The following is a 60,948-nucleotide window of genomic DNA, read 5'->3' as shown; positions in this document are numbered from 1 at the left end:
AATTTTTCCCAAACTCACCTAGTTATGTAAATTTCAAATAGTAGGCTCTCAATTTTATTTTTTTTGTGACAGCTATTGTTTGCCATTTTCAAGAGGGGCTGAAACAAAAATTTAAAACCAAAAGCTCAATGCTCAAAAGCCACAAAACCAAGCTCAAAAGCAATGCAACCAACTTGTCAAGTGATATCCTGTCAGTCAGTAGCAGTAATACTTTGGCAGCAGTGTTCTGGAGTGTCCAAGTACAGTATATTAAAGCTGAAAATTGCCCTAAGACTTCTGGGACTCACTCTCTTTCATTACCCGCTTGTTAACTACTGGACCTCCAAGTTGGTTGGAATTATGAAAGTACCCTTTAATACAAGTATTTAACAAGGGGGAAATCATCAGGAAATGAGAAGCACTATTATAAGTTCACGAGAAATGCAGCATAGACCCAATGGAAGTAGACAATAACATAGTTTCTCTGCTTCTGATTCCCAATATGCTAATATGCTAAGTAGGGCTTGCAAAGAATTTAAATAAGTGTTATTCAGCAGCTTTTTTGGTTTAAACTGATTGCCAATAATGAATAGCAGCTTCAATAATATAATAGGGGGGGAAGAATCTTCCAAAACCTAACAGTCCTTTGCTAAGTGGCTAGTTGCTAAGGACTGCTAGAGCAGTCCTTTGCTAAGTGGCTTTATGAGTAGTTAGGAGTCCCATGTTTTAATGGTAATGTCACATTAATTATAAAGGAATATGCAGCAATATAGAGAAGGGCAAGAAAAATTGGAAAAATGCAGAAGTTATATATTCAGTGTCTTTAAAATCTAAAGAAAACCTATTAATTAAAAAGTCACATAGTTCACTGCTATCAGCCTACACAGTAAGTAAATATCTCTGTGTTAATTGGGAGCTTTTAGCTTTGGAGTGGTTTTTGTAACTTTCTTTATATTAAAAAGAGAGAAGAGTCTGTTGCATTGACAAGGTCCCATTCTTTCTTATGAGCATAATCCTCACTGTCCTTGAATCTTTTGAATTCAATGTCTTTCTTTCAGGTGAAAATACTAACTTTGCTAGTTTATGAGCAGGAGAGGTGATATATCTCCAGTCTTTGTTTTAAGGGGATGATGATGTTACAACCCCTCACTTCTCTCTTAAGAGAGGATGACATTGGAGCACTGAATACCAATGAAATTATTAACTCTGAAAGACTTCCTCAGGGCAGCTCTGCACAAGTCTTTGTATTTGGCTTCACACAATCTGGAAATGGCCTTGAGGTGCTGTGCTCTTTTTTTCCTAAGAGGAGCAAAAAGAAAGTTCATGTTGTCATCTGCTAAGGAGCAAAGATCAAAGTAATATTTGCCATAAGCACTGGCAGGAATATTCATATTAAAATGAAGTAGCTCCAGAAATTGCCTTTCCATCTCATTCATGTCCTCAACTGTAATGTCCTTGAGGACTTGGCAGTAGTCCACATTCCTTACAGCCTGATTGTCCCAAACCTTGGAGGCAAGAAGAATAGTTCCCAAGACAATTCTTTTCCAGTTACTGAGACAAATGTCCATCTCAGCATTAAGTTAAAGGCCTTTCTAAGTAAACCAGAGTTACTATTGCACATCCAGCTGTTAGCTGTGTGGCACTAAAAAGACTACGAACTAATATAAATGAATTTCAGGATCATGCTTAAAGTATTCCTCTGGTACCCTTGCTCATGTGAGTGAATATGGTTGCTCATCAAAAATATCCAAGAATCAAATTGTAGTTCTATTTTTAGTTTCCTGAGGAATCTCCATACTGTTTTCCACAGTGGTTGCACCAATTTACAATCCCACCAACAGTGTAATAGGGTTCCTTTTTCTCCACACCTTCTCCAGCACTGATTGTTTATAGACTTTCAGATGATGGCTATCCTGGATATTGTAAGGTGGTACGTCATTGTGGTTTTAATTTGCATTTCTCTAATAATGAGTGATGTTGAACATCTTTTCATGTGTTTTTTGGCCACCTGCATGTCTTCTTTGGAGAATTGTCTGTTTAGATCTTCTGCCCATTTTTTGATGGGGTTGTTTGTTTTTTTGGTATGGAGCTGCAGAAGGTGTTTATAAATTTTGGAGATTAATCCATTGTCAGTTGATTCACTTGCAAAGATTTTCTCCCATTCTGTGGGTCATCTTATTGTTTTGCTTAGGGTTTCCTTTGCTGTGCAGAAACTTTTCAGTTTGATTAGGTCCCATTTGTTTATTTTTGCTTTTACTGTCATGACTCTAAGAGGTGGATCCAAGAAGATGTTGCTATCGTTTATGTCAGAGAGCACTTGGCCTATGTTTTCCTCTAAGAGTTTTATAGTGTCTGGTCTTACATCTAGATTCCTCAGAAAACTAAAAATAGAACTATAATTTGATCCAGCAATCCCACTCCTGGGCATCTATCCAGAGAAAACCACGACTCACAAAGACACATGTACTCCACTGTTCATTGCAGCACTATTTGCAATAGCCAAGACTTGGAAACAACCTGAATCTCCATCGACAGAGGAGGGTATCAAGAAGATGTGCAGTCATCAAAACAGTGTGGTATTGCTACCAAAACAGACAGACAGACCAATGGAACAGAATAGAGAATCCGGAAATAAACCCTGACACCTATGGTCAATTAATCTTTGACAAGGGAGGCAAGAACATCAAATGGGAAAAGGAAAGTCTATTCAGCAAGCATTGCTGGGAAACCTGGACAGCTGCATGCAAAGCAATTAGACTAGACCAATCCCTCACACCATGCACAAAAATAAACTCCAAATGGCTGAAAGACTTAAATATAAGACAGGACACCATCAAACTCCTAGAAGAAAACATAGGCAAAACACTCTCTGACAGCAACATCATGAATATTTTCTCAGGTCAGTCTCCCAAAGCAATAGAAATAAGAGCAAAAATAAACCCATGGGACCTCATCAAACTGAAAAGCTTTTGCACAGCAAAGGAAACCCAAAAGAAAACAAAAAGACAACTTTCAGAATGGGAGAAAACAGTTTCAAATGATGCAACTGACAAGGGCTTAATCTCTAGAATATATAAACAACTTATACAACCCAACAGCAAAAAAGCCAATCAATCAATGGAAAAATGGGCAAAAGACCTGAATAGACATTTCTCCAAAGAAGATATACAGATGGCCAACAAACACATGAAAAAATGCTCAACATCGCTGATTATAAGAGAAATGCAAATCAAAACTACCATGAGATACCACCTCACACCAGTCAGAATGGCCATCATTAATAAATCCACAAATAACAAGTGCTGGAGGGGCTGTGGAGAAAAGGGAACCCTCCTGCACTGTTGGTGGGAATGGAAACTGGTACAGCCACTATGGAGAACAGTTTGGAGATACCTTAGAAATCTATACATAGAACTTCCATATGACCCCGCAATCCCACTCTTGGGCATCTATCCGGACAAAGCTCTACTTAAAAGAGACACATGCACCCGCATGTTCATTGCAGCACTCTTCACAATAGCCAGGACATGGAAACCACCCAAATGTCCATCGACAGAGGATTGGATTCGGAAGAGGTGGTATATATACACAATGGAATACTACTCAGCCATAAAAAAGAATGACATAATGCCAGTTGTAGCACCATGGATGGAACTAGAGAATCTCATCCTGAGTGAAATGAGCCAGAAAGACAAGGACAAATACCATATGATATCACTTATAACTGGAATCTCATATCCAGCACAAATCAACATCTCCTCAGAAAAGAAAAGCATGGACTTGGAGAAGAGACTTGTGGCTGCCTGATGGGAGGGGGAGGGAGTGGGAGGGATTGGGAGCTTGGGCTTATCAGACACAACTTAGAGTAGATTTACAAGGAGATCCTGCTGAATAGCATTGAGAACTTTGTCTAGATACTCATGTTGCAACAGAAGAAAGGGTGGGGGAAAAATGTAATTGTAACGTATACATGTAAGGATAACCTGACCCCCTTGCTGTACAGTGGGAAAATTAAAAAAATATATTAAAAAAAGAAGAAGATGTGGTACCTACACACAATGGAATATTACTCAGCCATTAAAATGAACAAAATACCAGCATTTTTTGCAACATGGACGGACCTAGAAATTATCATACTAAGTGAAGTCAGCCATATAATGAGACACCAACATCAAATGCTTTCACTGACGTGTGTAATTTAAAAAAAGGACAGACTGAACTTTGCAGAACAGATGCTGACTCACAGACATTGAAAAACTTATGGTCTCTGGAGGAGACAGTTTGGGGGGTGGGGGGATGTGCCTGGGTTATGGGATGGAAATCCTGTGAAACCGGATTGTTATGATCATTATACAACTACAGATGTGATAAATTCATTTGAGTAATAAAAAAAATTAAAAAAAAGAAAAAAAAAACCAAGAATCTATTTACATCTCTGTTTGTTTGTTTGGGTTTTTTTTTTTTTGTGTGGTAATACATTGCTAAAGGCCCACATTTTATTGTGGTTCTAAGACTAGGCAGGCTGACTGTGCTGCCATCTAGAAATATCATTGAGCCTGAGTTAGACATTCTAGTAAGCTAACCTTGAGATAACATGGTTTAAATGGTTGCTCTTCCTCTTTTCTGGCACATCCATTTGAAATTTTCTCAGAAAATTTGTGCTTGCCCTTGGGTTGTCAGAAGTGTTTGATTCCAAAGCTAAGTCTTAGGGCATCTCCTGGTTGCTGATGTGCTTCAGGTGGTGGCACTCACCGGCTCCAAAATCCAACTTGGCTGGTTCCATGCCAGCCAGCATGGATGCTACTGCCACTGCGACCCCAGCCACCAGGGGTCTTCCAACAGATAGACCCAGACTTAGTCTGGCTCCACTAGCTTGACACCAGCCCAGCTTGGGGCTGGTGTTGGGGACATGCAACAGATGAAAATGTTCCCCATGTGATGCCTCTGCCCCTTGCAGTCACCTCTCCCCTCGCACCCAGACCCTGCAATAATCAGCTGCCTCCTCCCTCAACAAGGTGCATTGGGCACTGGCAGCCCCAGGCTATGCAGGCACTGCACTGGGCAGGCAGATGCAGCCTTGACTGCTGCTTTCCCATCCAATTCCACCACCTGCTCAGAGAAGGGCTCAGGCCCCTCTGCACCTCTGCCACCACTCAGCTGCCACCTCACATGAGCCAACTCCATCTGTCTCCATAACTGTTAGACATCATTCTGCTTACTAGTCTATTCAATGGATTTGTAAATCCTTCCCTGAAAAAAAAGGGGGGGGATAATAAGCAACCAGTAGGGAAAATAAGCACAACAAATAGAAAATATCCAAGTTTAAAGTTTATGCATGAGACTTTAATCATCATATATAAGGATGTACATATCCTTGTGTTAAAATTATATGCAATTTATAGAATATTCATGGGTAGTAAATATCTTAAGTATTCTTTTCAAATACTGCATTAGATATGTTTCTAAAAATAATACTCATTGCATATTACATGAGACATATATTAAAAAGTAATTTTATTTATCTGGAATTTAATTGTAACTGAGTTTCTTGTGTTTTAATCTGAAAATCCTAACCTTAAAGGGTTCTGATACATTAGATTGGTGATGATTTTTAGATATTTCTAACTTCCTCTTTGCTTGTGATATCCAAATGCCACTTTCAACTTTTTTAAATCAAGTGGATATATGATATTTAGTCAGTTTCCAGGATTTGATGCCATAAAATACCACGCTATTCCAGGGAAATCAGTTAAGACAGGATAAAATGATATTTTTGTTATGTAAAAAATAAACTGTATCCAAAGACTGAAAAAAAGGGGGGGGGATAATAAGCAACCAGTAGGGAAAATAAGCACAACAAATAGAAAATATCCAAGTTTAAAGTTTATGCATGAGACTTTAATCATCATATATAAGGATGTACATATCCTTGTGTTAAAATTATATGCAATTTATAGAATATTCATGGGTAGTAAATATCTTAAGTCAGAAGCCAAGAATCAAGGGAAATTACCAATACCCAGATGATAATCAAAATCAACAGCAATTCCTACCTACTCTCCTTTAGTGAAGAGTTGGACATCCTACTCTCAATTTCTTCTTTTTCTTTCAGTAGAGAGAATTTATGCTTTTCCTCTCTTGGTGATGCTCCCAAAGGAAGGAGCATGAAATTTATTCAGATTTATTCAGATTATATCCAAATCATCTGAGAGATTTTTAAAAATTGCCTGTGGTGCCTGCTAATTATCCAGGATTTCCTATGTATTCCGAGTTAAAAAAAAATGTAAGGGACAATTTAAAGAAAGGAATAGCATAGATGATGTGTACAGTTCCATGGAGACCTACAGGATGTAAAGGTCCTCACTCACTTATACAGAGACAGTGATCCCAGCAAGAACGAAAAAGACTGATGAGCTTTTTCTCAGCAAAACTGGAACAGTTCCATAAGTCATGATAAAATTGTAAATGAATCATCATCACTGCATAAAATTTTTCATCTAAATTTATTAGTCCAATAGAAATATGTAGAAGGCATTGGCTTAAAAATATACCATTAGGAGTTTCTGCTGGAGCTCAGGGGTTTAAGGATCTGGCATTGCCCTAGCTGTGGCATAGGAAGCAGCTGAAGCTCAGATTTAACCTCTGGCCCAAGAACTTCCAAATGCTGAGGTTGCAGCTGAAAAAAGAAAAAAAATAAAATTTTAACCTATATGAAATATATATTACCATTCTGATATTTAGAGGACACCAAGCTCAGATTGATAACTAGAAAATTGGAAATTTAAGTCTCATCTTTAAATGAGTGATTTGTATGCCTTGTCTTTAACATGGCAAATCCATAACAAATTTCTGTAATGAAATGTGTTACCATAATGATTGTCTCAACCATACTGTTTTCTGGGCTGAGATCCCACCACTTTTGAACAATGTTCAGTACAATGTCATAGTAAGTAGAATCTAATATGAGATAGTACATTCCATCTCATACCATTTTACCTATGCCCTCTTCCATTTGACTTCCTGTGTCTAAGAATTGAGGGGAATTTACATACAGTTAAAAGCTGGATCTAGATGGTATAATGGATAGGTTTTGAAAAATGTTTCATTTGTTCTTAATAAATACCTAAGTCAAGATGTAGATTACGTTCAACACCAAAAACAGTTCCCTGATTCTTTAAATCCCCACAACCAAGATGAATTCTATCATAAGGTCTTAACACCCTAAATATCCTCCTACCTTCAGCACTGCAGCTCTGGTTTCTAGCCTAAGCTTATTTTCCCTATTTCTGAGTTTCATATAAGTAGAACCCCACAATACATATTCTCAGTCTGGTTCCTTTCATTCAGCGTTTTAAAATTCATCTGTGTTTTGATTTTATATCTACATGATATTCCACTGCATGCATATACCACAATTCTTCAAGAAACCTCCCACTAATGGATTTTTAAGTTTGGGGTTATTATAAAAAGCCTAGTATAAACACCCCTATATAAGTGTATATGGATATGTATGCATCAATTTCTCTGCTATAGAGCTAAAAGGGAAATTATTGGACATAGATAACTGTGTGTTTTATTTTATAAGGAAATGCAATCTTTAAATAATAACTGCAGTATTTTACATTACCAACAAATATGTACAAGAGTTCCCTTTTAGTCACATCCTTGATCATATTTGTTGAGGAAATTAAAAAATAAATAAATGGAAATTGGTATAAAATAATCTCTCTTTTTTGGGGTCTTTTTGTCTCCTTTATGGCCACACCCATGGCATATGGAGGTTCCCAGACTAGGGGTCCAATCGGAGCTATAGCCCCCAGCCTATGCCACAGCCACAGCAATGCAGGATCCAGCTACATCTGTGACCTGCATCATGGCTCACTGCAATTCCGGATGCTTCACCCACTGAGTGAGGCCAGGGACTGAACCCACATCCTCACAGATGCTAGTTGGGTTCATTAACCACTGAGCTACAATGGGAACTCAAAAATAATCTCATTGTGAGTTTAAAATTTCACTTACTCAGTGACTAATGATAGTGGATACTTTCCTATGTACTTACTGTACATTCATATAGCTAGCTTTATTTTTATGTTTACCTGTGAATATTATTATTACTACTATTATTTGGCCTCTCCCATAGCATTTGGAAGTTCTCTGACCAGGGATGGAACTGCGCTGCAGTTGCAACAGATGCCACAGCTACAGTAATTCCAGATTCTTAACCCACTCCACCACACAGGAACTTCTTAGCTACATTTCAAAGCTTGTACCATTTACCCACTTTAATTTAGTTTTTGTCTTTTTACTGCTCTTTTTGAATTTTTATGTTTTAGATGAAACTACTTTTTCAGATTTTCTACTAGAAGTTTTATTGTTTTGATATTTCTGTTTAATTACTTTGCCCAACATCCTGCACTGATACAAAACAGAGTTGTGTTACCAATGGATAGGGCCAAAAATTCTCTCCTGCTTAAGTGTGATGCATGCACAAAACAGGTGGAGAGGTTGGAGTGGCAGGAGAGGCTGTAAAGCTAGTAAAACTAATAAAGTCACAACCCGTGGTACACAGACTAACACGCTAAAAGCTGAGGAGGGAACAGGGAAACTAAGAACCACTCTCTGTTATCACTTCAAGAATGGTGATGATTGTCTCTCCATGCTGCCCATCACACCACCAGCCAGCCCACCACTGCCATTGCTGCTGCCACCACAGCAGCAGCCATGGGAGTGCAGGTGGTGACCATCTCCCCTTGAGATGGGCACATCTTCCCAAAGCACGGCCAGACCTCCATGGTGCACTACACAGGGATGCTTGAAGATGGAAAGAAATTTGACGCCTCCCGGGACAGAAGCAAGCCCTTTAAATATGTGCTAGGCAAGCAGGAGGTGATCTGAGGCTGGGAAGAAGGGGTCACCCAGATGAGTGTGGGTCAGAGAGCCAAGCTATCTCCACAGACTATGCCTACAGTGCCAACTGGGCACCCAGGCATCATCCTGCCGAATGCCACTCTTGTCTTTGACATGGAGCTTCTAAAACTGGAATGACAGGAATGGCCTCCTCCCTGTGCTCCCCATTCTTGGATGTGCCATGGAGGGATCTGGCACCTCCATATGTGCACGAGTGCGTACCGGGCTTTTGCTGGTGTCGCACTCTGCTCTGTGTAAACATCTTCCCTAACTGAGTGTGTTCTGTCACTGGCTTTGCTCTTCCCCTTTCTCCTTGTATGTGTCTCAACCTGAACTATATGCTATAAACTTCAAGTTACTCATTAAAAGAGCAACTTTGGATTCTATCTTGGATATTGGGATATTAAGCTGTAAAGATATCTGAATGCTATTTTTCTCCTAAGAAGGTTTATTTTATTCTATTTCTTTTTTATTTTAGCAGGCAATTAACAAGGGTCATGTCAAACTGCAAACTCTGCATACTAACATAAATATTCATTCATTTCTTCACATAACTTTTTGATGTTTTCCTTGTTTTATTTTATTTTTTATTTTTAAAATGATTTTTAGCTTATTTTTTAGCCTTCTCTTGGATACTGGACACCTGCATGATTCAGGCTCAGTGACAAGGACAGAGTTGGTCCATAGAATATGGGTCTGACTTTCACTGGCTTGTTCCTTTCTGCAATGTATCCCCATATTTCCTGTGACTATTGTCTCAAACTCTACCTTTTGTCCTTTAGATCAGATAACTGTGGGTTATATTCAATATTTCTATTTGAATGGTACAGACTGGAGACTTCCTTCAAAATAGAAGTTGTAAATGGGAAAACTGACCATTCCTAGAGCTTTTGATTATGTTCTGCATCTTCTTATTTTAGTCTCTTTCCAGGACTTTCAAGTTGTTTTTTTCCCCTAAAATAGTATTCTTTTTAAAAATACATTTTATTGGAGAATAGTTGACTTGTAATGTTGTGTTACTTTCAGGTGTACAGGAAAAGTGAATTAGTCATGCATATTCATATACATACATTCTTTTTTGATTCTCTCCCTGTATAGTCTATCAGAGAGCCATGAATACATTTCCCAGTACTATGCAGTAGGTTCTTGTTACCCAGCAATTGTGTATATAGTAGCATGTGTATGCCAATCCCACCCTCTCATTTTTATCCCTAACCTCCCCCCCAGTACTTTTCCTTTGATAACCATAAGTTTGGTTTCAAAATCTTTGAGTTTGTTTCCGTTTGTTGATAAGCTCTTTTGTATCATTTTTGGAATCTAAGAAGATATTAGTTTTTAACTGTGGTGTAATCAAGCATAGGTGGCTCATTACCAGAAAGATCAGGAAATCACGTAATTCTTTCAGTTTTAAAATTATGTTTTGGCCAGATAAAAATTATTTTTGAGTTTTTTGTGTGTCCATATGTTAAACAGATTGTTCCATTATCTTCTGGCTCACACTATTTTTTTTTATCAGAAAGTCTGCATTCATTCTTATCTTTTTTGTGTGTGTTTGGTATATTTTCCATAGATCTTTCAAATTTCTAAATTAAGATAAAAAATTAAGTCTCTTGGCACATATGTATGGTTAGTTTCCATTGTCTTTGTGTATAAGTTCTTTATTTTATTTTCTTGTAGTGCCAAATTTGCTTTTAAAAAATGGAAAATGTAAAGTCAGTCAAGAAATGACTTATCTTTCTCAAGCTTATGGGTAACATTTTCCTACTTCTTCAAATTGCAGATCAATATTTCTTTGGATGTTGAATATTGTGAATATTTTTCAGTTGAGTCCAGGTGTCTTATCTTTTTTCAAACAGTGTTGAGTTTTGTTTTGGCAGGCAGTTTATGTACTTGCAAACTGGCTTAATCTTTTGAGAGTTAATATTGGGCTCTGTTAGAGTGGATTATAGTGAATCATTTCCTCTGTAGTTTTTCTCTTTTCTGCTGACTCCATTGAAAGCAGTGGATGTTCAATGAGATTCCTCCTAAGATAGGATGGAGTTTGAATGTGTCCCAGCCCTGTGTGAACTGGTAGTTTTCATGGTACAGATCCCTGATAGTTTCCCTGGTGTGTGTTCTTGGCCTGGCCTTATGGAATCTCACCTTAATATGTGCAGTTTAGAAATCACTTGACATCTCAGCCTTCATGCTGCTATGTAATCACTTGGACAACTTCGATGTCTCCACCCAGTACTTGGCTCTGTATATTCCAGGCAACTCAGCCCTTCCCGATCTGATTTGTGTCTTAATCTCCACATGACTATTGTGTTCTCCATATGTCTATGTTCACCCTTTATAAGGCACCAGTAATTGTGTCTCTTTACTCACAGGTCATGGTCCTCCGCTGCTAACCATCAGATATCTAAAAACACTCCTTATATGCATGTTCTCCAATTTTCCAATTATTTTATACATAACAGTTTTTGCATCTTAATCCCTTCCCCCTATCTTGTCCTTCCCCACTTCCCTCTCCCCATTGGTAACCATTAATTTGATCTCTATGCCTGTGGGTCTTTTTCTGTTTGTTATATTCATTAGATGATTATAGTTTTAATTTATTTATTGCTCATTTTTTAAAGTTTTATGAAAGTACAGTTGATTGACAATGTTGTGATGATTTCTGCTGTACCGCTCTATTTTTAAGATTGTATATACATTGCACATTTAAAGGTAATATGATATTGTAAATTAACTATGGTTAAATTTTTTAAAAAGGAAGAAAGCTTATCCATTTTTTTCCTTATTTTTATGGTCTCTTTTTTTTGACACTTTAAAAAGTGGTTCTTTTATTAGACTAGATGGCACTATGGTATCACCATTTTGATGACCCATAGAATCCTATTTCAAATAATTTTGCATCATCTGGGGACAGCCCAAGAGGCTGAAGCCTCCCCTTAAGGAGTTCTGATTTTCTGTGTTGGACAGTGGCCACCAAATACATAAGCAAGACCATGTCACACCTACTTATACAAAAGGATTTTAAAAGGCACATGTACCCTGGGGAACTCCAGGCAGGCTGGGGATTCCACTCCTTGCCAAGACCTCATTTTTACTCCTCTGCCACAGCCATTGCTGTGGAATTCTATTTCTGCCCTCAAGGGCTTTTTATTAACCTCTCACTGCATCTGCCAGCTCCATCAGCAAGAGGGATTTTTTTAATATTGCCAAATCATCTGGGAACTTCTTAAACATCAGAATCTTGTGGTGACAATGACTTAACACAGTTCCCACAATGGATCCAGGTGGCAATCCTCCTAGGGCCAAGGTTCTCTTAGGATGGAATAAAAAAACAAAACAAAACAAACAAAATCTGGAAAGGAAATGAAATTTCTACAGATCTTCCCAGAATTCCAGCATTCAGAAAGGACACTGTAAACTGAGGGAAGGGAAAGTGAGTAGGCTGTGAGGGTTCCTCTAAAATCTCAATGGTGACCAGAAAGTCAGAGGAATGTCAGCTCCTTTGGAGCTGGACAGAAGAAACTGCACTTGCTGTTGTATTGCTGTTGTATTGGAAGAGGCATCAACAAAATGTGGCCATGTCCAGGACACAGAGCCCCCCTCACTCTGGGAGGCAGAGGAGGGAGCTGGGAGCCATTCTAGGTAGGCAGACTCTATAACAGCAGCAGCCTCAAGGACCCCTAAGGTCACCTCAGTGGGGAGGCCAATAGGAAGGCCAAGTAAACTAGACTTACTCTGACCAATACTTGGACTCCCTGCCTCTGACCTAATCTGATTTATGGTGAGTGGTACAAGAGGAGTCCTGACTGGGGAAATTGCACCCCCAAAAGTCTTTCCTTCTTCCTAATCCAAGACCTCAGGCAACCTAGCTTTGCAGGGGGATAGGGGAAATTCCCTAGCTTCAAAAGCAACTGCCTATGCGCTCTTCACAAAATAGCACTTTCCTTTCTACACCAGCTATGGGTTCCCAGCAAGTAGCCTGGAGGTGCCCTGCTGGCCACGCTCAAGGAGGGGGAGGGGGGCTCAAAGTTACTAAATCAGGAGAGGTTTCTCAAGACTGAACAACACACAGGATGTGGGAAAGCGACCCTACCCAACCTCTGGTTCAAGCACCCCCCTCCCCACCCCCGCCCACCCAACCCTGTGCCCCACACACTCACAAAGCTTGGAGGGTGCCCAGTGTGCAGCCAGCAGTGAGAAGTGCAAGCTGGATACCATCTGCCCCCTCTGGGTGTCCACCTAGATACCCTCTGGATGTCCCCAAATAGCCACAGAGGGACATGCATTTGCCCAGGGAGAGAGAGCCAGCACAAAGGAGGACAGAGGCAACCAAAGTCAGGAAGAGAAGAGAAGAAAATCAGAAAAGGTGAAAAAGGAAGGAGAAGCAAAGTGAGAGAGGAAAGCGGAGGGAGAAGAAGAGGCAGTGGCCAGAGGCAACAAGATCATGAACATGAAAAGGAGAGAAAGGCCAATAGAGGAATCAAGGGGCTGGGAGGGAGGTGGAGGTGTGAGGCAGATGGTAAAATGCAGTAGTAGGAAAGAAGAGATCAAGAGGAGGCTTTGGGACCTGGGTGAGGAAGAAAGCAGAGAGAGGGTTGGAGGGGGTCAGGGATGCTACACACAGAGGGTATCTCTTTCTGGCTATCCAGTGCCAAGTCGGCTTGCAGTACCCCGTTCCTATGCACTCCTTCCTGGCCTCCTGGCTGCTTCCCTTGTACTCACTCCCAGCCACCAAGCAGGCCAACCCGGAGGTAGCCATCTTGGGGCAGAAGGGACAAGCTTCCTGAGGCTGCCACAGTGTGGTGAGAACTCTCCAGGGCGCCTGGTGCCCGCCCTAAACCGCAGGGGCACCTAGGTGCTCCCGTGGTCACTGGCAGCAGCCCACCAAGCCTTCTAGCTCTCCTCCCGCCCTGGCCTGGGTCTGCTCCCATGCTCCTGGGCCCTGATTTGCCCCAGCCATGCACTCATGTGCACAGCCTCAGCCAGGCATCGCTCTTGCCATCCACCACTGCAGGCACACATCTGGTGAGCTTGGTCCAGTTGGCATGCAGTCCACAGCTCCAGCCTGTGGAGAACCTGGAGAAGAGCCAGGTCTCCCGCTTACCTGGCCAGTGGCAAGTACATTTCTTATAACCCACAGAGCATTGAAACTGCAGCTCCAGCTGGATACTGCTGGCCAAAAGCGGTGCCTCTTTTCTTCTGGATGTTCAGGAACAAGATCAGGTCATCACACTTGATGTTGAGTTCTACTTTGCGCCTGAGGTCGCTGTGCTGAAATTGTAATGCTGATGGAACCTGGTGGAGCTCTCATCCTCAAGCAGTCCAGGCTGGGCTGGCATGCAAGGCTGAACGCCTGCAGGCAGAGGAGCTTACATTCTGTGCCTGGGCACATGTTTTGGAGGAGCATCACTGCAAATAGGAAGAGCATCACCAAAGCCAGCAGCAGCTTGTTGGATTTCTTATCCATGTTCTGGATGCTGGGGGAAACCCAAGCTCCTTACCTCAATCCTGCAGCTCAGCCAGCATTGGCCATGTGCTCATACTGCCCCCCTCCCTCTGGCACCGCCTTTGTGGCCCTTTCCCCCTTCCCTCTGCACCCACAGTGCTGGTCTCTTTTTCTCGCAATTTTTCCATTCTTTCCAAAACAAAAAACTCTGATATTTCTAAATATATAATACTCCATTTTACATTGTATAAAATAAAGTGTGGATTATATTTGACAATGTACATGCAAATGTGACATTTTACAATCTCATCCCTCAACATTTTTATAACCCCAATTCCATTCAATTTCTTTCAATCGTCAATGGATAGCCATTGGTCCAATTAATATAATTGTTCTCCATTTGTCAATAAAAAAGATGTCCTTCCAGAGTTCCTGCTGTGGTAGTGGGTTACGGATCTGACTGGAGTATTCAGGTTGGTGCAGAGGTGTGGGTTCATTCCCTGGCCCAGGAACCTCCTTATGCTGCAGGTGAAGACAAAAAGAAAAAAGAAAAAAAAGTTCTTTCACATTCTCTACTTTTGTTATTGCCATTCCTATTACCTTTCTCTACAAGAAAAAAGGATAGTTGCAGGGGAAACAATATTTATCCTTAAAATCCTGTTGAAATATAACTTTCAAGCCTTACTTTTCATGTTGAGGTGAAATAGTTCATATTTGTAATCTAGAATCACTTTAGACATAATTCATTTATATTTCTTATCACATTTATAACAATATAATGTTTCCATACCTTTTCCCTACTAGACATTAGACACCTTAAGGCTGAATGATTGAGAGCTTTGTGTGGTTTTTTTTTTTTTGTCTCATTTAAAATTTCCTAGTATAGTCTCTTCTAGATGTTAGGTAATGGAAAAATAAAGTAAATTTTGAGTGAATTAATTTCAGATCAATATCATACTAATTATATTTGACTATTTCTTCCCCTTATTACTAAATTACAGTCTTTGCTTTTGTAAACATCTCTAGGGACACAGAGGATACTTTTGTCTATGAAACCCCCCACTACCCAATTCTACCCCTCAGAACTGTATGCACAAGGCATTTTATAAAAGCTCTAGGCATTAGCTTGCATCCTAGTCACTCTAAACTAGATGATGAGTAAGAATATATTATGAGTCTACTGTGAGAGAAAAGAAGGGTGGATTTGTATGTTTTATATACTAATTATGAATGTAAAATCTGTCCCTTATTTCCCAATGAATTAATATTTAATACTGGGCTGCCATATAATGAAGAAGGGGATAAAATCTTGCATTTCTCTTTTTCATGCAGAATACTTTGAGAAAATATAGTAAAGTCCTAGAGATCACAGCCCATTTCCATTGTGCATACGATGATGAAGGTGGGAAATTTACATGTTTGAACTATGTGATTTTAGATATTAAATAATAATTCTGTGAATGTATAGTGTCTCTCTTTAAAAAAAATATTTTGCATCAGATAAACACATCTGGTAATCTTGGCAAAATATCCCACCTCTGCTTGTGCCTTGCTATAAAATGCAATTACTTGTGGTTTGGTGTTGAATTGGTTCATCGTTACACATGGTTCAACACTTCAAACAAACAAACACAAACCTTTAGGAAGATGGACAGAGTCCCAGGACAATCTCTTTGTCCTTAAATGTAACTAAGAGGAAATTCTTACTGATGAATTAGAAACATCAGAAATTATATTTGATTTCCCAGGTTTTTTCATCTTAAAATATTATGAGTTTAAACAAATAAATGAGCATAATTGACAGGAAATATTTTATAGTGGTCTATGAAAAACTGAGCCTACATTTTTTGTGTGACTTAAGGAACTTTATACAGGGAATCCTGAATATGTTTCACCTATGGTCTTGTATAACATAAGTTCATAGATTTCTATCCAGAGTTGTAGCAACCACTCGAAGTGTCCATATATAACTCATCCTTAGTACATCGTTCAACACCCATTTCCTCACTCTCATAGCTCATCACAAACAAGATTTTTAGAACATAGTCTGTGAATAAACAGCTAAAAAACTCCATGCTTAGTAAACAGAACTTGGCTGTTCAGACAAACAAATGTAATATAGTGAGTTATTGACCTCCCTTCTTGTAACATTAGACTTAACCAATAAATCAGTGTTTTAACATAGATTATGTAGTAGGTGTACTATAAAAAAAAAACTGCATCATTGCAACCTTTCCTATTTTTTTTAGTAGATCTGTGAGTTCACATACCTAATTTCAGGGAAGCTAAAAATTTCAAAGGACTATATGACTCCTTGCTTACTAAGATATGCTCTAACTACCCATTCTAAAACTAGTACCATTTATCAATAACTTAATAATAAATTCAAGGAAACAAGAGGCAATGCAAAGTATTAACTAAAGGCTTTATCCTAATGTTAGTGAAACAGATTAAAGAAAACTTTACTCCAAGTCCTCATATTTCTTCTCCCTACATTGGGAGGTAAAAAAATTCCTTTGAATAATTTAATTAGTAAGGGAATTTGTAAAAAAAGTGTTTTTTTTTAAATAGGTGGGGGGGTAATATGAGGATACCCCAACTATAATCTTTCATGTATATGAGTTTATTTTTGCTTTGTAGGACTACATTCCTTGTCTTATATTTTAACTATTATGAGTGAAGATTTAGCACCTATATTTGAAGAAGCTCATCTACACTAAAACCTGTTTATAAGTAAATGTACACAAAGAATGTTAATATGATTTTGCCAGGGATTGAACCCACATCCTCAGGGATACTAGTTGAGCTTATTAAAATATGGATTTAGTGACCTTTCTCTGGTGATTCTGATTTGTAAGGCTGAGAAAGATTCTGGTCACCTCTATCTATTCAAAGCTATGCAACAGATTTTGTTGTAATCTTTCTGATCAAAAATTTTCAGAAAACAGAAAAGAATTTTTAATTAAAAATTAGATTTTCCTGTAATGGTATAAATAATTCTCACAGTGTCCATCAAAAGTCTAATGTATCATAATAACAGCAAACATATTAAACACTATCTTAAAAAAACCTGATCCGGAGTTACCATTGTGGCTCAGTGGTTAATGAATCTGACTGGGAACTATGAGATTGCAGGTTTGATCCCTGGCCTCTCTCAGTGAACTAAGGATCTGGCATTGCTGTGAGCTGTGGTGCAAGTCACCAACTTGGCTTGGATCCCTCATTGCTGTGGCTCTGGTGTGGGCCGGTGGCTACAGCTCCAATTAGACACCTAGCCTGGGAACCTCCATATGCCATGGGTGCAGCTGTAGAAATGAAAACAAACAAACAAACAAAAAAAAATTAAACCTGATTCTTAGAGTGGGGGTAAGGAGACATTTGATGACATCCACTAAGTTCCTGAATAAAATACAAACATACTCAATGATAGTTGAATATGCTTTCATGTTGATATGTAAATGTATAATAAATTATATACATTATTAATGGAATAAAATAATTGAAATCATGTTTTAATACCATTCAGAATATAAATTCATTAGGACTACATATTTTTTAAATCACACAATATTAAAAAGGAGTTACAGATTTTTAAAGATACTTGTCAGTTTAACTTCACAAAGTTAGCTAAAAAAGGATTTTCGAGATCTGTAATTACAGTTCTTCAAGATGCAGTGATCCATGAAACCAAACTTAGGCAGGAAAAAAGAAAAAGGACACCAAAATATAAGAACTATAACTTAATTCTGTCCTCCATCATTGTTGCTCTGTTCAAACTTAAAATTTTTAACATGTCTCTCAAGATTCCAGCTCTGTATGTAGCTCATAATACCAAGATCTTCAGCATATTTTTTAATTTAATTATTATTTTTTAAAATTTTGGCCATACTCTTGGCATGTGGAAGTTCCCAGCCTGTGCCACAGCAGTGACAACACTGGATCCTTAACCCACTGAGCCACCAGGGAACTCCCATTTTAAAAATCAATGTTTCCCCAAGCTTAGCTTCTTTCAATTCCTAGAATTACTTATAAACATACAGGCAAGCCATCTAACCTCAGCTTCTTCTAACACAATGCCAGACTATATTAACAATCTCTTCATTTACCTGTAGAGTTTTAAAATCACATTTACTTAAAGGATAGCATGAATTTCTCAGAAATCTCTTTAAGGCAGCCTTCACATCCTTATTCCTCAGGCTATAGATCATGGGATTCAGCATAGAAATCACCAGTGTATAAAACACAGAGGCCATTTTACCAGTATCCAATGAATGGTTTGTTCGAGGCTGCAAATACATGAAAAGGAGGGTTCCACAGAAAACTGACACTGCCCTCATATGTGATGCACAGGTGGAAAAGGCTTTTTTTCCATCCTTCTGATAAACGTATTCTTAGAATGGACAAAACATGTTGAAATAAGACACCAGAACTATAGTTATGGAAGAAATCAAGTTTGTAGCTACAGGTATAAATACTACTGTTTCTGGAAAGTAGGTATTAGAGCAGGATAATTCTAACAGAGGGACATTATCACAGTAAAAATGACTGATTACATTAGAAGAGCAGTAAGACAGAGAAGACACAAGATGAAACTACAATAGCTGTGGAAAAACTGTAGAGTGGGAGGGTATGTGAGAGAAACTTGCAGAAGGCAGATCCACTGAGATAACCACCACCATGTAGAGCAAAGGGGTACAAAAGGCTCATAGCAGTCATAGGCCAAGACAGCTAACATGAAAACCTCAGCCACAATGAAATCTAAGAACCCTCCTAACTAGATGGCACATTCGTAGTAAGAGGTGGTGTGCTTTTTACTAAAACATTGCTGAGCATTGTCTACCCACCTCTAATGAAATTCAGTTTCAGCCTCATAGAGTTTCTGCACGGCTGTGGCAGTGAGATTTAGTGGAGCTTTATAAACCTTTCAGAGCTTAACTCTGAAGCACAGGTGATTCTAGCATCCACAAATTTCCTTTTGCGTCCTTGGGGAATATTTCACCTGGGATTTACTCCTTAACAAGGTTTCTGTCTAGGAGTTCATCCAGACACCCCAGCAGTCTTTGGGTATGTGTGTGTGGTAGTCTGGACCTACATTACTGAAGTGAGTTCAACTCTGTGACATCTGATTAAAGTGTACCTGTTAGAGTGGCTCATTTGCATTGAGATTTGTTATTGCAAAAATGTAATATTAAAGATTTAGAAACCAATAGGTTAGCAGTGAAAAGAGAACAAAGTCCATCAATAAATTGTATTTTTATTATGCCACTATCTCTGTTGTTTTTTTCTCTGCTTTTACTTCAAAGAATACAAAATTAAGATAGTCATTATTTCAAGGAATGGGGTAAAGTGGATGTTCAAAGTGTGGATTTTTTCTCCAAAAAACAATCCTCAGTAATAAAAGTATTATTTTAATTTTTCTTCATAATTGTCTTTCAAATGAGAAAAGATAGACGATAACTCCAAGAGTCAAACAGAATGTTTAAAAATAAAGCCCTTGTGTCATGTCTATACATTTCCTGTCCCACAAATAAATTTTTTGCACCCTGAATATTTTAGAGATACATGTTTACACATTAAAAGACTAAAAGAATTATGGAGAGAAGAACCCACCATGGAGTAATTCTCTCTTTGAAGCTTAAGTTCTCTTGGCAATAATAATTATTTTCCATCATAAGAATTTTTTTTCCTGTAAGGCCTTACATTTAAAGCTGGAAGTTGAAGCCAATGGCAAAATGGCATGTACATAATATGTAAATGCAGGCATATGGAACAATAATATATACTTCATAAGAACAGAGGAAAACAAAACAGATTCACATTAAATATATGCGGATGGATACCTGGTCATGGGAGAGAGGACTGAATAAATTAAGATGAAAAATATCTGTTACAACCACTATGGAGAACAGTATGGAGGTACCTTAGAAATCTATACATGTATATCTGGACAAAACTCTCCTTAAAAGAGACACATGCACCCACATGTTCATTGCAGCACTCTTCACAATAGCCAGGACATGGAAACAACCCAAATGTCCATCGACAGAGGATTGGATTCGGAAGAGGTGGTATATATACACAATGGAATACTACTCAGCCATAAAAAAGAATGACATAATGCCATTTGCAGCAACATGGATGGAACTAGAGACTGTAATACTGAGTGAAATGAGCCAGAAAGACAAAGACAAATACCATATGATATCACTTATAACTGGAATCTAATATCCAGCATAAATGAACATCTCCTCAGAAAAGAAAATCATGGACTTGGAGAAGAGACTTGTGGTTGCCTGATGGGAGGGGGAGGGAGTGGGAGGGATCGGGAGCTTGGGGTTATCAGACACAACTTAGAATAAATTTACAAGGAGAAAAAAAAGAATTCTATACATAGAACTACATATGATTTAGCAATCCCACTCGGGCATATATCCAGATAAAACTTTCCTTAAAAAAGACAAATGCACCTGCACGTTCACTGCAGGTCTATTCACAATAGCCAGGACATGGAAACAACCCAAATGTCAACTGACAGATGAATGGATTAGGAAGATGTGGTATATATATATACAATGGGATACTACTCAGCCATAAAAAGAATGACATAATGCCATTTGCAGCAACATGGATGGAACTAGAGACTCTTATACTGAGTGAAGTAAGTCAGAAAGAGAAAGACATATTCCATATGATATCACTCATATCCAGTATCTAATATACAGCACAAATGAAACTTTCCACAGAAAAGAAAATCATGGACTTGGAGAATAGACATGTGGTTGCCCAGGCAGAGGGGGAGGGAGTGGGATGGATTGGGAGCTTGGGGTTAACAGAAGCAAACTATTTCTTTTGGAATGGATTAACAATGAGATCCTGCTGTGTAGCACTGAGAACTATGTCTAGATACTTGCAATGGAGCATGACAATGGGAGAAAAAATTATGTATACATGTATGTGTAACTGGGTCCCCATACTGTACTGTGGAAAAAAAACATGTTGGGGGAAATAATAATTAAAAAAGATGAAAAAAATATCAGTTTGCTTGGGCAGTTGTAGCAAAATATTATAAACTGGTTGACTTAAACAGTAGAAATATATTCTTAGTTCTGGTGTCTAGAAGTCCATGATCCACATTGCTTAAAATTGTCAAACTGTTTTCCAAAGCAAAGTGCTTTTGTATTGCCTAATCAACAATATATGTTATTTTTTGGAGCTGAACATAGGAGCTGTTATGGTACTTTGTACTTAGGAATTTAATATTTTTATTGTTAACTCAGACTGATGGATGAGGAATAGTATTTCATTGTTCATGTAGTTTCATTTTCCTGATGACTAAATATGTTTGGCCATTTTTGTTTTTATTATGTATTCATATTCCTTCTGTGAAATGTCTTTTGAGATATTTCCCTTGCTGTTATTAGGCTATCTTTCTGTCAATAATTTTTAGAGGTTATTTATGCATAGTCTATAGCCTATCTACTTACTATGACTTCTTAGTTGATAATTAATTGAAAATACATATGTACATTTTTTGGACACTGTTCCATACATATTTTTGTCTATTTCTATAATATATTGCTCTGTCTTGATTACTATAGGTTTATAGGAAATCATTACTGTAAGCACATCAATTTTCTTCTTCAAAATCTCTTTAGCTATTCCGGTAGATCTTCTCTCTACTGTACAGAAACAGGCTAAAGCCAGACACAAGGGATTTAGTTTTTAGACCTTAATGTTAAGTCTAGAAATGCCTGCTCACTCCAAGAGCAGTCACATTTGGTAGTGATTATTAAATTTTTTCAATATTTAATTGTGGCCCCTAATTTAAAATTAAGGGTATACCTTGTTAAAAGGTATACATTTGGTCTTAATAACATAGTGTTAAGTTAAGGGATGAGCCACTCAGCTGATGAGGATAAATATTAAAATAGATAATGCTCCTTCTTTGAGTCATCTTTCCTCAACACCTTAAAGCCAGAATGTTTTCCTATTACATGTGGGAAAATTGAAGTATTTGGAAAAATCTCTTCAAGAAAGAGTATATTGGCACTCTGAATAAAGAAGTAATTGGATAGAAATTGAAGAAATCATTACAGAGTCCATGAAGGAAATCAACCTCAAGGACTTTTAGAAATAACTGGAGGTTGAGTATATGCACTTGAGTCACTGGGGCCTTGCAACTATTGCCATTTAAGACTTCACACAAATTTTTCCAGTTTCCTAATTCAAAGCTCTTAGTGAATCAAGCCATTAATTAGGTATGGAGTGAACATAAATAATGTAAGGAAAACTAAAAGTTCTACTTTGGGAAGAAGTTTGAGCATACAAATACTAAAATATTTTCATATAAGTTGGAAGCATTATTTCTAAACTCTTCATTATTATAACTAGAATGTAAATATGTGCTTTGTGGGAATTAAGACTATGTCCAGGGACAGTGAAGTTGGGAATATTATAAGCTTTCTATTAAAAAATAAGGTGATGTTTTAGGACAATTCACATTGTATCCATGACATCAAATAGCTGATGCTATTCATCTATTATTGCCATTTTGCAATTTTGTCATCATTCAATGAAAAGGATATGTCAATATCCTTTCTTGGAAAAAAATACTACTTGGCTACTTGGGGAAAAATCACAATGCAAAGCACTTTTTGATAGTGCTTTATTTTTATTTTAAATTATTATGCAAATATGTAAATCACTTACCCAGCAGCACATAGATTGCAGAGGAAATATTATGTATTTATTTTAGAAATAAAAATTAATAGTATATTGTTTTATAAGCACAATGCTATTTATTACAGCATTTTGTAATAGTGGTAAAAAAATAAAAACCTACAAACAATCAAGTGTCCATCAGTCAAAGAATGACCAAATAAAAAGTGATTAATCTGTATTCCACAGTTGTATGCTGATATCAAAAATGAAAACAAAACTTCATTGCCCAAGAAAGATGCTCATGATGAATTCTCAAGTTAGAAAGGTAAGTTTAGTGTTTTTGATGTATTATGATTTTTTTAATCTTTTTTATTTACATATATTTTTTCTACTGTACAGCATGGAGACCCAGTTACACTTACATGTACACATTCTTTTTTCTCACATTACATGTTCCATCATAAGTGACTAGACAGAGTTCCCAGTGCTGCACAGAAGGATCCCATTGCTAATTCATCCTGAAGGCAACATTCTGCATCTATTTACCCCAAGCTCCCAGTCTGTCCCACTCCCTCCCCCTCCCTCTAGGCAACCGCAAGTCTATTCTCCATTCCATGATTTTCTTTTCTATGGAAAGGTTCCTTTTTGCCATATATTATATTCCAGATATAAATGATATCAAAAAAGACACAAGCACCCACATGTTCATTGCAGCTCTATTGACAATAGCCAAGAAATGGAATCAACCCAAATGTCCACTGACAGATGATTGGATTAGGAAGATGTGGTATATATACACAATGGAATACTACTCAGCCATAAAAAAGAAGAAAATAATGCCATTTTCAGCAACATGGATGGAACTAGAGACTCTCTTCCTGAGTGAAGTACGTCAGAAAGAGAAAGACAAATACCATATGATATCATGTATTATGATTTTTTGAAAGTTCTTTCTATATGGGTGATACCACAGATATGAATAATATTAAACTTTACTTGGGGTTATGAAAATTAATAGAAATGATAGAATTTTGAGGGAATCATATATGATCAAAAAGTCTGCAATATAATATAAAATGTTAGTCTCAACACTAAAATTTATTCATGAAATTATATATGCTGATGGACAGGATCCAAAGCTAACATGGTTAGCAGAATTGATTTTTTTGGAGACTGCAATTTTATATTTCTTTTACTTTGTGTTTTACTTTATTTCATTTTTATTTAAAAATTAAAAATTTGTAGCTTTCTAGAATTTGTAATTAATACATCAAAATTGTATAAGTTTCCAGGACACAATATGATATTTTGAGATTTAGCTATATATTTATATATATAGCTAAATATGTGTATAAAAATATATATAGCATACAGGAGTTCCCATCATGCCTCAGTGGTTAATGAATCCAACCAGGAACCATGAGGTTGCAGGTTTGATCCCAGGTCTTGCTCAGTGGGTTAAGGATCCGGCATTGCCATGAGCTGTGGTGTAGGTTGCAGATGTGGCTCAGATCCTGCATTGCTGTGGCTCTGGTGGAGGCCAGCAGCTACAGCTCCGATTAGACCCCTAGCCTGGGAACCTTCATATGCTGTGGGAGCAGCCCAAGAAATTGTAAAAAGACAAAATATATACATATATATAGCTAAATATATATAATATATATTTATATATAGCTAAATATATAAATATAGCTAAAGTGATTAGCTAATCCATTACCTCACATAGATTTTTTTTTTATTTTGTGATGAGAACACTTAAGATGAACTTATTTAACAAAGTAAACCTCAGTGCATTAAAAAATGGACAAAGTAAATGAAATATATGAATCTGAGATAAAGTGATCCTGATTCATATTTTGATTTAATTCCTCACAATTTTCACTTCAAATGCTAGGGTAGATTGAAACAAACATGATTGAGGTAATATATACATTTTAAAAATCTAAAAAATGCCTCTGTAAAAAACTAGGAGAACACAAAGATGCAAGGAGTCTGTGCATTTGCTGAGTGAATAGAAATGGGGATGAAGCATTGTATTAGCAAAATATTGGCTCTGTTTGTACAAACTCATTAAGGAGTCAAAGATGACTTGATGAAAGTGCAATTAACTCTAAAGGGCATCAATTATCTCTAATCTCTGTTTTCATTGCCACAGCTTTTCAAAATATTGGTGTCATTTAGGAAGTGACCAGATAACTTCTTTATCTTGAGCTTGCCAATTCTAAATCAACTTCTTTATCCAGAAGCTATCAGAAACCAAAGTTAGTTGTAGTGTGAGGGTGTCTCAAAGGATATCTAGAGTTGGCCAATATTTTTCTCATGGTTCTTCATTAAGAAAAAAAAATCTTCCAAATGCCCACTCTAGCCATGAAAAGGAGACTCTTAACTCAATCTGACTGAATATTTCATTCTGAAGTGGCATGCTGTATTTTCTACTCAGCTTAGATTCTTGAAGCAGCTTGTTCATGATGTATTATAATCACAAATTTACTTCTATTTGAGGCTTTTCTAACCTACACATTCTTCATGGTTCAATTATGTTTATCTTTAAGGCACAGTGACTTCTATGACATGTGTATTACAATTTTTCTAGTTAATTGCATTCCATTTGGATGACTTGAGACATTTTTAACCTCCATGAGTTAAAAAAAATTGATATGGTTTGACCAGAAAAATTGACGTTTGACCAAAAAAATTGGTATGCTTTGCCTTATTTCTAAATATAGAGGTTCCAATATGGTCTTTAAAATTACTTGAGACAAATTATCTAGCTATAATTATTCAATCCAAGGAGGAAGTGTTTCATCATGAAAAAGAGGAAGGCAATGTGGTAAAACATTTCTACTTTTTAATGGTATAATTGGACTGACAAAGTATTAAACAACAATTTTTGGACCCACATTTGTAACTGAATATTAAGATATTAATTGGGGATTTTGCATCATTTAGTTAAAGTTCTCCTCAGAACATCTTTAACTTCTCTGTTTCTTAGGCAATAGATCAATGGGTTCAGCATAGGAATCACCAGGGTGCAAAACAGAGACCATTTTATCTATAGAAAACATATGGCTAGATTTGTGTTTCAGGTAAATAAACAATAATGTTCCATAGAACATGACCTCCACTGTCAGGTGTGAACTGCAGTTAGAGAAGGCTTTGTGACTTCCCTCAGTGGAGTTCATTCTGAGAAGAGCCATGAGAATAAATGTGTAGGATACAAGAACAATCAAGGGTGAAGAGAGCAAGTTACACCCTGAAACTATCAAAATGATCAATTCTGATTTGTGTGTGCCAGAACAGAGCATGGAAATCAGAGAGAGGCAGTCACCATAGAAATGTTAGAGCCACAGGAGGACAAATTAAATAATGTAATTGTGAGAATCAGTGACACAAAGTGCTGTAGAGCTAGGGAGTGAGTACCAGGCCCCAACATACTTTCTCTGCCATGATGACTATGTAGAGAAGAGGTTTGCAGATGGCTGCATAATGATCATAGGCCATTGCTGATAGCATAAACTTCTCAGTGATGATGAAAATCTCAAAGACTGCTAGTTGGGTGGCACACCAATTGTAGGAAATTGTATTTTGGTGCAGGACAAAGTTGCCCATCATTTTTGGGCCAATGAGATTGGAGTAACCAGATCAGTAATTGGCAAATGTCTAAGGAAAAAATACATGGGATTATGTAGCTTGGAGTCCAAATGGGTCAGGAAAACCTTGCCCAGATTTACCATCACTGACCTAGTGTAGGATGAGGAAGATTCCAAAAAGAGACACCTGGAGCCTAGGGTTATTGGTGATCCCCATGAGAATAAATTTGGCCCCACTTTTGTTACTGCAGTATGATTGTGTTTCTCCATATGGATCATCCTGGTAACCTGTGTATCAGATCAATACTTATTATATTTGAGATGCTCTCTTCCTCTTCTTCTTTTTTAATGGACACTATTGCAGGCATATGGAAGTTTCAAGGCTAGGGACTGAATCCCAGCTGCAGTTGTGACCTACACCATAGCTGCCCCAAGGTCAGATCCTTAACTCATTGTACCAGGCTGGGGATCAAAACTGTGCTGCCTCAGAGACAATACTGGATCCTGAATTCCAATATTGGATCCTATCTCCTAAGGGAATTCAATACATGATATATGAGATAGAGAATTGTTTTCTTTATCTCAAATATAAATAAAGATTCCTCTTCTCATAAGGACAAAATCACACATACCTACATTTACATGGCAGTGAAAGTGCCCAATGATTAGCTTTTCTGATTGTAATGAGGTTCTTGATATAAGCTTTTCATTGCTGAGACAGTCCATTTCAAGACATTCACCTCAAGTAAATACATTTTCAGCCATACAATTAGATTAAGAGCCAGGCCACCCCAACCATAAATTTTCCTTTTTAGAAAGCCCTAGGTGATACAGGTAACTGACTGCTTGATTGAACCTGCTTTTCCCTTCTTGCACATTCATTTCTGATCTTATGTTTTTAATTCACCAGAACAAAGTGAATCTAAACACCCCACCCTTGACCACAATGAAAGCAGAACCCATGGCTTTTCTCCCTCCCTTGCTCTCTGCTTAGCTTCTCTGTGTGTCTCTGAGTGTGCCATGTGCCCTCCAGGGTATGAGTAATAAGCCTTGTTTTTCAAGGTTCCCCAATGACTGTTGCATCCTCCAATCATAATAAGAATCATAAGGGCTGACCCAGCCACACTAGCTCTGGCCAGGGGAAAGGTCCCTGGGAGTTCACCACAAATATTAAGGCCCACTTGAGCACCTATTCCTAGTTGATAGAATCACAAAGCACATATTCACTGAAACATTTGTAAAGAATGCTTTAAAGGGGCGAGACATTTTGAAGTGACTGTTTTGATACAGTTACTTCTTTTTACCCAAAGTCTTTTCTAAATATGTCAAAACACCTATATATTATATTTCTGCTTTTTTAAAATTTTGAATAATTATAAAACAGAAATCGACAGCCAAACCATAAAATTTACATTATCAACAGTCATCATATCTGTTTAAAATGGTAAACAGGAAGAAATTCTAAACTGTTAGTGGAGTGATCAATTATGTGGTGATTATAAAACTTCTGACCACTGGATATAAATTTCAGTACTTCCACTTACTATAAAGTCAGCTTGTTTACCCAATTCAAAATCCAATGCTATGTTAATTTTAAAATTTTGCTATTAATATCTTAGTTCTCCTTTTTTTACATCTGTTGTTTCTGACAAATTACCTCTAGTGAACTTCCCATTGTACCTCCCTCTTTTGTATAAAAAGGTCTTGGCCATTCTGATTATTTATGAATTCTAATGATTTATAGAGATTCACGTAAAGAGACCCAGTAGGAAGCAGAACACAAATGAACAGCAAGCACTGATAGAGAATGCATTATGTGCCAGACATTTTTCTGAGCATTTTACATATATTAATTTGTTTCATCCACACAACAACTCTAGGAAGTAGTTTGGTCATCTCTGTATTCACAGGGTCTTGGTTCTAGAACCTGCTGCAGATCCCAAATCTGCAGATGCTCAGGCCTCAAAGTCCGCCTTCTTTGTCCTCAGGGGATTCTGCATCTGCAGATTCGAACAACTACCACTGGTAAACATAGTAATGTATGCACTAAAAATAATTTGTGTTTAAGAGGACCCATGCAGTGCAAACCCTTGTTGTTCATGTGACAATCGTATTACCATAGTCCATCTGATAGTCAAGGAAACAAGGTGCACAAGGAGTGAATTAACTTAACCAAGTTATCTAGATAATAAGTGGTAGAATCAGGATTCAAAGTTATTCTATCTTCAGAATATATCTGGAAAAACATGATAGTATTCTTCTACTCTAGTAAGGTCTACCTGAGAACATAGGAAATAAAAAGTGGGTCAGGAGAAATACTAGGTAAATAATGATAGGCAAAGATCCTTGCTAAAATAGATATTTGAGGAGTTCCCATCTTGGCGCAGTGGTTAATGAATCCGACTAGGAACCATGAGGTTGTGGGTTCAGTCCCTGCCCTTGCTCAGTGGGTTAACAATCCGGCATTGCCGTGAGCTGTGGTGTAGGTTGCAGACGTGGCTCGGATCCAGCGTTGCTGTGTGGTGTAGGCTTGTGGCTGCAGCTCTGATTCAACCTCTAGCATGGGAACCTCCATATGCTGCAGGAGCAGCCCAAGAAATAGCAAAAATACAAAAAAAAAAATTTGAAGCATTATGCTCATTTGAAAAAAAAAATGCTAACGTTGTCTAAATCCACAACACAGAGTATCAGAGACTATACTGGTTTGTAGTACATGATAGATAAATCCATTTAAACTAAAGAAACAGTTTTGCACTGCATAATAGTTTCAATCTTTGGTGATGATTGAATTTAAGCTGTATGTGCCAAGAAGTTTTCAAGACCAATGTTTGCTACTTACATTATTGGAAAATCTGCTTTTACTTCCTATTGTTTTCATTCTCATTGTCATTGCAGAATATTTTGTGTTTTTCAACCCCCTCTGAGATGCATTTTGTTAAAGATTTGATCTCATTCAAGGATTTTTTAAAATGTATGTAATTACCAAGGAAGAGTGTTTTGGATATTTGCTAATTATTCTCCAAAAGCATCATTAGGAAAAGTCAAAAGTATGTCATGCCCGGGTGTAACTGAATAAATAAATTGTACAAAGGCACTAAATATTGGAAAAAATAAATATGCCATTGTCAGTATCTCAAGTACACAATATAATGTGCATGTTAAGTATATTTGAAACATACATATGCAATTCATGAGTAAATGAAAAATGACTTTGTTGAAAAGCATTATATAATATTATGACAAAGTAGCATTCATTAACCAAATGTAATTTTGATGGACATATAGTTATAAGTTGATATAAGAAAATGTTTTGTGACATTGTTTTTGCCAATGATTGGTGGTAAATATTTTTTTAATCAGTTCCTATGTTGTCTTTCATCCCAATCTTTTAAAAATGTTTTTCTGTGTCTTTGGTTTTCAGAAACCTTATATGACATACTTTGGTGTAATTTCCTTTGTTTATCCTGCTTAGAATTATTTTAGCATTTTATACCTTGGGGTTATAGGGTTTTTTTTAATTCTTTATGGTTTGGAAAAAATTCTGGCCAACATTTCTTCCGCCAGGTTTTCTGCCTCATATAATTTCTTCTTTCCACTTGGACCTAAATTTAAATGTACTGTACACAACTTGCTGCTATTCTAAGGATCACTGAGACTACTTTCATTAAGTTCATTCAGAATTTTGGTTTTCCTATGACCTCATTTTTGATAGCCTTTCCTGTGATGTGCTTAAGTGTAACTATCATTTCTTTTTCAGCATATTACATGCTGTTACTCTCATTCAATAAATATATGTTCCTATAGAATAAAGCATTTTCATCTCCAGAAGTCCCAATTGGTTATTTTTGATCTTTTATTTATCCCCTCAAACTACTATGTTTTTTATTAAATTACTCAGTATATTGAACATAAATATGTTTTAAGTATTTGCCTGATAACAAACACGTGGTTTCCTGACTAAGAGCTTAATAAGTGTTTCCATTGGGAGAGATGTGGGGTTCTGCGGAATCAATAAAGGAAATATTGAATCAAGAATAAGGCATGTTGGGGAGGGAGTGACATTAAATTGAGACCTAAAATATGAGGATTAATATGGCTGAATACAAAGGAAACTATTTATCCATGCTTTTTTTTTTTGCTATTTCTTTGGGCTGCTCCCGTGGCATATGGTGGTTCCCAAGCTAGGGGTCGAATCGGAGCTGTAGCCACCAGCCTACGCCACAGCCACAGCAACGCGGGATCCGAGCCACGTCTGCAACCTACACCACAGCTCACAGCAACGCCGGATTGTTAACCCACTGAGCAAGGGCAGGGACCGAACCTGCAACCTCTATCCATGCATTTTAATTAGCCTTTGCTCTGGAGCTGAGAATAATGCAATTATATTTATTAGAAATATTATCAGATGCCATTTGACTTTTTCATACTTTAAAATAATATTTCATATTGGATATTACATACAAAGTTTGCATTGACTCTTAAAGACCCTGTAGAAAACATTTTTACTTCCTTAAGCTATAGATCAGGGGGTTAAATATGGGGATTACTCAAGTGTAAAATACAGAGGCCATTTTATCAGTATCAAAGGAGTGAGTGAATTTGGGCTGTATGTACATAAATGGTAGAGACCCACAGAACACAACCGCCACTGACAGATGAGAACCACATGTAGAGAAAGCTCTTTTCCTGCCCTGTGTAGAATGCATTTGAAATATGACTATCAGGATCAGTAGGTATGACACTAGGATGACCAAGAGGGAAGAGATCAAATAATATGGCCAATTCTGGAGTTCCCATCATGGCATAGTGGTTAACGAATCTGACCAGGAACTATGAGGTTGCGGGTTTGGTCCCTACCCTTGCTCAGTGGGTTAAGGATCCGGCATTGCCGTGAGCTGTGGTGTAGGTTGCAGACGCGGCACAGATCCCGTGTTGCTGTGGCTCTGGCATAGGCCAGCGGCTACAGCTCTGATTAGACCCCTAGCCTGGGAACCTCCATATGCCGTGGAAGCGGCCCAAAGAAATAGCAAAAAGCCAAAAAATAAGTAAAGAAGTAAATAAATAAATAAATAAATAATATGGTCAATTCTATTTCTTGTGCATTTGAGCAGAGTATAAGTACCAAGGGAACATCATCACAATAGAAATGGCTAATGACATTAGAGACAAAAAGGGTCAATGTAAAAATCTTAATGGTGAACACTAGTGCCTGAAAGGCACTGTAGATGTATGGAATGCCTACCAGCACATGGCAAATTCTCTGGGAGATGATAACATTGTAGAGAAGGGGGCTACAGATAGCCAAATAGATAAACAAGCTAAAAAATGCCCTGATGATGACTATAGGGAAGAAAGCCAACTGTGTGGCACATGCATAACAGGAAATGGTACTTTGATCCACAACAAATTTACAAGCATCTTGGGACAAATGACTGTAAAATTACCAAGATCAATGAAAGCCAGGTGTTTGATAATAAAGCATATAGGGGTGTGTAGGTGGGAATCCATTTGGGTCAAAATGATCTTACCCAAATTGGCCACTATTGTGATTGTTTAGAGGATGAGGAAGATCCCAAAAATTGAGGCCTGAAGCTCAGGCTTCCTTGTGACTCCCATCAGAATGAATTCAGTCAGCAATGATAGATTCTGTTGGCCCATATATCCAGTTAGCTTGTCTGGTAATAAACAGAGAAAGTGTTATTAGCTTTCATGTGGTGTCATCTAAATAAAGTACAAATATCTGTAAATGGAATGTTTTTTTTAATAATGGGGAAAGAAAATAATTTCCATATATGATTTTGGAACCTAAATAAATAACAGAATCTCAGATACAATTTAGAATAGATTTACAAGGAGATCCTGCTGAACAGCATTGAGAACTATGTCTAGATACTCATATTGCAACAGAACAAAGGGTGGGGGAAAAATGTATACATGTAAGAATAACTTGATCCCCATGCTGTACAGTGGGAAAAATAAATAAATAACAGAATCTTCTTCTCAAATAAAAGGAGTCATATGAAACCATATGCACAGCTACTACAGATTAAACTCTAGAGTCAGCAGTATTTGGGACATTATTATTTGACTAATAATACTGGCTAACAGATGCTGCAAAAATAATTTGTCTGTTGTTTGCTTTCCTATTAATTTTGGTTTAAAACTGTTTCCACTTGTCTGTTTGACTTGTGTTTTATTAACATTGATTGGCATATTAAAAATCACTTTGAGCTTAAAAAAAAGTAAAGATATTTATTTCTTTGCTCTTTACTGTTTCACTAGTCTATTTAATTATCCCTGTGCCAGTAGTATTTTGTACTGGGTAGAGCAGGTTTACAATATGTCATAGTATTTGGGAGAGAAAGCCCTTCCACCTTGTGTGTCTTAAGATGTCTGTTAATTAATTGTGGGCCTTTGTAATTTCATATAAACTTCAGAATCAGCTTTTGAAATTTCAGAACTCAGTGGGTGTTTGGTATTATATTGAACATATAAATGCACAGAGGAAGAATGAGTTTTAAAATACAGTTGTCCAACCTCCAAACACAAGATATCACTTATGTAACTTTGATTTAATGTCTCAGAGTTTAAAAAAAACTTCTGTGTAGATATTGTGAGTGTCCTTCACTATACTTGTTCCAGAATATCTGTACCACTGTGTGCTAAGTGTGTCTGCAGAGTTCTCTCTTTTATAGTTATGTCTTCTTTTTTCTGCTGTAGGTTAGCTGGTTTTATATCCTAATTTAATTATTTTTATTCTGAGAAACAAATATACTAGATTTATTATTTATACCTTTGTGATTTAAAAAATTATAATATATATTTTTTTAAAAAACCTGAAGTTAATTTAAAATGTTGTGTTAGTTTCAGGAGTATAGCAAAGTGACCCAGTTATACATATATATCTTTTTTTCAGATTATTTTCCCTTATAGTTTATTAAAAATATTGAGTATAGCTCCCTGTGCTACATCCTAGGTCCTTGTTGGTTATCTGTTTTATATATAGCACTGTGTATATGTTAATACCAAACTCCTAATTTATCCCTCCCTCCCCTTTGATAACTATAAGTGTGTTTTCTATGTCTGTGGGTCTATTTCTGTTTTGTAAAACAGAATATTTTTCTTTGTAAAACTCATTCTTTGAGGCCACTATCACCCTGGTTCCAAAACCAGACAAAGATACCTCAAGAAATGAAAATTACAGACCAATATCACTGATGAAGATAGATGCAAAAATCCTTAACAAAACACTTGCAAACCAAATCCAACAGTACATTAAAAGGATCATACACCACGATCAAGTGGAATATATCCCAGGGATGCAAGGATTTTTTGATATCTGCAAATCAATCTTTGTGATACACCATGCTAACAAATTGAAGTATAAAAACCACATGATTATCTCAACAGATGCAGAAAAAGCATTTGACAAGATTAAGATCCATTTATGATTAAAACCTTCCAGAAAGTGGGCATAGAGGGAACCCATGCCTAAATATAATAAAGGTCATATATGACAAACCCAGCTAACCTCATTCTCAACAATGAAAAGTGAAAAGAATTCCTGCCAAGATCAGGAACAAGAAAAGGATGTCCACTCTTGCCACTTTTATTCAACATAATTTTGGAAGTCATAACCACAGCAATCAAATAAGAGAAGGAAATAAAGGAATCCAAATGGGAAAAGAAGAAGTAAAACTGTTGCTGTTTGCAGATTACATGATACTATATATAGAAAATCCTAAAGATGCTATCAGAAAACTACTAGAGCTCATCAATGTATTTAGTAAAGATACAGGATGAAAAATTAATACACAGAAACCTTTCACATTCCTATACACTAATAATGAAAGATCAGAAAAAGTAAGAAACAATCTCATTTACATCATGTCAAAAAGAACAAAATACCTAGGAATGAACTTACCTAAAGAGGTAAAAGACCTGTATTCTGAAAACTATAAAATGCTGTTGGAGGAAATCAAAGGTGATATAATCAGATGGAAATATATACCATGCTTGTGGATTGGAAGAATCAGTATTGTCAAAATGAGTATACTACCCAAGGAAATTTACAGATTCAATGCAATCCCTATAAAATTACCAATGCATTTGTCACATAACTAGAACAAAAGATTTTTAAATTTATATGGAAACATGAAGGACTCTTTTTTTTTTTTTTTCCTTTGGCTACACCCATGGCATATGGAGGTTCTCAGGCTAGGTGTTGAATTATAGCTAAAGCTGCCAGCCTTCACCACAGCCACAGCAATGCCAGATCTGAGCCACATCTGCAACCTACACCACAGCTTAAGGCAACGCTGGATCCTTAACCCACTGATCGAGGCCAGGTCTCAAATCCACTTCCTCATAGATACTAGTCAGATTGATTTCTGCTGAGCCACTACAGGAACTCCTGAGCCACGAAGGGAACTCCAGAAACATGAAGGACCTCGAATAGCCAAAGTGATCCTGAGAAAGAAAAACAGAGCTGGAGGAATCAGGCTCCTCAACTTCAGACTATACTACAAAGCTAGCGTCATCAAAATAATATGCGTACTGGCACAAAATGAGAAATATAGATCAGTGGAATAGGATGGAAAGCCCAGCGATAAACACACTTACTTATAGTCAACTAATCTCTGAGAAAGAAGGCAAGCATATACAATGGAAAAAAGACAGTCTCTTCAGTAAGTGGTGCTGGGAAAACTGGACAGCTACATGTAAAACAACGAAATTAGAACATTATATAACACCACACAAAAATAAACTCAAAGTGGATTAAGGACCTAAACATAAGGCCTGATACTATAAAACTCAGAGAAAAACAGGCAGAACACTCTGACATAAACTGCAACAATGTCTTCTCAGATCTACCTCCTAGAGTAATGAAAATAAAAGCAAAAATAAACAAATGGGACCTAATCAAATTTAAAAGCTTCTGCACAGCAAAGGAATCTATAACCAAATGAAAAGAAAACCCACAAAATGGGAGAAACTTTTTGCAAATGAAGCAACTGGCAAGGGATTAATCTCCAAAATATACAAACGCCTCAAGTAGCTTTATATCAAAAAACCAAAAACACGATTAAAAAATGGTCAGCAACATGGATGGAACTAGAGACTGTCATACTGAGTGAAATGAGCCAGAAAGACAAAGACAAATACCATATGATATCACTTATAACTGGAATCTAATATCCAGCACAAATGAACATCTCCTCAGAAAAGAAAATCATGGACTTGGAGAAGAGACTTGTGGCTGCCTGATGGGAGGGGGAGGGAGTGGGAGGGATCGGGAGCTTGGGCTTATCAGACACAACTTAGAGTAGATTTACAAGGAGATCCTGCTGAATAGCATTGAGAACTTTGTCTAGATACTCATGTTGCAACAGAAGAAAGGGTGGGGGAAAAATGTAATTGTAATGTATACATGTAAGGATAACCTGACCCCCTTGCTGTACAATGGGAAAATAAAAAAATTAAAATAAATAAATAAATAAATCTAAAAATGGAACTACCATATGATACAGCAATCCCTCTTCTGATCATCTACCTGGGGAAAACCATACTTTGAAAAGATATGTGCACCCCAGGGTTCAATGAAGCACTATTTCCAATAGTTAAGACTTGGAAGTTATCTAAATGTTGATCAACAGAGGATTGGTTAAAGAAGATATGGTACATATCTACAATGGAATATTACTCAGCCGTAAAGAAGAATGGAATAATGCCATTTGCAGCAACATGGATAGACCAAGAGATTATCATATTAAGTGAAGTAAGTCAGAGAAAGACATATATCATGTGAGATTACAACCATGTGGAACCTAATAAAAATGATCAAAAGAACTCATAGAACTGAAACAGACTCAAAGATTTAGAGACCAAACTAATAGCTGCCACAGGGGAAACATGGTAGGGCAGGATAAATTAGGAGGTTGGGATTAACATATACTGGATAAGTAACAAGGACCTACTGTATAGCACAGGGAAATCTACTCAATATTTTGTAATAACCTATATAGGAAAATAATCTGAAAAAAGAATGGCTATTTGTGTATGTAAAACTGATTCACTTTGCTGTACACCTGAAACTAACACAACATTGTAAGTCAAATATTCTCCAATAAAAAATTTTTGTAAGAGATTCCAGAAAATTCTCTTAAAGATAGAATAAATAGGCAAAAAACTAATTAACCTGACAGGACAGCAAACTTAACCAGCACTACAGAATGAGACAGTATCATCTGAATCATGATGAAACAAATAGATTTGGGGTCAGTTAAGCTCTCTGGGTCAGATTCCTCCCTGAGAGAGACCCCCATAGATGCTTTCTAGAATTTCTTGCAATTCTAAGATCCTTGCTTATCTGTGCAATTAATTTCTTATGTCAACGTAGTGCTATGCTGCCAGGTCAACCACAGACTTGCCTGTAAGATACGTAGGCTATTGCTCATTCTTCTTAGAAATGTACACTTAGAACTACAAAAGAAAAAAAGGGAAATTAAATGTTTGACCTGTGCCTGGTATGTCATTTGATCAGAACAAGACTCTACTTGCATAATTGACAGGCTTTGATATGCAGGACTCATCCTTTGGGTTTGTAATACAATTTCTATCACTAAAAGAACTGAGGGGACAGGACTACTAAAGGAGGAACAGAAGAGAGAAAAGTAATAAACCAAAGCCTGGCGAGTCACAGTGTGGCTGTCTTGGAGCATTTAATGGGCAGCCCTGGGTCACCTAGACTTCAGCCCAACTCATGGGTATCAGTGATGACTGCTCCCACCATATCCACACTTAGGGGCTCTTGTGTCCAGAATAAGCCTTCTGCCCACAGGTCAAGTGTGGGTGTCTGCTTCCCTGGTTCTTTTGTTCAAAGTTGAAAAAGAAAGTTTGACTTCCACTCTTACCATTCCTCACATTGTAAGGGGCAGAGCTAGACTCAAAAGGAGCAAATACTATTCCCAAATATTTCTTTAGTCATTGTGCTTCAACTCCTGATTTATTTGTTTAAACAGCACGGTTAATCTGAAGCTAGCAGCCACTGCCCCTTTGGTGTGATCAGAAGTCTCTCTTCTGAACAACTTACTAAAGCTGGGTTGATATGTGGCAGCCAATGGAGCAAGCGTTTTGGGGGTCAGGGGATAGAAGAGGGTAAAATTTGTTACAATAAGTGGTCAGGAATTGCGGAGTATCAGTGTGAGAAGAAAAAGAAGGAAACAAAAGAAGATTTGAAACCCTGATTTATTTTGACCACTGTCAGTCCTACAGGGTTTGTGGTCCTATAAAAATAACCAACAACCATGAAAGGGCCTGAAAAGCATAAAGATGCAAACAAAATGATTTAGGACCAGTAAGCCTTAGAGTAGACTCTGACAAGACATGTTATTGACTGCATTTCCCCTAATCACAGCGACCGTTTTCAATGAGGCCGCTAGGTGTCAGCAGAGTGCCATGCGCGAAGATGGTGTCTGAGCAGGTCAAGCTCTGCTTTCTGTTAAAAAATGTCAGGGGTTTTGAGTAAGGGTTTTGTGATTTCTTCTTTTCTTCTCACAGTATGTTTTCCTGCATCATGTAATCATTTCAATATAGTTTCTTCCTCTGTTTTTATTACTTGCTTTCTCCCACGAGTAAGAATATAATATAGAAAATAGAAGGGGTTTTTTATTATGTATATAAATATATATCTATTTTATTAAAGTAGTAAAGTAGGATTTTTTATTATGCACCTATCTACTTTATATATATATTTTATTAAAGTACAATTGATTTACAGTGCTGTGTCAATTCTACAGCATAGTGACCCAGTCATACATACGTATATATATTCTTTTTCACATACTATCCTCCATTGTGTTCTATCCCAAGAGATTGCATATAATTCCCAGTGCTGTAGAGCAGGAGGATTTTTTTAAATTTAAATTAATCTTTTTATGTAATGATTTTTATTTTTTACCCTTATAGCTGGTTTACATTGTTCTGTAAATTTTCTGCAGTACATCACAGTGACCCAGTTACACATACATGTATACATTCTTTTTCCTCACATTATCATGCTCCATCATAAGTGACTAGACAGAGTTCCCAGTGCTACACAGCAGAATCTCATTGCTAATCCCTTCCAAAGGCAATAGTCTGCATCTATTAACCCCAAGCTACCGATCTATCCCGCTCCCTCCCCCTCCCCCTTGGCAACCACGGGTCTATTCTCCATGTCCATAATTTTCTTTTCTGTGGAAAGGTTCATTTGTGCCATATATTAGATTCCAGATATAAGTGATATCATATGGTATTTGTCTTCAGTAGGAAGATTTTTTACCAAGTTTCTTGGGCCGATTTGTCCTCCTGTTAGCTCAGATCTAAGCCTGAATCATTATTGGTGTAGGTGGATGCCTTGGCTGGACCTTCAAAGCTCTTCTTTCATGAAAGAATTAAAAAAAAAATTATTTCCTCCAAAATTCTAACATGAAGTTAAAAGACATTTAAAAGAGAAAATTTCCTCCATGGCCTAAATATAAAACAGATGAGGAAGAAAATAAAATATATGGAGTTCCCGTCACGGATCAGTGGTTAACACACCTGACTAGTATCCATGAGGATGCGGGTTCCATCCCTGGCCTCGCTCAGTGGGTTAAGGATCCAGCATTGCTGTGGCTGTGGTATAGTCCAGCGGCTACAGCTCTGATTAGACCCGTAGCCTGGGAACCTCCATATGCTGTGGGTGTGGCCCTAAAAAGACAAAAGACAAAAAAAAAAAAGAAAGAAAGAAAGTAAATATGTTTAGTTGACACTGTAATTTAGTTTCCTATATGAAACATTTATTCATTCAACAAATATGGATCAAGAATCTACTTCGCACAGGTGAGATTAAGAGAAATTACAATAAACCTAGCATGAATTAACAATCACAGATATTAACAACTTAATGCACTCTCATTCCCCAATTATCTTTCATTAAAACCAACTCTATTGAGGTAAAATTTATATCAAATAAATTCACCCATTTGAAATGTATGATTAAATTATCACAATATGGTTAAAGAACATTTTCATTACCCCTAAAAGATTCCTCATATTCATTCACACCCAATTATTATCATCTCTTTTGTCTTTTTAGGGCCACACCCACAGCATATGGAATTTCCCAGGCTAGAGGTCAAATCAGAGCTACGGCTGCCAGCCTACGCCACAGCCACAGCAGCACCAGATCTGAGCCCCGTCTGTGACCTACACACAGCCCGTGGCATCGCTGGATCCTTAACCCACTGATTGAGGCCAGGGATCAAACCCGTGTCCTTACAGATACTAGTTGAGGCACAATAGGAACTCCTTCAATTACCTTTTAAATTTGATTGTTATAGGAAGATGCACATACACAAAATTATTTAGTATTTAATTTGTTTAGTGGAAGAAACTGTTTCTTTTCCCTCTGAAGATGTATCCTGGAGTTCCTGTCGTGGGGCAGCAGAAATGAATCCCACTAGGAACCATGAGGTTGCGGGTTCGATCCCTGGCCTCGCTCAGTGGGTTAAAGGATCTGGCGTTGCTGTGAGCTGTGGTGTAGGTTGCAGATGCAGCTCAGGATCTGGCTTTGCTGTGACTCTGGCAGAGGCTGGTGGCAACAGCTCCAATTAGACCCCTAGCCTGGGAACCTCCATACGCTGTGGGTGTGGCCCTAAAAAAGACAAAAAGACAAAAAAAAATTTTTTTAAATAATAATTAACATGCATCATTCTCATGACGTAACAAATTCAGAAGTATAGTTCAGTTTTTTAAAAAATTAAAGAATTAGTAAAAGAGGAAGAGGGGGAAATGGAGGAGAAAAAAACCTGTATTTAGATAATCTGAAAAAAAAAAGGCAAGTCCCCTGTTTGGGAGATTTATCCTCCTGAGATTCACACTGACACTCATAGGCCAGTGTATTCATCAAGCACACACATGAGGAACTGGAAGAACTGGAAGTAACTAGCCAGTTGCTTCCAGTGTGATCCAAGCAAGTCTCAGCAAAACAAATTCTCCAAACATCCCAGACTATTAGCTCAAAGTAACTGGCCTCAGCCAAGATGGGTCAGGAGGGATTTTGCCTGAGACTGCTTTGGTGAAAATGAAAAACTGGCTGTGGTCTAAATTCTAAAGCATTTGTTTTCTTGACATCCCCCTCCTCCAACACACACACAGGTCACATCCCAACAATGGGACAGACATATCCTTTCCCCAGCTTTCTGCACCTTTACATCTTCCTCCACAATCCGGGGCAGCACAAGGCTCAGCGAGCTGAGTGATTCAGCTGATCACATAAGGCTCAAGAGGAGGGGCAAGATAGGTAGGAGCAAAAAGCAAATCTTGACTTTGAATTCTCAGTTCTGCTCTTCAAATCATATCAGAGCATCTCACAGGGAAAGACATGAGACCCGGGAAGGTTCTGAGGTGATGACAATGTTCTTTATCTTGATGAGTTGGAGGCGATATAGGTACATGCATTTGTTAAAGTCAAAAATGTGTGCACTGAAGATGTGTATGGTTCATTATATTTAAACTTTATAGGAAAAGACAAATGTCGGAAACAGATAGTGAACTTTTGTTAATGATACTTATGCTAAATTGTTTAAGACAAAGTACTGATTCTGTAAAATAGTTTTTTCATTTTATGTGGTAAAATATACATTAATATATAAGCTACCATTTTAACCACATACATGCAATTCAGTGGCATTAGTGTCATGAATCATCACTATCCACTTCTTTTTTCTTTCTTTTTTTTTTTTTTTGGCTTTTATTTTAGGGCCGTACCCACAGCACATGGAGGTTCCCAGGCTAGGTGTTCAATAGGAGCGACAGCTGCCAGCCTACACCACAGCACAGCATTGCAGGATCTGAGGATCTGAGCCACATCGGTGACCTACACCACAGCCCATGGCAACGCCAGATCCCTAACCCACTGAACGAGGCCGGGGATCAAACCCACAACCTCATGGTTCCTAGTCAGATTCGTTTCCACTGCACCACAATGGGAACTCCATCACTATCCACTTCTTCACCTTTTCCATCAACCCTAACAAAAGCTCTGTACTCACTAAACAATAACTCTCTATTCTCCCCTTCTCCTAGTCCCCAGTAATCTCTATTCTACCTTCTGTCTCTATGATTTCATTTATTCGAGGCACCTCTGTGAATGGAATCCTGCAATATTTGATCTGCATTGTTTCACTTAGCTCAAGCTTCACCCATGAATGCTTTCAAGTTTCATCCATGAATGATGAACTTTGTGTCAGTATTTTATTATTCTTTAAAGCTGAATACTCTTCTCTTGTATGCATATACCACATTTTGTTTATCCACTCATGTACTGATGGATGTTTGGGTTGTTTCCACCTGGGTCTACTATAAAGAATGCTGCTGTGAACATGTGTGTACACATATCTGAGTGGATTGCTGAAATATAGGATAATTTTTACTTAACTTTTTAAGGAACTGCTGACTGTTTTCCATAGCAGCTGTAATATTTTATATTCATACCAACAGCAGGACCTGGATGAAAGAAAGCTAAACCATGGTACCCAAATTCTGTTAGTTACTATCAATGTGCACTTGTTTTCCCAGGACAGATAACCAGTCTGTGGCTCTCACTGGATCTCCCTCAGTGGGTTTTTAACTTCCATTTAACCCAACACAGTTGAGCACTGACAGGAGGCTTCTGGAAACTTTCTTCTAATATACACATACACACAAACCTATCCCACCCCACTAAACCACCCAAACACTCGGAAATACAAATAAAAACAATGTTTGCTATGGAAATACAGCTCTGCAACAAATCCTCTGAGCCCCAAGTCACCACTAACCCCTCCTGTGAGGAAGTGATTGACAAAGCTACAGTGACAGAATTTTCAGGGAGGTTCTATTACACACAACTCTTGGCTGCAAGTGACAGAAGTCAATTTTAAATTAGCTTATGCAGGAAGAGAACTTCTTGACTGCAGACATGGCTGGATCTAGGGCTCAAAAAGTGTCCCCAGCACTTTGTTGCTCCCATTTCTAAGATCCACTGCCTGCATGTTAATCACCCCCCAAGTCAGGTTCTCCCATTTATCCTCTTTGGAGGCAAGTGTTTTTCCCGGTTGTGTCCAGAGCTGGTGTTGGTAAGCTCTGCCTGGGTTACATGGCTTCCTTAGGTTGTATGGGATGGTCCACCCCCCAAAATCACATGAGTTGTGATGATTCCATAGGAAAGCCACGATGTCTTCACCAGGTAGGCAAGAATGACATATGCCTGTGATAGAGAGTGTATACTCTGAATAAAAAAAATCTTTAACATAAATTTAAAAGATGTATTTAAAAGGGAAAATTTCCTCCATGGCCTAAATATAAAACAGATGAGGAAGAAAATAAAATATATGGAGTTCCCCTCATGGATCAGTGGTTAACACACCCGACTGGTATCCATGAGGATGCGGGTTCCATCCCTGGTCTCGCTCAGTGGGTTAAGGATCCAGCATTGCTGTGGCTGTGGTGTAGGCCGGCAGCTACAGCTCTTATTAGACCCGTAGCCTGGGAACCTCCATATGCTGTTGGTGCAGCCCTAAAAAGGACGAAAGACAAAAAAAGGAAAAATTTTGTTCATTGCTCTTTATCACAAACCATTTGCTTTAACCAAAAGAATTGTCTTGTTTCCACAGTACTGCAGTTTAATTTACCCTTCTCCATCTTGCTCCTGCAAGTCCCCTTGTCTAGAGCTCTCACTGGTCTGGTTCACTTATTTAAATCTCTCAATCCTTTAGGCTGGAGTCCTGACCGTACCATCTTCCTGAAACCTCCTGGATTGTGCTGATATCTGATCCTCCTTACCTTATCATCTCTGATTGTTTCCAATCTTTTTTTTTTTTTGGAACCTGAATTTCATTCCTCTACAATTTATCTTTGAAAGTTTTGAGGTTAGGCTTGTCAGATATACTCTTTTTCCAGAGTCTCTGACCTCCAATGCTCAACTCAGCAAACCTGAGTTGATTACAGAGTGGCAGAAGAAAAATGGTGACAAGAGGGGAAGTGATTGACATTGATGAATTGCAGTACATGTAAGTTCCAGATTAAAGGGACAAATTGATTTTGTGTGCCTGGTGATTTCTAAAGTAGAAAGAAAAGAGAAGGGAAATGAAATGCATTGATGGACTATTTTCCAAGCTATTTTTTTTCATATACTATTTTGCATAATTCTAGCAAATTTGCAGGTGAGATAACTAGGACTCAGAGAAATTAAGAAACATGACCAAGAAGTCAGAATTTAAACCTGGTCACACAGAGGCCAGTCATTTTGCACATATGCATTTCTCTAATTGGGAGGGGAAAAGAGCTTCATGGAAAATGTGTTTGACATGAATCCTGTAGTTTTATTTATTTTTTTTTTGTAGCATACCATCTGGCTTTGGTGTAAATGTAATGCTGGCTTTGTAAAATGAGTTTGGGAGTGTTTCCTTGTCTTCAAGTTTTGGAAGAGTTTGAAAAGAATTGGGATTAATTCTTTTTTAAATGTTTGGTAGAATTTACTAGTAAAGCCATCTGGTCCTGAGCTCTTTGTTGGGAATTTTTTGATTGCTGATTCAATCTCCTTACTCACTATTGGTCTGTTCAAATTTTGTTTCTTCATGATTCAGTCTTGGCAGGTGGTATATTTCTCATCCATTGCTTCTAGATTGTCTATTTTTTAAAATGTATAATTGTTCATAGTAGTTTCTTAATAACTCTTAATAATAATTTCTGGGATGTCTGTTATAATGCCTCTCTCTGGAAATTTTATTTATTTGAGCTCTCCTTTTTGTCTTGATAAGTCTAGCTACACTTTTGTCAGTTTTATTTATCATTTCAAAAAACAGCTTTTAAGGGCATTCCTATTGTAGCTCAGCAGAAATGAGCCCAATTACTACCTGTAAGAATGCAGGTTCGATCCTTGGCCCCGCTCAGTGGGTTAAGGATCCGGCATTGCCACAAGCTGTGGTGTAGGTCCCAGACTCCAGCTTGGATCTGGCATTGATGTGGCTGTGGTATAGGTTGGCAACTGTAGCTCCGATTTGACCCCTAGCCTGGGAACGTCCACATGATGCACCTGCAGCCCTAAAAACAAATAAATGAATAAAAATAAGAATAAAAAAATTTAGTTTTGTTAACCTCTTTTTTGATGATTTTCTATTCTCTGTTTACTTCTGCTCTGATATTTGTCATCTTCTGTTTTCTTATTTTGGTTCCTTGAGGTATAAAGTTAAGTTGCTTATATGAGAGCTTCTTTTTTCTTAATGTAGGAGTTTATAAACTCCCCTCTTAGAAATGCTTTTACTTCATCCCATCAGTTCATAGCTATATTGTGTTTTATTTTTGTTTCTCTCAAGATATTTTTGTTTCTCTTTTGACTTTATCTATGATCCATTAGTTGTTTAAGACTGTGTTGTTTAATTTCCATGTACATGAATTTTCCAGTTTCCTCTTGTTATTGATCTCTAATCCCACACCATTGGTCAGATAAAAACACTTGGTATGTTTTCAGTCTTTTAAAATTTGCTGAGGAGTTTTTGTCGTGGTGCAGCTGAAATGAATCCCACTGGGAACCGTGAGGTTGCAGTTTTGATCCCTGGCCTTGCTCAGTGGGTTAAGGATCTGGCATTGCCACAAGCTGTGGTGTAGGTTGCACAAGTGGCTCAAATCTGTCATTGCTGTGGCTGTGGTGTAGGTCAGCAGCTGTAGCTCCAATTAGACCCCTAACTTTGGAACCTCCACATGCCAGGAGGTGCAGCCCTAAAAAGCAAAGGGAAAAAAAAATGCCAAGACTAGTTTTGGGACCTAACAAGTGCTCTATTCTGGAGAATGTTCCATGTGAGCTTGAGGAGAAGGTGTATTCTCCCGCTGTTGGGTGAAATGTTCTTTATATATCTGTTAGGTATATGTACTCTAAAGTAGAGTTCAGATCCAATGTTTCCATAGTTATTTTCTGTGTGAATGGTCTATCCTTTGCTGAAAGTGGGGTATTGAAGTCCCCTATATATTTTATTTTTATCTACTATTCCCTTTGGATATGATAATATTTTCTTGATATATAAAAGAGCTCTGATGTTGCATGCATATACTACATATTTACTATTTACTATGGTTATATATTCTTGATGAATTGAGTCTTTTATCATTATAAAATGATGTTCTTTGTCTCTCATTGCTTTTGGCTTAAAGCCTATTTTTGTTTAATATAAATTAGATACTTCTCTCTTTTAGTTTCCATTTGTATAGAATATCTTTTGCTGTTGTGTGATCTTGAAGCTGAAGTGAGTCTCTTGTAGGAAGCATATAGTTGGGTTTTGTTTTATTTTTCCCGTTCAGCCACTCTGTGCCTTTTGATTGGAGAATTTAATCTTTAAGTAAGGGCTTACTAGTGCCATCTTGTTTATTGTCTTCTGGCTGTTTTGTAGTTTCCTTTTCCCTTTCCCTATTGCTGTCTTTCTTTGGGATTTCATGATTTTTTTGTATCAGTACACTTTTATTCCCTTCTCTTTATCTTATGTATATATACTTAGGTTTTTGTTTTGTTATCTTGAGGCTTACTTGAAATATCTTATTACTTAACCATCTATTTTAAGAGAATAATAACTTAAATTTGATTTCATACAAAAACTCTACCCTTTACTCCTCCTCACACATTTAATTTTGTTGATGCCACAGTTTACACATTTTATATACTATATTAATTAGCAAATTATTATAGCTATAGCTATTTTATTAAAAAAGTATTTTGGGAGTTCCCCTCGTGGTTCTGTGGTTAACAACTATAACTAGGAACCATGTTGTTGAGGGTTTGATCCCTGGCCTTGCTCAGTGGGTTGAGGATCTGGCGTTGCCATGAGCTGTGGTGTAGGTCACAGACACGGCTTGGATTTGGTGTTGCTGTGGCTCTGGTGTAGGCCAGCAGCTACAGCTCTGATTAGATCCCTATCCTGGGAACCTCCATATGCCATGGGTGCAGCCCTGGAAAAAGACAAAAAATAAAAATTAAAAAAAAAGTATTTTGGTTCTTTAATGTTTATACTAGACTTATGTGATTAACATATATGATATTACAGTATTAGAATATTCTAAATTTGATTAGATAGAGAATATTCTAAGTCTGATTATATTTTCTTTATTTATTTATTTTTTTTCTTTTTAGGGCTGCACCTGCAGCTTATCAAGTTCCTGGGCCAGGGGTTAAATTGGAGATGCAGCTTTTGGCCACAACCACAGTCACAGCAACATGAGATCCAAGCCATGTCTGTGATCTGTGCTGCAGCTTGTGGCAATGCTGGATCCTTAACCCACTGAGAGAGGCCAGGCATTGAATTTGCATCCTCACAGACACTATGTCTCATTCTTAACCCACTGATCCACAACAGGAACTCCTTCATATGCTTTCATGTTACAAATTTGTACCCTTTATTTTCAGCTTGAAGATCTTCTTTTAGCATTTCTTGTAAGGCTGGTCTAGTGGTAATGAACTTCCTCAGCTTTTGTTTGTTTGGGAAATTCTTTATGTTCTCTTCACTTCTGAAGGAGAGCCTTTCTTTTTTTCTTTTTTGTCTTTTGTCCTTTTAGGGCCACACCCACAGCATATGGAGGTTTCCAGGCTAGGGGTCCAATGGGAGCTACAGCTACCGGCCAACACCACAGCCATGCCAGAGCCAAGCTGCATCTGCAACCTACAGCAGAGCTCACAGCGACACCAGATCCTTAACCCACTGAGTGAGGCCAGGGATCAAATTTGCATCATCATGGATACCAATCAGACTTGTTTCCATTACGCCATGAGGGGAACTCCTGCAAGCTCTCTTAACAGAACGAGGTTCTCCTCTGTCTTGGCCAATTCACATGATACAGGGTGTCGTCAGGAACTCCCCCCCTCCTTTTATTTGTCTTGAAGGAGAGCTTTTCTAAGTAAAATATTCTCGGTTTGAAGCTTTTCTTTCAGCACTTTGTATTATCCTGCTCTCTCCTGGCTGAAATGGTTTCTCTTGAGAAATCCACTGAGTCTTATGGAGGTTCCCTTATAGGTGAGTAATTGTTTGTCTTGATGTTTTAAAAATTCTTTGTCTTTGATTTTGCGGAAGTTTTATTATAATAACGCATCTTGGAAAAATCACTGGGAAGGAAATTTTCAGGTGACCTATTAGCTTCATAAATTTGGATGACCAAATCTCTCTCCAGATTTGAGAAGTTATAACTGTTATTGCTTCAATATGCTTTCTGGCCCTTTCTACCTCTCTTCCCCTTCTGCTACTTCAGTTAGGACTAGCTTGTTTCTTTTAATGGTGTCCCATAATTCACATAGGCTCTCCTCACTCTTTTTTATTATTTATTTTGTTATTTGTCTGGATAACTTCAAATGGCTGCCTTCTAGTTCACTAATTCTGTCTTCTACTTGATCAAGTGCCTTTCAAATTCTCTACTGAATTCTTCAGTTCAGTCATCATATTCTTCAACTCTAGGATTTTTGTTTGGTTTTATTTAATGATTTGTATTTCTTTGTGTGCCTCTTATTTTGTTCAGGCATTGTTACCTTAATTTCATTTTGTTATCTGTGTTTTCTTTACTTCATTGAATTTCTTTGAGAAGATTGTTCTGAATTCCTTGTCAGAAGATTCCTAAATCTCCATTTTGTTTTACAATCAGTCATTGGAGCTTTATTAGTTTCCTTTGGTGATGTTGTGAGGCTTTGATTTTTCGTGATCCCAGTGGTCTTTTGCTGGTATCATGCACCTGAGAGAGTAGGCATCTCTTCAAATCTTCCAATTTGACTTCCACAGGGAAAGCCTTCACCAATCAGACTATCTAGAGATTCTGGTGATTCTGGTGACTCATTTGTTCACATCTGCTGGAGTCCTCATACGGTGGCATCCTGGTGCTTGGGTCCATGGCATCTGGCTTTATGCCTGGGATCACTAGAGCAGGTTTGACACTTGAGTCTGTGACATGGATGTAGGGCCTGGTCTGTGTGGGTAGGCTTGGACCCTGAGCCTGCAGGGGCTAACCAGGTTCTGGGAATCACTGGAATGGACCTGAAATCTGGATTTGAGGAGTATGGTTTGATGCTGAGGTGGGCTAAAAGCCCAGGTCTGTAGGAGCCAACTGGTAGACTGGGGCTGGAGGTGCTGGCCTGGCACTAAGGTTAGCCTAAAGCCTGGGTCCATGGAAGTTTGTCTATAGCCTGAGGATATTCTCTGACTCTTTTAAGGAACTTTTGTGGGTTTTATTTTATTTATTTATTTATTTTTTAACAACTACATTTTTACTTTTTTATCCACTATTTTTATTACTCAAATGAATTTATCACTTCTGTAGTTGTATAATAATCATAACAATCCATTTACACAGGATTTCCATCCCACAACCCAAGCATATACCCCCACCCCCCAAACTGTGTCCTCTGGAGATCACAAGTTTTTCAATGTCTATGAGTCAGCATCTGTTCTGCAAAGAAGTTCAGTCTGTCCTTTTTTCAGATTCCACATGTCAGTGAAAGCATTTGATGTTGGTGTCTCATTGTATGGCTGACTTCACTTAGCATGATAATTTCTAGGTCCATCCATGTTGCTAAAAATGCCGGTATTTCATTCCTTTTAATGGCTGAGTAATATTTCCTTGTGTATATGTACCACCTCTTCTTGATCCACTCCTCTGTCTATGGACATTTAGGTTGTTTCCATGTCTTGGCTATTTTAAATAGTGCTGCAATGAACATTGGAGTACATGTGTCTTTGTGAATCATGGTTTTCTCTGGTTAGATGCCCAGGAGTGGGATTGCTGGGTCAAATGGTAGTTCTATGTTTAGTTTTCTGAGGAATCTCCATACTGTTTTCCACAGTGGTTGCACCAATTTACAATCCCACCAACATTGTCATAGGGTTCCTTTTCCTCAACCCCCTCTCCAGCACTTATTGTTTGTAGACATTTGGATGATGGCCATTCTGGCTGGTGTAAGGTGGTACCTCAGAGTGGCTTTGATTTGCATTTCTCTAATGATGAGTGATGTTAAACATCTTTTCATGTGTTTTTTGGCTATCTGTATGTCTTCTTTGGAGAACTGTCTATTTAGATCTTCTGCCCGTTTTTTGATGGGGTGGTTTGTTTATTTGGTATGGAGCTTCAGAAGGTGTTTATAAATTTTGGAGATTAATGCCTTGTCAGTTGATTCATTTGCAAAGATTTTCTTCCATTCTGTGGGTTGTCTTTTTGTTTTGTTTAGGGTTTCCTTTGCTGTGCAGAAACTTTTTAAGTTTGGTTAGGTCCCATTTGATTATTTTTGTTTTTACTGTCATGACTCAAAGAGGTGGATCTGAGAAGATGTTGCTGTCGTTTATGTCAGAGAGGTTTTGGCCTATGTTTTCCTCTAAGGGTTTTATAGTGTCTGGTCTTATGTCTAGGTCTCTAATCCATTTTGAGTTTATTTTTGAGTATAGTGTTAGGGAGTGTTCTAATTTCATTCTTTTCCATGTGGCTGCCCAGTTTTCCCAGCACCACTTATTGAACAAGCTGTCCTTTCTCCATTGTATATTCTCGCCTCCTTTGTCATAGATTAGTTGGCTGTAGGTGCATGGGTTGAATTCTGGGCTTTCTGTCCTATTCCACTGATCTATATTTCTATCTTTGTGCAAGTACCATATATGGTTTTGATGATCGTTGCTTCGTAGTATAGTCTGAAGTCAGGGAGCCTGATTCCTCCAGCTCCATTTTTCTTTTTCAGGATGTCTGTGGCTATTCTGGGTCTTCTGTGCTTCCAAACAAATTTAAAAATATTTTGTTTGAACTCTGTGAAAAATGTCCTTGGTAATTTGATAGGGATTGCATTGAATCTGTAGGTTGCCTTAGGTAGTATAGTCATTTTGATAATATTAGCTCTTCCAATCCAGCAGCATGGTATATTTTTCCATCTATTTGTGACATCTTTGATTTCTTTCATCAGTGGCTTATAGTTTTCAGAGTACAGGGCTTTTGTCTCTTTAGGTATGTATGCCTGTAGGTATTTTATTCTTTTGGATGTGATGGTAAATGGGATTGCTTCCCTAATTTGTCTTTCTACTCTTTCACTGTTAGTGTATAGAAATGCTGTCGATTTCTGTGGATTAATTTTGTATCCTGAGACTTTGCCAAATTTGTGGATAAACTCTAATGGTTTTCTGGTAGAGTCTTTAGGACTCTCTAGGTATAGTATCATGTCATCTGCAAATACAGTGATAGTTTTACTTCTTCCTTTCCACTTTGGATTCCTTTTATCTCTTTTACTTCTCTGATTGCTGTAGCTAGGACTTCCAAAGCTATGTTGAATAGCAGTGGTGAGAGTGGACATCCTTGTCTTGTTCCTGACCTCAGCGGGAATTCTTTCAGCTTTACACCATTAAGAATGATGTTTGCTGTGGGTTTGTCATATGTGCCTTTATCATGTTGAGGTAGGTTCCTGCTATGCCCAGTTTCTGAAGGGTTTTTTTCAGAAATGGGTGTTGGATTTTGTCAAAGGCTTTTTCCACAACTATTGAGAGGATCGTTTGGTTTTTATTCTTCAGTTTGTTAATGTGGTGTATCACACTGATGGATTTGTGGATAATGAAGAACCCTTGCATCCCTGGGATAAATCCCACTTGATCATGACGTACAATCCTTTTATTGTGTTGTTGGATGTGGTTTGCTAGTATTTTGTTGAGGATTTTTGCATTAATGTTCATCAGCAAAAGTGGCTTGTAGTTTTCTTTTTGTAGTATCTCTGTCTGGTTTTGGTATGAGGGTGATGGTGGCCTCATAGAATGAGTTTGGGAGTATCCCTTCCTCTGCAACTTTTTGGAATAGTTTCAGAAGGATAGGTACAGCTTTTCTCTAAATGTTTGATGGAATTCGCCTGTAAAGCCATCTGGTCCTGGACTTTCGTTTGTTGGAAGTTTTTTAATCACAGTTTCAATTTCAGTTCTTGTGATGGGTCCATTCATCTTTTCTATTTCATCTTGGTTTAGTCTTGGAAGATTGTACTTTTCCAAGAATTTGTCCATTTCTTCTAGGTTTTCCATTTTATTGGCATATAGTCCTCTCTTATAATCCTTTGTATTTCTGTGATGTCCATTGTTACTTCTCCTTTTTCATTTCTAATTTTACTCATTTGAGTCCTCTCTCTTTTTTGCTTGATACATCTGGCTAAGGGTTTATCAACTTTGTTGATCTTTTCAAAGAGCCAGCTTTTCATTTCATTGATCTTTTCCATGGTTTTCTTTGTTTCTATTTCATTGATTTCTGCTCTGATCTTTATGATTTCTTTCCTTCTATTAACTTTAGGTCTTGTCTGTTCTTCTCTCTTGAGCTGCTTTAGATGTGAAGTCAGCTTGTTTGTTGGAACTTTTTCATGTTTCCTGAGGTGGGCTTGTATTGCTATAAACTTTCCTCTTAGAATGGCTTTTGCTGCATCCCATTGGTTTTGGAGTTGCATATCTTTGTTGTCATTTGCTACTAGGTATTTTTAAAATTCCTCTTTGATTTCTTCAGTGATCCAATGGTTGTTGAGTAGCATGTTGTTGAGTCTCCAAGTGTTTGTATTTTTTGCAGTTTTTTTTCTTGTTGTTGATTTCCAGTTGTATAGTGTTGTGATCAGAAAAGATGCTTGATATGATTTCAATTTTCTTAAAGTTACCAAGGTTCATTTGTAGCCCAGGATGTGACCTATGTTAGAGAATGTTCCATGTGCACTTGAGAAGAATGTGTATTCTGTTGCTTTTGGATGGAATGTCCTATAAATATCTATTAAGTCCATCTAGTTTAATGTTTCATTCAGGGCCTGTGTTTCCTTATTGATTTTCTGTCTGGATGATCTGTCCATTGCTGTAAGTGGGGTGATAAAGTTCCCCACTATGATTGTGTTATTGTCGATTTGTCCTTTTAAGGTTGTGAGCCATTGTCTTATATATTGTGGTGAACCTGTGTTGGGTGTGTAGATATTTAAAATTGTTATATCTTCTTCTTGGATTGATCCTTTGATCACTATGTAGTGACCTTCTTTGTCCCTTAAAATATTCTTCACTTTAAAGTGTATTTTGTCTGTTATGAATATTGCTACTCCAGCTTTCTTTTGATCCCTGTTTACATGAAATATTTTCTTCCATCCTCTCACTTTCAATTTGTATGGGTCCCTAGAAGTGAAGTGGATCTCTTGGAGACAGCATATATATGGATCTTGTTTTTGCATCCATTCAGCCAGTCTATGTGTTTTGGTTGGTGCATTTAGTCCATTAACGTTTAAGGTAATTATTGATATGTATGTTCTTATTGCCATTTTATTAATTGCTTTGGATTTGTTTTTGTTGCTCTTTTTTCTTCCATTCTTTTCTTGTTCTCTCCTCTTCTGTTTTGATGACTATCTTTAGTGTTGTATTTGAGTTGAGTTTTTTCTTATTTGTTTGTGTATCAATTGTAGATTTTTGGTTTGCACTTATTCTGAAGTTTTGATATGAGACTATATGTATATGAGATTGTTTGAAATTGTTGTTCTCTTAATTGTAAGTTCATATCCAGTGTCCTGCATTTGTACTCTCCTCTTCTCATGATTTCTTATTTTGGTGGTATAATTGCACATGTATGATTTCATATCTTTGCTGTACATATACCTTTACTGGTGAGCCTTGTCATTTGTGGTATTTTTGTTTCCTGTTGCTGTCTTTTCTTTTCTGCCTAGAGAAGTTCCTTTAGTATTTGTTGTAAGGCTGGTTTTGTGTTGCTGAATTCTCTCAGCTTTTGCTTATCTGTGAAGGTTTTGATTTCTCCTTCAAATATGAATGAGAGCCTTTATGCGTAGAGTCATCTTGGTTGGAGGTTTTTTTCCTTTCATCACGTTAAGTATATCATGCCACTCCCTTCTGGCCTGCAGAGTTTCTGCTGAAAAATCTGCCAATAAACTTATTGGGGTTCCCTTGTATGTTATTTGTGTCTTTTCCCTAGCTGCTTTCAAGATTTTCTGTCTTTAATTTTGGTCAGTTTGATTAATATGTGTCTTGGCATATTCCTCCTTGGGTTTATTTTATATGGTACTCGTTGTGCTTCCTGAATTTGAGTGAGTGGTTCCTCTTCCATATCAGGGAAGTTTTCAGCTATTATCTCTTGGAATATTTTTTCTGTCCCCTTCCCTCTCTCTTCTCCTTCTGGCACCCCTATAATATGGATGTTGGTGCATTTAATGTTGTACCAGAGTTCTCTGAGACTCTCTTCATTTCTTTTCAATCTTTTTTCTCTTTTCTGTTCCACATTCATAATTTCTTCTAATCTGTCCTCTACCTCACTTATTCATTCTTTTGCCTCCTGTATTCTGCTGTTAGCTGCGTCTAGTGAGTTTTTTTATTTCAATTATTGTATTTTGCATCTCTTCTTCTTTAAGTTTTATATCTTGTATCTCTTTGCTCAGTGTTTCCCATAAGTTATCCATCTTTGCCTCCAGTTTATTTCCAACGTCTTGCATCATCTTCAGCATCAACAGTCTAAAATCTTTTTCCTAGAGGCTGAGAATCTCCTCATCACTTAGCTGATTTTTTGGGAGTTTTCCTTTCTCACTCATCTGAGGTATAGTTCTCTGTCTTTTCAGTTTTATAGATTTTTGGTGTGGTGACCTTCTTACAGATAATAGAGTTGTAGTCTCTCTTACTTCTGGTGTCTGCCCCTCTTGTGGCTGAAATTGGTATGGGGGCTTGCTGTTGGCTTCCTGATAGGAGGGGCTGTTGCCTGCCCATTGGTAGGTGGAGCTGATTCTTATCTCTCTGGTGGGTGGGGCTTTGCCTCTGTATGGGATTAGAGGCAGCTGTGTGCCTGAGGGGTCTTTAGGCAGCCTGTTTACTGAGAGGTGGGGCTGTGATCCCACCTGTATTGCTGTTTGCCCTGGGCCTTCTCAGCACTGACTGAAGTGTGGGGCCAGATTTCCCCAAAATAGCCACGTCCAGAGAAAGGCACAGATGCTGAATATTCTTGAGAGCTCTGCTTCCAATGTCCTTCCCTCACAACAAGCCACATTCACCCCTGTTTTCCCAGGATGTCTTCCAAGAACTGCAGTCAGGTTTGACCCAAATTCCTATGGAGACTTTGCTTTGCGCTGTGGCCCAAGTGAAAGTGAAAGTCTGTGTGTGCCTTTTAAGAATGGGGTCTCCATTTCCCCCAGTCCTGTGGAGCTCCTGCACACAAGCCCCACTGGCCTTCAATGCCAGATGCTCCAGGGGCTCTTTCTCCCAGTGCCAGATCCCCACACGTGGAAGTTTGATGTGGGGCTCAGAACTCTCTCTCCTGTAGGTGAGGCTCTGTGAACCAGTTATTTCCAGTGTGTGGGGCTTCCCACCCAGGAGGTATGGGGTTGTTTATATTGCATAATCAGCCCGCCTACCTCTTGATGTGGCCTCTTTGTCTTCTGGAGTAGGATATCTTTTTAAGGTTTCCAGTCCATTTGGGTGAAGAGTGCTCAGTCTTTAGTTGTGAATTTTGTTGTTTTTAGGAGAGAAGTTGAGCTCCAGTCCTTCTATTCTGCCATCTTAATCCCATCAGGACATTTAAGCTTCAAAACAGAGAGAGTGAGGCCATTTTTCCTTTAATAGTTTTCTTTTTCCTTTTGGCCACTTCTGTGGCATGCAGAAGTTCCCAGACCAGGGATCTAACCCATGCCACAGCAGCAGCAATGCCAAAGACTTTAACGATTAAGCTATCAAGGAACACCAACAGAAGAATTTATTGAGCTGGCAAAAATTTTTATTTATTTATTTATTTATTTATTTATTTATTTATTTATGTAGTCTTTTGTCTTTTTAAGGCCATGCCTGAAGCATATGGAGGTTCCCAGGCAAGAGGTCAAATCAGAGCTACAGCTGCCAGCCTATACCACAGCCACAGCAACTTGGGATCCAAGACATGTCTGTGACCTACACCACAGCTCATGGCAACACTGGATCCTTAACCCACTGAGCAAGGCCAGGGGTTGAACCTGCATCCTCATGGGTACTAGTCATGTTTGTTAACCGCTGAGCCATAATGGGAACTCTGAGCTGGAAAAAATTTTTAAAATCTGAGTGGAAAGATTTCCCATTAAGGTGTACTAGATTATTAACTTTATGCTGTATACATATAGTATTCTTGTGTACTATTACTAAGCAAAGATTTTGGTTGGGTCTTGCCCCACTATGTGTATTTTTCTCTTTAACTTCTTTTAAATTGCCAGATAAATACATGGAGAGGACAAAAAATGTGTTCCACCTATAATTTGCCAGTTTAATTCACAGCATTTGTAATGATGGGGAATGCAAAGTGAGGGGACAATGAAATGTGACAATGAGAAACTCAAAAGCTGGTCAGGATAACATGTGCACTTTGAATAGTGAACCCATGCGATGGATGGTTAAAGACTGGGATCATCTATAAAAAGGGAGATCCTTTGTTGCTAGATTAGCTCATCTTCCTCATGACGTGTTTTCATAGTACCTGTACAATTGTCATCATCACAGATTGTTATTATTGCGATGAGTTGGTTATCAGCCTCTCGTTTACCAGACTATAAACACTATGACAAGAAGGGCTGGGTCTCTCTTGCTCACCACTATGTTCCCTTCATCCAGCCCAGTGCCTGGCACAGAGAAATTGCTCATTACACTTGGAATAAAATGTAGGAGTGCCTGTCATGGCTCAGCGGTAATGAACCTAACTAGTGTCCATGAGGATGTTGGTTCAATCCCTGGCCCCACTCAGTGAGTTGAAGATCCTGCGTCACTGTGAGCTGCAATGTAGGTCACAGACATGGATCGGATCCCATGTTGCTGTCGCTGTGGTGTAGGTTGGCAGCTGCAGCTCCAAGTTGACTCCTAGCTTGGGAACTTCCATATGCAGCCCTAAAAAAAAAAAAATGTAGTACTTTTGCGGCTCTCTGTGACTTGCCTCTGCCTTATCCAACTCTTCAAAATCCTTGAAAAGGACTCCAGAGAAAGTGCTGATACCTGAATTGGGAAAGGGAGATGGGAAGCTTTCCTACATGGACAACAGCAAGTCCCAGCAAAGGCACAGACGTACTGATTGTTTTGCTGTACACTGATTGAGTATTTTCTTTGTGCCAGGTACTGGGGAGACAAGGGTAATGTAAAGAGAAGCCCTGCTACATGGTTCCTGTTCTCCTGAAACTTACAGTTTAGTGAGGGGGATAGACCTTAGTGAGATAGCTCCAAATATGAGTGTATAATTACAAACTGAGGTCAACTGATCAGCCCTGTAAAGGAATAGATGTCTATAAGAGCATCTACCAGCAGAGCCCAGCCTGGACCAGAAGCATCAAGGAAGGCTTCCCATGGGTAGTGTGACAATTTTGCTGAGAGTTAAAGGAAGCCAGAACAGGGCCTGTGCAAAGGCCTTGTACCTAAAGGAAGCAGGATTTCTTTAAGAACCTGCAGGAAGATGAGATATCTGGAACCCTGGAAGCAGAGGATCCTGGAGCTAGGTGAATTGCAGAAGCCAGCGAAAACCAAGTCAGGAAGTCCCTTTTTTGTTTTTATAAGTTTTATTGGAGTATAGTTAACTTACAAAGTTGGGTTAGGTTCAGGTGTACAGCAAAATAAATGTTATAAATAAATAAATATATGGAGTTCCCATCGTGACTCAGTGGTTAACGAATCTGGCTAGGAACCATGAGGTTGCCGGTTCAATCCCTGCCCTTGCTCAGTGGGTTAAGGATCCAGTGTTGCTGTGAGCTGTGGTGTACATTGCAGACATGGCTCAGATCATGCATTGCTGTGGCTGTGGTGTAGGCCAGCAGCTACATCTCCAATTTGAACTCTAGCCTGGGAACCTCCATATGCTATGGGTGTGGCCCTAAAAAGCAAAAAAAAAAAAAAAAAAAAAAAAAAAAAAAGATTTTGAAAACAAGTTTGTGGTTATCAAAAAGGAAGTATTGAAGATGGGGAGGGATAATTAAGGGGTTGAAATTAACATGTATTTATACTACTATATATAAAACAGAAAAGCCTTTAAGTACTAAGGGTTTTAGTCTTTAGTCTTTATTCTTTTTTGTTTTGTTTTGTTTTGCTTTTTGTTTTCTAGGTCCGCACCCAAGAAATATAGAAGTTTCCAGTCTAGGGGTCAGATTGGAGCTACAGCTGCTGGGGTATGCCACAGCCACATCAATGCAGGATCCGAGTTGCATCTGCAACCTACACCACAGCTCACAGCAACACTGGATCCCTGACCCACTGAGCAAGGCCAGGGATCAATCCAGCATCCTCATGGGTACTAGTCAGATTCATTTCCACTGTGCCACAATGGGAACTCCCCAGTATTTTTTCTTAAAGAATGAATGGTTTGTCACAAATCAGAAGATGGAATGATAAGAGTATCAGTTATCTGTTGCTGCATAATAAATTACCCCAAATCTTAATAGCTTAAACTGGCTCATACAACAATTTAATGGGTCTGTGGATCAGGAATTTGGGCATGGCTTAACTGGATGCTTTTCCTCTGGATCTTCCACAAGGCTACAATGCAAGTGTCAGGTTTAGCTGCAGAATCTCAGGGTTTGACCTATAGAAAATTCACATCCAAGTTTACTCATATGGCTTTTGTCTTGACAGGTTCTCATAGGCTCTTGGTTGGAGACATCTTTTTACTGCCATATGGGCTACTCACAACATGGTAGTTTGATCCCCCAAAAGCAGGGAAGAAAAGAGATTGATTAAGAACACACAAGAAGATGGGCTTCCCGTCATGGCTCAGTGGTTAACAAATCCGACTAGGAACCATGAGGTTGCGGGTTCAATCCCTGGCCTTGCTCAGTGGGTTAAGGATCCAGCGTTGCCATGAGCTGTGGTGTAGGTTGCAGACGCGGCTCGTATCCCGAGTTGCTGTGGCTCTGGCATAGGCCAGTGGCTACAGCTCTGATTAGACCCCTAGCCTGGGAACCTCCATATGCTGCAGAAGCAGCCCAAGAAAATGGCAAAAAGACAAAAAAGACAAAAACAAAAGAACACACAAGAAGACACACAATCTTTTTCAAAGCTAATCTCAAACATGACACCTCATCACTTTTGGCAGGTTCTAGTCACAGGAGCAAGTCACTTGATACACCTATAGTCAAGAGGACAGAGTATGAGAGTCAAGAGGTGAGAATCACAGGAAGTCACTTTAGAGGTTTCTCACATATGTGGAAAATGGATTGGAGGAGTCAGAGTGTATGTAGAGGGGCGATTGCAGGAATCCAGGCAAGAGATGATAGCAGATTGAACCTCATAAAAAGGCAGTGGCAGTAGTCACATGAACATCAGGTGAAGATGTTAGAGAGTCACTAGTTTGTTTTATATTTTAGGTTCCATATAAGTGATATCATACAGCATTTATCTTCATTTTTTTTGTAAATTTTATTGGTGTATAGGTGACTTAGAATGTTGTGTTAGCTTCAGGTGTACAGCAAAGTAAATCAACCCTACATACCCACACATATCCATTCTTTTTCACAGATTTTCTTTCCATATAGGCTATCACAGAGTATTGAATAGATTTTGCCATGCTCTGTAGTAAGTCTTTTTACCATTGATTTTGTATATAGTAGTGTGTATATGCCAATCCAAACCTCCCAATTCATCCCTCCCACCAACATTTCCCTTTCTGTAACCATAAGTTTGATTTTGACATCTTTGAGTCTATTTCTGTTTTGTGAATAAGTTCTTTTGTATCATTTTTTATTAGATTGCAAATAGTAGCAATTTCATATGCTATTTGCCTTTCTCTGCCTCACTTAATTCACTTAGTAAAATAATTTCTAGGTCCATTCTTGTTGCTGCAAATGGCATTATTTCTTTTCTTTCTTTCTTTCTTTTTCTTTTTTTTTTTTTTTTTTGGTCTTTTTGAGGGCAGCACCTGCAGCATATGGAGGTTCCCAGGCTAGGGGTCTAATTGGAGCTACAGCTGCCAACTTACACCACAGCTCACAGCAACACCAGATCCTTAACGCACGGATCGAGGCCAGAGATCAAACCCATAACATCATGGTTCCTAGTCAGATTTGTTTTTGCTGTGCCATGACGGGAACTCCTATTTCATTCTTTTTTATGGCTGAGTAATATTCCATTGCATGTATGTACTGCATCTTTATCTAATCCCCTGTTGATGGACATTCAGTTTGTTTTCACATTTTGGCTATTGTCAACAGTGCCACAATGAACACTGGGATGCATATATCCTTTTAAATTATGGTTTTATCTGTGTATATGCCCAGGAGTAGGATTGCTGTATCATATGATAGTTCTATATTTAGTTTTTAAAGAAACATTCACATTGTCCTCCACAGTGGTTGCACCAACGTAACATTCCCACCAGCATTGTGGGAAGGTTCACTTTTCTTCACATGCTCTCCTGTATTTATAGTTTGTAGACTTTTTAATGATGGCTGTTTTGGCTGGTGTAAAGTGGCACCTCACTGTAGTTTTGATTTTCACTTCTCTGATAATTAACAATGTTGACCATCTTTTCATTTTTTTTTTTTTTGCTATCTGTATGTCTTCTTTGGAGAAACATCTATTTAGATCTTCTGCCCATGTTTTGATTGAGTTTTTTAAAGTTATTGAGCCACATAAGTTTTTATATATTTTGTAGATTAATCCCCTGTCAGTCACTTCATTTGCAGAGAAAATTATAGGTCAATATCACTTATGAATATAGATGCAAGAATCCTCAACAAAAAATACTAGCAAACCAAATCCAACAATACAATGAAAGAATTATACACCTTGATCAAGTGGGATTTATCCCAGGGAGGCAAGGTGTCTTTTTTATCTGCAAATCAATCAATGTGATATGCCACATTAACAAATTGAAGAGAAAAAACCACACAATCTTGTCAATGGAGGCAGAAAAAGCTTTTGACAAAATTCCAGACCCATTTATGATTAAAACCCTCCAGAAAATGGGCATAGAGGGAACACACCTTGACGTATTATAGGCCATATATGTCAAGCCCAAAGCTAACATTATTCTCAATGGTGAAAGGCTGAAGGAATTCCCACTAAGATCAGGAACACTCTCACCACTTTTATTCAACATAATTTTGGAAGTTATAGTCATTGCAATCAGAGAAGAAAAGAAATAAAAGGAATCCAAATGAAAAGATAAGAAGTAAAACTGTTGCTGTCAGCAGATGACATGATATTATACATAGAAAATCCTAAAGATGATACAGAAAACTACTACAGCTCATCAATGAATTTGGTAAAGTTGCAGAACGCAAAATCAATATACAGAAATCTCTTGCATTCCCATACACTAACAATGAAATAGCAGAATAGAAATCAGCATAATGTGGAAATCAATTCAAGAACTCCTCTCTTCATC

At 38.0% G+C, this 60,948-nt stretch overlaps 3 pseudogenes; 1 reads left to right on the top strand and 2 right to left on the bottom strand.

Moving 5' to 3' along the window:
* Positions 1-1,136: 1,136 nt before the first annotated feature.
* Positions 1,137-4,914, bottom strand: LOC110258544 (cyclin-Y-like protein 1; annotated as a pseudogene).
* Positions 4,915-8,703: 3,789 nt separating this feature from the next.
* LOC110258849 (peptidyl-prolyl cis-trans isomerase FKBP1A-like) lies at positions 8,704-9,086 on the top strand (annotated as a pseudogene).
* Positions 9,087-31,036: 21,950 nt separating this feature from the next.
* LOC110258848 (olfactory receptor 8K5-like) lies at positions 31,037-32,241 on the bottom strand (annotated as a pseudogene).
* Between the last annotated feature and the right edge of the window lie 28,707 nt (positions 32,242-60,948).

This window comes from Sus scrofa, chromosome 10 (genome assembly GCF_054392235.1).
Source record: "Sus scrofa isolate SSC_HxYL_T2T_F1_AM1 chromosome 10, Sscrofa_HxYL_maternal_Yorkshire_Landrace_v2.0, whole genome shotgun sequence".
Lineage (NCBI taxonomy): Eukaryota > Metazoa > Chordata > Mammalia > Artiodactyla > Suidae > Sus > Sus scrofa.
Note: the sequence above shows the minus strand (reverse complement) of the source record. Positions and strands in the feature narration are given on the sequence as shown.